This window comes from Musca autumnalis, unplaced genomic scaffold (genome assembly GCF_047663935.1).
Source record: "Musca autumnalis isolate F117 unplaced genomic scaffold, ASM4766393v1 scaffold_2, whole genome shotgun sequence".
Classification (NCBI taxonomy): domain Eukaryota; kingdom Metazoa; phylum Arthropoda; class Insecta; order Diptera; family Muscidae; genus Musca; species Musca autumnalis.
In genome coordinates this window covers 26,035,999-26,108,087 of record NW_027411755.1, presented here as the reverse complement: position 1 = coordinate 26,108,087, position 72,089 = coordinate 26,035,999, and the positions used below count along the sequence as shown (strand labels likewise).

Below are 72,089 nucleotides of genomic sequence, written 5' to 3'. Positions count from 1 at the left end.
TCTTTAAAAAATCCACGTTTTGGTCTGATGACCCATGAAAAATATTCTTTAAAAAATCCACGTTTTGGTCTGATGACCCATGAAAAATATTCTTTAAAAAATCCACGTTTTGGTCTGATGACCCATGAAAAATATTCTTTAAAAAATCCACGTTTTGGTCTGATGACCCATGAAAAATATTCTTTAAAAAATCCACGTTTTGGTCTGATGACCCATGAAAAATATTCTTTAAAAAATCCACGTTTTGGTCTGATGACCCATGAAAAATATTCTTTAAAAAATCCACGTTTTGGTCTGATGACCCATGAAAAATATTCTTTAAAAAATCCACGTTTTGGTCTGATGACCCATGAAAAATATTCTTTAAAAAATCCACGTTTTGGTCTGATGACCCATGAAAAATATTCTTTAAAAAATCCACGTTTTGGTCTGATGACCCATGAAAAATATTCTTTAAAAAATCCACGTTTTGGTCTGATGACCCATGAAAAATATTCTTTAAAAAATCCACGTTTTGGTCTGATGACCCATGAAAAATATTCTTTAAAAAATCCACGTTTTGGTCTGATGACCCATGAAAAATATTCTTTAAAAAATCCACGTTTTGGTCTGATGACCCATGAAAAATATTCTTTAAAAAATCCACGTTTTGGTCTGATGACCCATGAAAAATATTCTTTAAAAAATCCACGTTTTGGTCTGATGACCCATGAAAAATATTCTTTAAAAAATCCACGTTTTGGTCTGATGACCCATGAAAAATATTCTTTAAAAAATCCACGTTTTGGTCTGATGACCCATGAAAAATATTCTTTAAAAAATCCACGTTTTGGTCTGATGACCCATGAAAAATATTCTTTAAAAAATCCACGTTTTGGTCTGATGACCCATGAAAAATATTCTTTAAAAAATCCACGTTTTGGTCTGATGACCCATGAAAAATATTCTTTAAAAAATCCACGTTTTGGTCTGATGACCCATGAAAAATATTCTTTAAAAAATCCACGTTTTGGTCTGATGACCCATGAAAAATATTCTTTAAAAAATCCACGTTTTGGTCTGATGACCCATGAAAAATATTCTTTAAAAAATCCACGTTTTGGTCTGATGACCCATGAAAAATATTCTTTAAAAAATCCACGTTTTGGTCTGATGACCCATGAAAAATATTCTTTAAAAAATCCACGTTTTGGTCTGATGACCCATGAAAAATATTCTTTAAAAAATCCACGTTTTGGTCTGATGACCCATGAAAAATATTCTTTAAAAAATCCACGTTTTGGTCTGATGACCCATGAAAAATATTCTTTAAAAAATCCACGTTTTGGTCTGATGACCCATGAAAAATATTCTTTAAAAAATCCACGTTTTGGTCTGATGACCCATGAAAAATATTCTTTAAAAAATCCACGTTTTGGTCTGATGACCCATGAAAAATATTCTTTAAAAAATCCACGTTTTGGTCTGATGACCCATGAAAAATATTCTTTAAAAAATCCACGTTTTGGTCTGATGACCCATGAAAAATATTCTTTAAAAAATCCACGTTTTGGTCTGATGACCCATGAAAAATATTCTTTAAAAAATCCACGTTTTGGTCTGATGACCCATGAAAAATATTCTTTAAAAAATCCACGTTTTGGTCTGATGACCCATGAAAAATATTCTTTAAAAAATCCACGTTTTGGTCTGATGACCCATGAAAAATATTCTTTAAAAAATCCACGTTTTGGTCTGATGACCCATGAAAAATATTCTTTAAAAAATCCACGTTTTGGTCTGATGACCCATGAAAAATATTCTTTAAAAAATCCACGTTTTGGTCTGATGACCCATGAAAAATATTCTTTAAAAAATCCACGTTTTGGTCTGATGACCCATGAAAAATATTCTTTAAAAAATCCACGTTTTGGTCTGATGACCCATGAAAAATATTCTTTAAAAAATCCACGTTTTGGTCTGATGACCCATGAAAAATATTCTTTAAAAAATCCACGTTTTGGTCTGATGACCCATGAAAAATATTCTTTAAAAAATCCACGTTTTGGTCTGATGACCCATGAAAAATATTCTTTAAAAAATCCACGTTTTGGTCTGATGACCCATGAAAAATATTCTTTAAAAAATCCACGTTTTGGTCTGATGACCCATGAAAAATATTCTTTAAAAAATCCACGTTTTGGTCTGATGACCCATGAAAAATATTCTTTAAAAAATCCACGTTTTGGTCTGATGACCCATGAAAAATATTCTTTAAAAAATCCACGTTTTGGTCTGATGACCCATGAAAAATATTCTTTAAAAAATCCACGTTTTGGTCTGATGACCCATGAAAAATATTCTTTAAAAAATCCACGTTTTGGTCTGATGACCCATGAAAAATATTCTTTAAAAAATCCACGTTTTGGTCTGATGACCCATGAAAAATATTCTTTAAAAAATCCACGTTTTGGTCTGATGACCCATGAAAAATATTCTTTAAAAAATCCACGTTTTGGTCTGATGACCCATGAAAAATATTCTTTAAAAAATCCACGTTTTGGTCTGATGACCCATGAAAAATATTCTTTAAAAAATCCACGTTTTGGTCTGATGACCCATGAAAAATATTCTTTAAAAAATCCACGTTTTGGTCTGATGACCCATGAAAAATATTCTTTAAAAAATCCACGTTTTGGTCTGATGACCCATGAAAAATATTCTTTAAAAAATCCACGTTTTGGTCTGATGACCCATGAAAAATATTCTTTAAAAAATCCACGTTTTGGTCTGATGACCCATGAAAAATATTCTTTAAAAAAACCACGTTTTGGTCTGATGACCCATGAAAAATATTCTTTAAAAAAACCACGTTTTGGTCTGATGACCCATGAAAAATATTCTTTAAAAAATCCACGTTTTGGTCTGATGACCCATGAAAAATATTCTTTAAAAAAACCACGTTTTGGTCTGATGACCCATGAAAAATATTCTTTAAAAAATCCACGTTTTGGTCTGATGACCCATGAAAAATATTCTTTAAAAAATCCACGTTTTGGTCTGATGACCCATGAAAAATATTCTTTAAAAAATCCACGTTTTGGTCTGATGACCCATGAAAAATATTCTTTAAAAAATCCACTTTTGAAATAAAATATTGAAAAAATATTCTTTAAAAAATCCACGTTTTATATAAAATATTAAAAAAATTTTCTTTAAAAACCCCACGTTTTAAATATAACATTGAAAACAAGTAAGCAAAGGCTATTGTCGGGACGGGGCCGACCATGTGATACCCTACACCACTACCCCTGTGCATAAGCTTTTCACTGGTAAACATTTCTTTTAGGGAATATAATCCGACTACCACCAAAAATAATATGCCTCTTTCTCTCTGGGACCCCCATAAGCAACCAAAATTTCGTGACCATCCATTCAGTTATAGTTTTTTTGAGGGTGTTTTCAGACTTAAACCACTATAACTTAGCCATTTGTTAACAAATAATAACTTGTTCTAAAGATATTATTCACCCCTTTAGAAGGAAGAAGGATCACTAGAAATCTGTTGTGAAAAATAGAAGATATGTCCGTTTAAATTTGAAAATGTAAGAAACCCAGATTTTCACTACTTTTACCGTTATAGAAAAATAAAACGAAGTAACCCCAACGAACTAAAGGCATTGTCGTTGTCCATGGATCTCAACACGATATAATTTTGCATCCGAACCCTTGAATATTTTTCTGGTCAACTTTTGTAGCACAGTGTCATTTATCGACATTTTTCGAAAAGTTTGCACCTTCTCAAGGCCAAAACTGCCTAAAGGAGCGTTCCAATGCTTTCGCGATGTATTAGAGAGTTCTTAATTACTGTCTTGGCTACAATTTTTGTATTTGTATTGGATCGAAAATCTCAATGGTTTGGCTGTTATATGCCAAGATATCCAAAAAACGTCAATAAAAAACTTAAAGTCAAAATCGGGAGGCTCGATTTTCACGGTAGATATATGGTCCAGTGGACTTTTTTGCTCAGTTCATTCCCAGGAATCAGAAAGGCGAAGGGCTCATTAAGGTTTTCAGATCGCCCCTGCCTAATATATATATACTAGCAAAATGCCCGCTACTTCGTATGCGGAAAGGAATAAACAATATTTCATATGGAAATGGTGAGGTATGCAAATTTTGTTGTTAATTGATACTTGATTTCATTTAAGTACTATTCGTACCCCTTTAGTCTGAATTTCCAAAAAAGAAGGTATACCTCACCACAAAACATCAACAGCTGTCAATTCATTTAAGGTATTTCAATTAAGGGATAAAAACCTTCTTGTAAAAAAATGATCACATATCTCTAATTTAATTACTTAATTTCAGTAAGTTACTTCGCGTTCACATAAAACCAATGGTACAATATATAATACAACTTTTCAAATCCTGGACCTCATCTAAAATTTAACAGTTTTTGCACTCCTTGTTCACCTAATGCCTATGGCATTACATGTAGAAACATGTCATACGTTTTAAGTTCGAATTTTCATAACGATTTTAATGAAATCCCAAATCTCAAAGCACTGGATTTAGCCGTTCACTCAATATTAATACTAAAAATTTTAGTAATATTTAGTACTTCTAGTACACTTAATTTTTATTACCCTTTGGAACTTTCCTCATTGCACAATAACAAACTATACCAAATTCTGTACCATTCAGTAATTTCCTTAAGTCCAAATTTCAGGATTCCAGCACTTTCTCACAAATCCAAACTGTACCAAATTTGGTACCATTTAGTACTCATAAGTACGAATTTACAAAACCTCCTCCTTTTCTCCACTCTATACACCAACTGCTATCCCAAAGTTTTAGCTCAACTCTTTTAGTACTTACTGTATTTCCAAAACCTCAACCATACACCTCTACCTTCTCGATATTAAAACCCCACATACGAAAAGGGCCTATAATACCAAATTTTAAAATTCCAGCGCTATCCGTACACCAAATACCACATTTAGAACGATTTAGTAGTGTTCGTATATTTATGGTACATACATATTTCCCAAACCACCTCCATATACCAACGCTACACTCCAGCTCTATCCGTACATCCAATAACAAATTGACTACGATTTAGTACTTTTCGTATACTTATGGAACTTATTTCCACAACCACATCCCTACGCACCAACAGCGACTTTATCACCAAATTTTCGAATCCCAATTCTATTCCTTAACACAACATCAAAGTTAGCAACATTTAGTATGCTTACATAAGCACTAATTTCCGAAATTTCTTTCTTATCTCCATTCTACACACCAACACTAATACTAAAATTCAAAATTCCAGTTCCTTAGTTTAGCAAATACCAAACGGTTCCAAATTTAGTTCCACTTATAAATTTTCATACACATAAGTACGAATTTCCGAAACTACCTCCATATATTAATCCCACACTTAATTCCAAATTTCAGGATTCCAGCTCTATGCGATCACACACATCCAAAATGTACCAAATTTAGTAAACATAAGTACGAATTTCCAAAACCTCCTCCATATCTCTATCCTACACCGCAAAAGTAATCTTAATTCCAAATTTCGGGATCCGAGCTCTATTCTTTCATCAAAATTGAAATTGTACCCCCATTTACTACCAATTATTACTTTTCGAACACAAAAGATAAGTTTCCAAAACTACATCCATATCTCTATCCTACACTTCAAGTGTAATTTTAGGTCTTAATTTCATGATTCCAGCGCTATTCGTTCACCCAACTCCAAAATGTACCAAATTTAGTACCATGTACCATCTAGTTCAGAAAGGTACGATTCCAAATATTTTTTATATTTCAATCCTTCGCTCCAACAGTAATCTTAATTCCCAATTTCAGGATTCTAGGTCTATCCGTTCACCCAAATCCAAATTGTACCAAATTTAGTACCATTTCCTACATCCCAATATGAATTTCCAAAACTTCCTCCATATTTCAATATGACACTCCAACAGTGATCTTAATTCCAAATTTTAGAACTCCAACTCTGTTCGTTCACCCAAATCCAAATTGTACCACATTTAGTCCCATTTCGTAGCTTTAATACCCATAGGTACGATTTTCCTAAACCTCATTCTTATACTCCAACAGTAATCATTGTTCCAAATTTCAGGTTTCCTGTTCTATCAGTTCTCACAAATCCAAATTGTATCAAATTTAGTACCATTTAGTACTTTTCGTACAAATAAGTAGGAATTGACTAAACTACCTCAATCCTATACTGCAACAGAAATCTTAATTCCAAATTTTATCATTGTATCACTATCTCTGTAACCAAATCCAAATTGTACCAAATTTGGTACTTTTCGTATACATAAGTACGAATTTCCAAAACTACCTCATTTCTATACTACAACAGTAAACATAACTCCAAATTTCAGGATTCCAACTCTATCCGTTCACCCAAATATAAATTGTACCAAATTTAGTACATTTAGTACTTTTCGTTCCCATAAGTATGAATTTCCAAAACTAACTCAATCCTACACTCCATCAGTAACCTTAATTCGAAATTTCAGGTTTCCATGTCTATCTAAATCCAAATTGTACCAAATTTGGTACCATTTAGTACTTTTCGTACACATAAGTATGAATTTCCAAAACTACCTCAATCCTACACTCCATAAGTAATTTAATTCCAAATTTCTGGATTCAAGCTCTATCCGTTCACCCAAATATAAATTGTACCAAATTTAGTACATTTAGTACTTTCCGTTCCCATAAGTATGAATTTCCAAAACTACCTCAATCCTATACTCCATCAGTAACCTTAATTCGAAATGTCAGGATTCCAACTCTATCCATTCAACTAAATTTAAATTGTACCAAATTTAGAACCATTTAGTACTTTCCGTACCTAACTCAATCCTACACACCAAAAGTAATTAAATTCCAAATTTCAGGATTCCAGCTCTATCCGTTCACCCAAATCCAATTTGTACCAAATTTAGTACTGTTTACAACTTTTCGTACCCATAAGTAAGAATTTCCAAAACTACCTCAATCCTTCACTCCATCAGTAATCTCAATTCCAAATTTCAGTATTACATCTCTATCCGTCCACCTAAATTTAAATTGTTCCAAATTAAGTACCATTTAGTACTTTCCGCACCCATATGTACGAATTTCCAAGACTAAGTCAATCCTACAGTCCAACAGTAATCTTAATTCCAAATTTCAGGATCCCAGCTCTATTATTCCCCCAAATCCAAATTGTACCAAACTTAGTACTTTTCGTACCCATAAGAACGAATTTCCAAAACTTCCTCAACCCTACACTCCAACAGTAACCTTAATTTTAAATTTCAGGATCCCAACTCCATCCGTTCACCCATATATAAATTGTACCAAATTTAGTACATATAGCACTTTCCGTACCCATAAATATGAATTTCCAAAACTACCTCAATCCTACACTCCAACAGTAACCTTAATTTGCAATTTCAGGATTCCACCTCTATCCGTTCACCCAAATCTAATTTGTACCAAATTTAGTACGGTTTACTACTTTTCGTACCCATAAGTAAACATTTCCAAAATCTTAATTCCAAATTTCGGGTTTCCATGTCTATCTAAATTCACTCTATCAGTAATCTTAATTCCAAATTTCAGGTTTCCATGTTTATCTAAATCCAAATTGTACCAAATTTGGTACCATTTTGTACTTTTCGTACACATAAGTACGAATTTCCCAAAGTACACCCATATCTCAATCGTACGCTTCAACGGTAATCTAAATTCCAAATTTCAAGTTTTCAGCTCTATCCGTTCACCCAAATCCAAATTGTACCAAATTTGGTACCATTTAGTACTTTTCGTACACATAAGTACGAATTTCCCAAAGTACACCCATATCTCAATCGTACGCTTCAACGGTAATCTAAATTCCAAATTTCAAGTTTTCAGCTCTATCCGTTCACCCAAATCCAAATTGTACCAAATTTAGTACCATTTAGTACTACTCGTTCACATAAGTACGAACTTCAAAAATAATTTCCATATATCAACACCACTTCCCAACCTTGATTTCCTTACCAAATATGAACATTGTAGCTATATCCGCTCAAAATATACAATTGGTACCAAATTTAGTAACTTTTCGTACACTTATAAGTCGAATTTCCAAAAACCCTTTGGTACATCTTTCTAAATCTCCATCAGTTACCCTCACTCCAAATTTCAGAATTCTAGCTCTTCCCGTTTGCATAATACAAAGGGTACCATATTTAGTACCTTTTAGTACTTTTCGTACCCTTCTAGGTCGAATTTCCAAAAACCCAGCCTTATCTCACCCCTACACACCGACAGCAACCCACAGTCAAAATTTCAGCTTTCTAGCTTCAGCGGTTTCGTCTGGGCGATGATATGTCAGTCACTCAGTAACTCAGTCACTCACTCACTCACTAAGCTCTTTTATATATATAGATATGGGTCTACGACCATTATTTCGATGCGTTACAAACTTTTTGGCCAAAACCAACTTATAATACCCTCCCCACATAGTGGTGTAGGGTATAAAAATATTCCTTAAAAATTCCACGTTTTAAATAAATATTGAAAAAATATTCTTTAAAAACCACGCTTGAAATAAAATATTGAAAAATATTCCTTAAAAATCCACGTTTTAAATAAAATATTGAAAAAAATATTCTTTAAAAAATCCACGTTTTAAATAATATATTGAAAAAAATATGCTTTCAAAATCCACGTTTCAAATTAAATATTGAAAAAATATTCTTTAAAATTTCCACGATTTAAATATAATATTGAAAAATTTTTCTTTAAAATATCCACGTTTTAAATAAAATATTAAAAAAATATTCTTTAAAAAATCCACACTTTAAATAAAATATTGAAAGAATATTCTTTAAAAAATCCACGTTTTAAATAATATATTGAAAAAAATATTCTTTAAAATATTGAAAAAATTATTTAAAAAGTCCACATTTTAAATAAAATATTGAAAAAATATTCGTTAAAAAATCCACATTTCACACAAAAATAATTTAAAAAATATTTTTTTAAAAAACCACGTTTTAAACAAAAAATTAACAAAATATTATTAAAAATCCACGTTTTAAACAAAAAATTAAAAAAAATATTCATTCAAATATCCACGTTTTAAATAAAATATTGAATAAAATATTCTTTAAAACCTCAGGTATTAAAAAAATATTGAAAGAAATATTCTTTAAATAAAATATTAAAAAATATTCTTTAAAACTTTCACGATTTAAATACAATATTGAAATTTTTTCTTCAAAAAATCCACGCTTTAAATAAAATATTGAAAAAATACTCTTTAAAAATCCCTTTTTAAATAAAATATTGAAAAATATTCTTTAAAAAATTCACGTTTTAAATAAAATATTGATCAAATATTCTTTACACAAAAAAAAAATTAAAACATTTTTTGCAAAAAAACACGTTTTAACAAAAAATAAAAAAATATATTCTTTAAAAATTCACGTATTAAACGAAAAAAAAAATACTGAAAAGAAATATTCCTTAAATTAAATTTTGTATTTTTTTTGAAATATTTGAAATATTGAAAGAATATTTTTTTCAAAAATTGGATTTTTTAAATAATGTCTTTTAAAAAACTTGAATTTTTAAAGAAATTTAAAAAAACGTGTTTTTAACAAAAATTTAAACAACTCGGATTTTTTGAAACAAAAATTAATATAACGTGGTCTTTTTAAAGAATATTTTTTGTAAGAACATGGATTTTTAAAGAATATTTTTTGAGGAACATTTTTCTTAAAAGCGTGGGTGTTTTAAAAAATATTTTAAACGTGGATTTTTTAAATATTTTTTTAAAGGTGGATTTCTTTTAAACGTGATTATTTATAGAATATTTTTTTTTAAACGTGGATTATTTAAAGATATTTTTAAACGTTGATTTAAAGCACATTCTAGATTTTCTAGATTTGTTTAAAGAATGTATTCTTTAAAAGGTAGACTTTTAAGGAATATATTTTTAAAATGTAAATTTTTAAAGAACATACTTTAGATTAGATAATAAAGAATATACTTTTAATTTTTTTATATATACTTTTTAAAGAAATTTTTTTAATATTTTATTTAAAACGTGTTTTTTTAAGATTACTTTTTCAACATTTTATTTAAATCGTGAATTTTTGAAAGAAAAATGTTCAATACATTATTTAAAACGTGGATTTTTAAAGAATATTTTTAATATCTTATTTAAAACGTGGGGTTTTTGAAGAATATTTTTTAAATATTTTATTTAAAAACATTGATTTTTAAAGAATATTTTTTAAATTTTTTATTTAATAACGTTAGTTTTTTTAGAAAATGTGTTTTAAATATTTTATTTAAAAACATTGTATTTTAAAGAATATTTTTTCAATTTTTTATTTAAAAATATATTCAATATTTTATTAAAAAACGTGGATTATTAAATAATATTTTTTAATATTTTATGTAAAACGTGGATTTTTAAAGAATAGTTTTTTCCACATTCCGGATTTGTTAAAGACTACTTTTTCAATATTTTATTTAAAACGTGGACTTTTCATCGAATAGTTTTTTCCACATTTAATTTAAATCACGGATTTGTTAAAGACTATTTTTTCAATATTTTATTTAAAACGTGGACTTTTCATCGAATATTTTCTCAACATTTTATTTAAACGTGGGTTTTTTAAAGATTGTTTTTTTAATATTTTATTAAAAACGTGTATTTTTTAAATAACAGTTTTTCAACATTTTATAGAATCAGGGTTTTTTAGGGAATATTTTTCAATATTTTATTTAAAACGTGGATTTTTAAAGAATATTTCTTTTCAATTTCCTTAATGCCTGTGTTTTTAAAGAATATTTTGTTCAACATTTTATTTAAAACGTGAATTTTTGAATGAATATTTTTTCTCAATATTTTTTTAACGTGTTTTTTTAAAGAATATTTTATTAATTTTTTGTTCAAAACGTGGATTTTTGAAAAAATATTTTTTCAATTTTTTGGGTAAAATGCAGATTTTTAAAAAATATTTTTTTTAAATTTTTTTTTTTTATTTAAAACGTCAAGGCTTTAAAGAACACCTTTCAAGATTTTATTCAAATCGTGAAATTTTTAAAGAATATTTTTTTATAGTTTTTTCTTAAAAAATATTCTAAAAATCTATTTAAAAATTTTTGTTTAAAATCCACATTTAAAAAAAATATTCTTTAATATATTCTTTTATTTATAACGTGAAGTTTTTAAAAAATTGCTGTAAAATAATTTCAGCTTAATTTTTGGGTTTTGTTGTTTTCAAATTTTTAAAAACAACATTTTTTTTTAAGTGGGATGTAGTTAAAATTGATTTTTAAAAGATATTTTTCAACACTTTATTTAAATCGCGAAATTTTTAAAGAATATTAATCATATTTTATTCTTAAAAAATATTTTAAAAAATCGATTTAAAAAAAATCTTTAAAAATCCACATTTTAAAATAAATATGCATGGTCTATATTTTTAAACATTCTACATTTTTGCATAGACTTCTTTTAGTGTAATCAAAGGGTGTCGTATAAGTTTTGTCCACATTCATACGCCCATGTGCCTATCCTGGGCGAATACGTTATGACAAGACTTATACCCAAGAGTGTACCTAACGTGATTTAAGTAAATCAAATATCTATTGTTCTGAGAACATTAAAAAAATGCAAAAATATACCTTTGTCTTCTGAAGGAAGAAAGTCCACATTTAGTCCCTCTCTTGGTCACTGAACAAAAAACGAACTAATAAAGATGAAGTCCCCTTGAAAAGAAAATTTCTTATTACATATATAATTACTGAATATTCTGTATGAAAACTGTACATTGTTCTTGGTTTTTAGAAATAATTGCTCTTGTTAGGGAAATTCTTTGAACAAAATATTTGTTGCATTGTTATAACATGACATTGCAGAATTTTTCATATTATGGTATGAGGGAAACGGAGAAAAAGGATTGTAGTCATGAAATGTAATTAAAGGATCTGCGTTTCAAAAAGCAAAGATTGAAAAATACACAGAAAAAAAATAATTGGACACATTCCAATCACTTTGTTTACTGAACCTTTTTCGAGGATTGTAAGACCATTAAGGGCTGTTTAAAGGAAAAAATCCTCAACGACTTCGTTGAGAATATTCGATGCATTTTCTACAGTGTATGGTCATTTAATTAGAGCTCCTAAGGAGATAATTTAGATTCTAATTAGGCAGTTTAATTGTCATATTAGAATCGTAATTATTTCCTCAGGCAAAGGGTTGAGTGGAAGAGGACTTGGGAACTTGTTTAAAAGATTTGAATTTAGTCGAAAGCATACACTGGAGCTGAACAGCTGCACAACCTTCTTAAAAATACTTTAAATAATTTGAAAAAAGTATAAAAAATAAAATGAAATTTCTTCTAAGTATCTGCCTACTTCTCGGTTCCTGTAAAGCCACTGATTTGAATACCACTTTGATGGCCACTGGGAACCTCAATAAAATCAATTTTTACCTTGATCTCTTCAAGGACATTTACGCTGAACGGAAATTTAATACCATTCTCCTAGTACACAGTGAATCCCTTAATGTCATGGAACCCTTTCTCGAGGCAATTTATCAAATAAATATTCCAACTATGGCTTTTATGGAAGATCATGGAAAATGGTTCGCCTGGAGAAAATTCAATCATGAAATACTAACTATAATACTCTTGAGGAATTCATTGAATATGAACATAATGAAAATAATGGGCAACACCTTGGATTATATGCGACAAACCAGAATAATTGCAATTGCTGAAGATATTCCCTGGGGAGAACATGAGAAATTTAAACAATTACTGTTAAAATCCTGTGACAATTTTCGGTTTACTAACTTTTTGCTAATTTTTAGTAACAATACACATGGAATCCAAGACACCTTTTATTTGAAACCTTACCCGGCATATCATTGGGATTCACGCACCGGCAACACTACCCCACATTTCCCACAACATTGGCGGAATATGCACAATAAAACGCTATTAACCTATATGGATCGTATACCACCCAGGACCCTGTACTACAAAGATGCAAAGGGTAACATACATCTAAATGGCTTCGTTGCACGATTAATTATGCTTTTTGCCGAACGTTTTAATGCCACTCTTCAAATGGCCTTGCCACTAGATTTTAAAGAGCCCACCCATTATTCGGTGATTGTAGAGAATATGGTAAGCAACAATCGTCTTGATATACCCATGGTTGTGGATACCAGTCCGGTCATAAATAAATGGTTCAACATGACCAATACCCTACTTCACGATAAGGGTCTGTTGGTGGTACCCTGTGCCCAGAGTCTAAATACACGTGAGGTCTATGGCATTCTATTAAATGAGGTATTTTTTGGTTATGTTATTGTCTGCACCATGCTGCTGTCGCTGGTTCAATCTCTCATCAACTATGTTTAGAAGGGCCAACTGCACATATCACGCCTCCTCTTCAGCGAACTTATCTTTCCCGGCATTTTGGGTCAATCATTTCCAATGGGACATTTCTCCAATTTTAGTTCTAAAATAATTTATTTTCTCCTCTTCATAGCGGGACTTTATTTGAATACCACATTTTCGGTCAATGTCAGCACTCTCTTTACCCATCCTCCGAATCACAGGCAAATCGAAACTATGCAAGACCTTTTGAAATCTCCAGTTAAAATTCTACTCTTAGACATTGAAGCCGATGTTATGGGGCATGAAATTAAGCACCTTGCCAGGGCATTTACCACCACCGACAATTTCACATACCTCCAAGAGCTACGTAATAGCCTAAATACCTCTTATGGTTATTATTTTTCATCGCCAGCCTGGCAAATGCTATTACTCAAGCAACAATTCTTTGAGAAGAAAATCTTCTGTACTTATGATAACTTGACATTATTTCCCAATCTTCGTTGGGCCATACCCTTGCCGCACAATTCACCCTATAAGGAGGGCCTTAACTATCTCATTGAACAGGTTAAGGCTTATGGGCTCATAGATGCCTGGCATTATAGCACATTTAGCGATATGCTCAAGCTTAAAGAGACGACTATTTTGCATCCGGCAGCTGAGAAAGGACCCCGACCTTTAACTATTGGCGATATGTTTTGGATTTGGATGATAAGTTGTGCTGGGTTAACGAGTGGTGTTATTGTATTCCTTGTAGAATTGATGTGGAAAAAAAGATCAAAATAAATAAATAATAACAAATCCGAAATTCATCAGCTAATTTTGAGAAAAAAAATCTTCAATAATGTTTATTTGCTAAAGTTGAGATAATCAATTATAATCCCATAAAAGAGCGAAAAGTTTGCCATTAATTTAAATAAAGTTATTAAAAACAATGGAACTAAAATTTCTTGGTTGGGAGGCGTATGAGTTTTGGCAGCAGTCATACTCACAGGGGTACAACATTGGCGCATACGTTATGACAATACTTATACGCATGGGTGTATACAGTATGGGAATTTACAATTGCAAGGTTTTGCTGCCCGAAGATTTTTCTAAAAATGTGGATATTTTAAAGGTTTGTGTTATGGAAACGTGGCTTTTTCAAAGAATATTTTTTTTTTTCAAAACGTGGATTTTTTAAAGAATATTTTTTCGAAACATGGATTCTTTAAATTTGTTAAAAAAGATTTTTTAAAGTGAATTTCTAAAACATATTTATTCTTAAAATGTGGATTTTAAAAAAATTTAACACAATACGTGGATTTTTTATAAAATATTTTTAACACAAAACGGCGATTTTTTAAAAAATATTTTAATGATTGCTTAAGTCTGGAGTATTCCCCCATTGGCTTAACTTCATCATTTCAAAAACTGAAAGCCAATTGATAATTCCCTTCGCCGGGATGAAATCATTATATTGGTAGCGATCAGTAAATTTTGCAAGCTGTCAGTGTGTTTTGTAAAGATTGCTCTCTGCAATGAAAGTAATGATGAGGTTAAGCCAATGGGGGAATACTCCAGACTTAACCAATCATATGATTAAATCTTCAATAAAAACAAGTAAAAAAGTATCAGTCAGCTTTGCTGACAGAGATATACCCTCAGCCTGTGTATATTGAAACCAGTTTTTCCCAAAAAAAAAGTATGTATTTAGGGGGTTTTAAAAATGTTGGGCGTTTGAACCGACAAAAATGTTGATTAGGATTAAAGATCAAAAGTTTTGCGGAGGAGATACTGAAAGGAATGGATCGACATTGACCATTATGGAAGTGGATCTCCAGCCATTACATATGGTGCCATAGGGGTTTTTACACCCTTCGGGCTGTTTGCCCAAGAAGTATGGACTTGCCCCTGAAAAAATTTTTACCATCGTAACTGAGGCAGCGAATGCAAGTTGCTTCAACAAAAATCAAAATGATTCGATATCAGGTCTTAAAGTGAACTTATCCAAATTTTGTGTGGGAGGTACCGGATAGAGTGGACAAATATAGTCCATATTTGAACCTGATCTATATCTGGTAGACATATTAAGATGTGTAAAGTATGGACCAATTCGGCCACTCCCTTCAAGAGTTACCGTACGAACAATTTTTCCGAACATTTTTGAACTTTTGTGGGGGAGGTACCTGAAGGAGTGGACCGATATGGCTTATCTTCGAACTTAAACTAGGTTTGGACAAAATATTACTAAGGCCAAATTTTGGACCGAATCGGCAGATCCGTTCGAGAGTTATCTTGCGCTCCAACCACCTCACACGGTGTCATAGGGTTTTTTTTTTCAACTTTCAGGCTATTTTCTCAGGATGTGTGGACTTGCCCCTGATAAAACTTGTACCGTCGTATGGGGGGCAGTGAATACAAGTTGCTAAAACAAAATTCAAAGCGATTCGACAGCAGGTCTTAAACTGAACTTATCCCAAATTTTGTGTGGGAGGTACCCGAAGAAGTGGACCGATTGAGTCCATATTGGAAACTCATATAAGTCTGGTAGACATTCCACGATTTGCAAAGTATGGACCCAATCGGTTACACCCTTCAAGAGTTATCGTGCGTACAAATTTTCTGAACATTTTCGAACTTTTGTGGGGGAGGTACCGGAAGGAGTGGACCGATATAGCTCATCTTCGAACTTAAACTAAGTTTGGACAAAATATTACGAAAGCCAAAATTTGAACCGAATCGGTTCATCCCTTCGAGAGTTATCGTGCGCTCCAGCCAGCCAGACAGACAGACAGACGGACGGACATTGCTCAATCGACTCCAAATTATCTGAAACACATTTCGTCCAAACATACTTGGGGTCTAAAACCATTATTTCGATGAGGCACATTTTGCCCGTATGAAAGTGTATATACCCTCGTTAGCATAAATGCTGAGGGTATAAAAAAATTACCAAAACGTGGATTTTTTAAAAAATATTTTTAACACAAAACCTGAATTAAAAAAAAAAATATTTTTAACACAAAATTTGGATTTTTAAAAAAATATTTTTCACAAAACATGGATTTTTTAAAAAATAATTCTTTGCAAAACTCGGATTTTTTTAAAAAATACTTTCTTACAAAACGTGAATTTCTTTAAAAAGATATTTTTATAAAACGTTGATTTTTGTTAAATATTTTTTCACAAAACGTGAATTTGGAACGTGGACTTTTTAAATAACATTTCTTCTTACGCCATCCAACCACAAAACGTGGATTTTTTAAAGAATATTTTTTCATTTAACATCAGACCAATAAGCGTGGAATTTCTAAAGAATATTGGTTCACCTAACATCAGACCAATAAACGTGGATTTTTAAAGAACATTTGTTCAATATTTTTTTTAAAGCGTGGATTTTTTAAAGAATATTTTTTCAATATTTTATTTAAAACGTGGGTTTTTTAAAGAGTATTTTTTCAATATTTTATTTAAAACGTGGATTTCTTGGAGAATATTCTTCAATATTTTATTTAAAATGTGGATTTTTTTAAGAATATTTTTGCAATATTTTATTTAAAATGTGGATTTTTTTAAAAATATTTTTGCAATATTTTATTTAAAATGTTAATTTTTTAAGAATATTTTTGCAATATTTTATTTAAAATGTGGATTATTTTAAGAATATTTTTGCAATATTTTATTTAAAATGTGGATTTTTAAATAATATTTTTGCAATATTTTATTTAAAATGTGGATTTTTTAAAGAATATTTAAAAACATTCATTCAATTCATTAAACACATTATTTGGTAATCCCTGGCGTATAAGTGTTGTTGTTACGTATGCATCCATCTTATCTTCTGAGCGTATAATTGCTTTCGAAACGTATACGCTCCCTTTTGAATCGGGTTGAAAGAGGTTTTGAAGTAATTTATTTTTATTTTATTACTCTTTAAATTCTCTACTTTCACAGAAAATTTATTTATTTTCTTAATTTTTCATCATCCATTGTCCCCAATATAATTCCCCGCCAAACACCACACTGCTACAACTCAAACCAATCACAACTATCATCCAAACCCAAAATAAGTCGTTGGCATTTAAAACCTTATGATCCTCCGAGGGATTTAAATTGCGTATTGAGACCTGTTTCGTTTTTAGCATATCCCAAAATAAGCTACCATGCCATGCATCCACCAAACCCACCGAATGGACACGATGTATTAGGGAATTTAAGGCATCTTTATATGGTGAATTATACTGCAGTCGAAAACCCCATGGCAGCATGCTGAAATATTTCATTGCCTCGGGAGTGTGAAACAGCTGATGGGAACTATATTTCTGTTGACGCCATACCAATTCATAGCTTGCCGTGGTGGCATAATAACAAAAGCTGGTATTCAAGGTACGGCGCATTTCATGGACATAGGTAGTGTTGTTGGAAAAGACCAATGACTGTTGATAATGAAATAACCAATCCTCCGACTCTTTTGCATCTGCAGCATTGATGAGTACCTTCATGTTGGAACGTAACAAGTCTTCATAGCTATTGATTTGTGGATGCTGCGGTGGCCGGGTAAAATAAGTGTTAATATTTGCAGCAAATTCTGTGGCCATATAAAGGCCATAGAAACCTATTAGCAGATATAACAATTTTAAACTTTTTGTGGGTTTAGGTCGAGTGACAAATGCTTGACCCAATACCCCTGGCCAAACTTTGGGGTTGACTAACAAATCCCATGGATTTTTCATAGCACTCCAACAGTAGTCAATGAGACCATGGATTAGGGAGAAAATCAAACCCAATATCATGTAACAGCCGAAAAAGTTTAAACTCAGTAGGGCACCAAATATTTCCGGCATTGTTAGCGTTTCACTCAGCGGGACCATTAGCACTATTTCATTTATATCATAGGTATCGGAAACATTACGCCATTCATCACCAAACATTCCCGGTAGCATGGCCATGGGTAAATCCAGTTTATTTTCACCCACCAGCTGATTGATTATGGTAAAATGGGTTTTATTGCCTACTTTTAGGGTATAGAACATTTCCAGTGTGGCATTATAACGTTCGGCAAATAACATTATTAGTCTGGCCACAAAACCATTCATTTGGAAATTTCCCTTGGGGTCGGTATAGACCATACTTCTTGCTGATGTCTGCTCGACAAAGGTCTTCAGGGTTTTGTTGTGTAAATTTAACCATAAAGGGGGATAGTAGGAGGCTTCATTTAGAGGCCAATTCTGCCAGTGATATTCGGGGAAGGGAATTAATTTTCTTATGATCATTTCTTTGGGCTGCTTTGAAGGGAATACCAGCAGCACATTTGTCATCCGATATAATTCCAATTGCTGGCCCAATAGCTCTTCAGAGCATGGGAAATTTTCAGAATTCTTCCCAACTATTAAAATTCGACTTTGACGCATATAATCCAAAAGTTCCGCAGCGTTCTTTAGCATTTCTCGGCAATCTTGTTCTGATTCCATTCCGTATAAAAATAACAATATCTCCGAGTTGTAATAATCCTTATAAAGAAAGTTGGATTTCTTTGTGAGTACCAGTTTTGGTAGTTCGCCTTGATAGACTTCTTCCATAAGCTGTTCTCTTTTACTAGCATCAGGATGCATTATTACCAAAGAGCTATATTGTTGTTCTTTGTAAATATTTTGCAAAATGTTAGACAAGTTCCACCAGCTGTCATCGACTTCACCAAATGCAATTCTTGAAACATTTTTAAGTCCCTGGCCAACAACCGAATGCGCGAGAGCAAATATGACTATGCTTTTCAAAAATCTCATTGTGACTGATTAAGAATTTTCTTACAAACTTGCAATTTGGTCTTCAAGTAGCTTTCTTATTATCCATTTATAAAATCTTTTAAAACAAACAATTTCCTCAGCTAATTTTATGCTTCGATAAGTTTGCCACAGAAGCGATAAAATCGAAATTAAAGGAAAATTGTATAGCAAAGGAGTAATGTGAATGAATATAGCTATAGCAAACAAGGTACTACTAATACATAAGACTTTAATAAAAATAGAAGATTATTCACAAATTCAAACACTCAGAGTGAAACTGTAACGAAAAACTTACAAATAATGAGTTAAAAGCTAATTTTTAAAGAAATTAACCACTTGGGCGTATAATTGGTGACAGCAATTATACGCATCAATGTACCCCACTCCAAAAATTAAGGAAAATCACGTTAATTGGTCTGATGTTAGGTGAAAACAAATTCTTTTAAAAACCACGTTTATTGGTCTGATGTTAGGTGAAAACAAATTCTTTTAAAAACCACGTTTATTGGTCTAATGTTAGTGAAAAAATATTTTTGAAAAACCCACGTTTATTGGTCTGATGATAGGTGAACAAATATTCTTTAAAAAATCCACGTTTATTGGTTGGATGGTGCATGGACAAATATTCTTTAAAAAATCCACGTTTATTGGTCTGATGACCCATGAAAAAATATTCTTTAAAAAATCCACGTTTATTGGTCTGATGACCCATGAAAAAATATTCTTTAAAAAATCCACGTTTATTGGTCTGATGACCCATGAAAAAATATTCTTTAAAAAATCCACGTTTATTGGTCTGATGACCCATGAAAAAATATTCTTTAAAAAATCCACGTTTATTGGTCTGATGACCCATGAAAAAATATTCTTTAAAAAATCCACGTTTATTGGTCTGATGACCCATGAAAAAATATTCTTTAAAAAATCCACGTTTATTGGTCTGATGACCCATGAAAAAATATTCTTTAAAAAATCCACGTTTATTGGTCTGATGACCCATGAAAAAATATTCTTTAAAAAATCCACGTTTATTGGTCTGATGACCCATGAAAAAATATTCTTTAAAAAATCCACGTTTATTGGTCTGATGACCCATGAAAAAATATTCTTTAAAAAATCCACGTTTATTGGTCTGATGACCCATGAAAAAATATTCTTTAAAAAATCCACGTTTATTGGTCTGATGACCCATGAAGAAATATTCTTTAAAAAATCCACGTTTATTGGTCTGATGACCCATGAAAAAATATTCTTTAAAAAATCCACGTTTATTGGTCTGATGACCCATGAAAAAATATTCTTTAAAAAATCCACGTTTATTGGTCTGATGACCCATGAAAAAATATTCTTTAAAAAATCCACGTTTATTGGTCTGATGACCCATGAAAAAATATTCTTTAAAAAATCCACGTTTATTGGTCTGATGACCCATGAAAAAATATTCTTTAAAAAATCCACGTTTATTGGTCTGATGACCCATGAAAAAATATTCTTTAAAAAATCCACGTTTATTGGTCTGATGACCCATGAAAAAATATTCTTTAAAAAATCCACGTTTATTGGTCTGATGACCCATGAAAAAATATTCTTTAAAAAATCCACGTTTATTGGTCTGATGACCCATGAAAAAATATTCTTTAAAAAATCCACGTTTATTGGTCTGATGACCCATGAAAAAATATTCTTTAAAAAATCCACGTTTATTGGTCTGATGACCCATGAAAAAATATTCTTTAAAAAATCCACGTTTATTGGTCTGATGACCCATGAAAAAATATTCTTTAAAAAATCCACGTTTATTGGTCTGATGACTCATGAAAAAATATTCTTTAAAAAATCCACGTTTATTGGTCTGATGACCCATGAAAAAATATTCTTTAAAAAATCCACGTTTATTGGTCTGATGACCCATGAAAAAATATTCTTTAAAAAATCCACGTTTCGGTTTGTTGACCCTTGAAAAATATTCTTTAAAAAAACACTTTTATTGGTCTGATGACTCATGAAAAAATATTCTTTAAAAAGTCCACGTTTATTGGTATGATGACTCATGAAAAAATATTCTTTAAAAAATCCACTTTTATTGGTCTGATGACCCATGAAAAATATTCTTTAAAAAATCCACGTTTATTGGTCTGATGACCCATGAAACAATATTCTTTATAAATCCGCGTTTTTTAAAAAATATTGAAAAAATATTCTTCAAAAAATTCACATTTTAAATAAAATATTGAAAATATATTCTTTAACATGTAAAAAAGTGTCAGTCGCCTTCCCGACAGATATATACCCTCAGCCAATGTGAATTGAAACTTTCATCCACGGACAGATCGAATGAATTTAAGGTCTCCTTCGAATTTTGTGGCCCCTTTTTGGACATTTGAACTTGCCGACAAAAATGTGGATTAGGAATTAACTGCACTCACAAATGTTGAACTTTCGTGGGGGAGGTACCCTTAGGGAGGACCGATATGGGCCATGTTTGAAGTTAAACAAAATTTTGGCAAAATATTAGAAAATTCAAAGTTTGAACCGAATTGGTTACCCCCTTCAAGAGATATCATCGTACCGTTTTAGTGAAATTTTTTAAATATTGGGGAGAAGTACAGGAAGTTGTGGACCGGTATTGCCCCATGAAACTAATTTAGGACCAAATCGGTTGAACAGTTCAAGAGTTATCGTGCTCTCCGGCCGCCACTATATGGTAGATATATTAGGTAGATATATTAGGATGTGCAAAAGATGAACCACATCGGTCACTCCCTTCATGAGTCATCATGCGCACAATTTTTCCGAACATTTTTGAACTTTTTTGGGGGATTGGACCGATATGGCTTATCTTCGAATTTAAACTAAGTCTGCAAAAAAAATTTACGAAGGCCACATTTTGGACCGAATCGGCAGATCCGTTCGAGAGTTATCTTGCGCTCCAACCACTTCACACGGTGTCATAGGGGTTTTTTGTACCTTTCAGGCTATTTTCTCAGGAAGTATGGACTTACCCTTAATGATACTTGTACCGTCATATGGGGGGCTGTATACAAGAGGCTGAATACAAGTTTTTGCAACAAAAATCAAATCGATTCGAGAGCAGATTCTAAACTGAACTTTTCCGAAATTTTGTGTGGGAGGTACCTGAAGGAGTTGACTGATTGAGTCCATATTGGAACTTCACCTAAGTCTCGTATAAAATTCACGATGTGCAAAGTATGGACCAAATCGGTTACTACCTTCAAAAGTTATCGTGCGCACAAATTTCGAACTTTTGTGGGGGAGGTACCGGAAGGAGTGGACCGATATAACCCATCTTCGAAATTTAACTAAGTTTGGACAAAATATTACGAAAGCCACAAAATTTAGGCCGAATCGGTTGTTCCGTTCGAACATACTTGGGGTCTACCCTCCTTAGCATAAATGCTAAGGGTATAAAAAATCCACGCTTTAAGTTAAACATTGAAAAAATATTATTTAAAAAACCCACGTTTTAAATATAGTATTGAAAAAAAATGTTCCTTAAAAATTCCACGTTTTAAATAAAATATTGAAAAAATATTCTTAAAAAAATCCACGTTTTAAAAAAATATTCTTTAAAAAATCCACGTTTTAAATAAAATATTAAAAAAATATTCTTTAAAAAATCCACGTTTTAAATAAAATATTAAAAAAATATTCTTTAAAAAATCAACGTTTTAAATAAAATATTGAAAAAATATTCTTTAAAAAGTGCACGTTTTAAATAAAATATTAAAAAATATTCTTTAAAAAATCCACGTTTTAAATAAAATATTAAAAAAATATTCTTTAAAAAATCCACGTTTTAAATAAAATATTAAAAAAATATTCTTTAAAAAATCCACGTTTTAAATAAAATATTAAAAAAAATATTCTGTAAAAAAGCCACGTTTTAAATAAAATATTGAAAAATATTCTGTAAAAAAGCCACGTTTTAAATAAAATATTGAAAATTATTCTTTAAAAAATCCACGTTTTAAATAAAATATTAAAAAAAAAATATTCTTTAAAAATCCACGTTTTAAATAAAATATTGAAAAAATATTCTTTAAAAATCCACGTTTTAAATAAAATATTGAAAAAATAGTCTTTAAAGAATCAACGTTTTAAGTAAAGTATTAAAAATAAAATAAAATAAAATAAAATAAAATAAAATAAAATAAAATAAAATAAAATAAAATAAAATAAAATAAAATAAAATAAAATAAAATAAAATAAAATAAAATAAAATAAAATAAAATAAAATAAAATAAAATAAAATAAAATAAAATAAAAATAAAAAAAATAAAAATAAAATATTAAAAAAATATTCTTTAAAAAGGCCACGTTTTAAATAAAATATTGAAAATATATTCTTTAAAAAGGCCACGTTTTAAATAAAATATTGAAAAAATAGTCTTTAAAGAATCAACGTTTTAAGTAAAGTATTAAAAATAAAATAAAATAAAATAAAATAAAATAAAATAAAATAAAATAAAATAAAATAAAATAAAATAAAATAAAATAAAATAAAATAAAATAAAATAAAATAAAATAAAATAAAATAAAATAAAATAAAATAAAAATAAAAAAAATAAAAATAAAATATTAAAAAAATATTCTTTAAAAAGGCCACGTTTTAAATAAAATATTGAAAATATATTCTTTAAAAAGGCCACGTTTTAAATAAAATATTGAAAATATATTCTTTAAAAAATCCACGTTTTCAATAAAATATTGAAAAAATATTCTTTAAAAAATCCACGCTTTAAATATAATATTGAAAAAATATTCCTTAAAAATTCCACGTTTTAAATAAAATATTGGAGAAATATTCTTTAAAAAATCCACGTTTTAAATAAAATATTGAAAAATATTCCTTAAAAATCCACTTTTTAAATAAAGAATTGAAAAAATATTGTTTAAAAAATTTTAAATTAAACATTGAAGAAATATTATTTAAAAAAACCACGTTCTGAAAATATTATATTGAAAAACATATTCCTTAAAAATTCCACGTTTTAAATAAAGAATTAAAAAAATATTGTTTAAACAATTCCTGTTTTAAATTAAACATTGAAGAAATATTATTTAAAAAAACCCACGTTCTGAAAATATTATATTGAAAAACATATTCCTTAAAAATTCCACGTTTTAAAAAAATATTGAAAAAATATTCTTTAAAAATTCCACGTTTTAAATTAAATATTGAAAAAACATTCTTTAAAAAATCCACGTTTTAAATAAAATATTGAAAAAACATTCTTTAAAAAATCCACGTTTTAAATAAAATATTGAAAAAACATTCTTTAAAAAATCCACGTTTTAAATAAAATATTGAAAAAACATTCTTTAAAAAATCCACGTTTTAAATAAAATAGTGAAAAAATATGCCTTAAAAATCCACGTTTTAAATAAAATATTGAAAAATATTCTTTAAAAAATCCACGTTTTAAATAAAATATTGAAAAAATATTCTTAAAAAAACCACGTTTTAAATAAAATATTGAAATAATATTTCTTAAAGAATATTTGGATTTGGACGTGGATTTTTAGAATTTTAAAAACATTGAATTTTTTTTAAAACAAAAATTTAAACAAACAAATATTAAAATAACGTGGACTTTTTAAAGAATATTTTTTGTAACAACTTTAAAGAATATATTTTTTTTTAAAATTGGATTTCTTGACAAACATTTTTCTAAAAGCGCGGGTGTTTTAAAGAATATTTTTAAACGTGGATTTAAACATGATAATTTATAGAATATTTTTAAAACCTGGATTATTTAAAGAACTTTTTAGATTTTTTAAAGAATTTTTTTTTAAACGTGGATTTAAACATGATAATTTATAGAATATTTTTTAAAACGTGGATTATTTAAAGAGCTTTTTAGATTTTTTAGAATTAATAGGGTTGGCGATTTTTATTTGGGATGACGACTTCTATTTTGTTTTTTAAAATAGTCAGGCTTAATCCCATAGTCGTTGTTTTAATACTTTATTAAAACAACTTTAATTTATTAGTGGAAAAAATTGGCGATGTTTACCAACTATAGTCTTCCCTGCCTTACCCCTTGGTAAACATCGCCAATTTTTTCCACTAATAGATTAAAGTTGTTTTAATAAAGTATTAAAACAACGACTATGGGATTAAGCCTGACTATTGTTTAGAATTTTTAAAGAATATACTTTTTAAAAGGTCGATTTTTTAAAAATATACTTTTTCAAAATTTTATTTAGAACTTGTATTTTTAAAGTCATTTTTTTCAATAATCAAAAAGTTTTTTAGAACAATATTTTTTAATATTTTTTAAAAAGTGTTTTTTGTAAAGACTTTTTCAATATTTTATTTAAATCGGGAATTTTATAAAGAAAAATGTTTCAGTATTTTATTTAAAACGTGGATTTTTTAAAGAATATTTTTTTAGTATTTTATTTAAAATGAGGATTTTTAAAGAAAATTTTTTTAGTATTTTATTTAAAATGAGGATTTTTAAATACAGTTTTTTTTTTAATATTTTATTTAATACGTGGGTTTTTTAAAAGATATTTTTAAAGTATTTTATTTTAAAACATTGATTTTTTAAAAAAATATTTTTTTACTTGTTGTGTATTTATTTCAGCTAAAGTCCATACTTTGTTGCTTCAAAATTTGAAGAAACAAAATGTTTAACAGTGGGTATTGAAATTGATTACTACGAGCGGAGGCAGAGAATACTATAGTTTCGGAAGCAGCCAAACTTCCTCATCAGTTCTCTTAACCGCTGACTCTGTATCAATAAACAGGTCAATAAGAGTGACCAGAAAATTAAACAGAACGAGAAATTTTCTGTATCCTCCTAAATCTGTTCACCGCACAATTGAGTCAGAATAATCAAAATCATATACCCACTACTGTTTTTATTTTAAAAGAATATGTTTTTTTTTTCAAAAAATTAAAATGTTTTTTTATAATTGTAAAAAATAATCTTTTTATTCTTTAAAAATCTGCAATTTGTGGACCCTTCACATCTTAAGAAACACTACTTGTGTATCAGCAGTGTTTTGTTTCTATTGAACAATAAAAAATTTTGAATTACTACCCTTTTGTTGAACAGGTGCGGTAGTTTAGTTTTCATGAAATCATATAAAAAATTAAATTTTGTAGTATTGTTTTTTAATTTTTTCCTAAATAAACGGTTTTTGGAAAAATATTTCTTCTGTTTTTAAAACATAATTTATTTTTTGAATTAAGGTTAACCAAAAAAAATATTTCTAAAAGAATTTAGATATGGATTTTTCAAAAAAGTGAATTTTTGAAAAATATATTTTAAACAAGAAAGTCCCAATTTACATTGGGCGAGTTTACTTGCGGCAATTGTCATTTTGTAGGAGAGAGAGGTGAGGCATATGGTAACCCTTTGCCTCTCAGCACCCTCTCTCACCTACAAATTGACAATTGCCGCAAGTAAACTCGCCTAATGTAAATTGGGACTAAGAACGGCGTTAAGTTCGGCCGGGCCGAACTTGTTATACCCTCCACCTTTCCATTGGGGCTATATGAAGGCGTGGACCTATACCGACAAATTTAAAGGGGAAGTTTGAGTACCCCCAACGAAGTCTAAATACCAAATTTCAGCCATTTCGTAGAATACTGAGGCCAGAACGTTCAAAATACCGAAAACCGGGAGGTACCGTTCTATGGGGGCTATATGAAGGTGTGGACCAATACCAACAAAATTCTGGGGGAAAGTTTTATACCACCAACGTAGATTAAGTACCAAATTTCAGCCATTTCGGTGTGATAATGAAGCTAAAACCTTCAAAATACCGAAAATCGGGAGGTACCGTTCTATGGGGGCTATATGAAGGTGTGGACCGATACCGACAAAATTCTGCGGGAAAGTTTTATACCCCTAAAGAAGACTACGTACCAAATTTCAGCCATTTTGGTAGGATAATGAAGCTAAAACCTTAAAAATACCGAAAATCGGGAGGTACCGTTCTATGGGGGCTATATGAAGGTGTGGACCGATACCGACAAAATTCTGGTGGAAAGTTTTATACCCATAAAGAAGACTATGTACCAAATGTCAGCCATTTTGGTAGGATAATGAAGCTAAAACCTTAAAAATACTGAAAATCGGAAGGTACCGTTCTATGGGGGCTATATCAAAACGTGGACCGATATATCCCATTTTCAATACCAACCATCCTGCAAGTAATAAAAACTTCTGTACCAAATTTTGACTCTCTACCTTTAAAATTGCGAGCTGTATCTTGATTTCAACAGACAGACGAACGGACGGACGGACAGACGGACATGGTCAAATCGACATAGAATTTTATGCTGATCAATAATATATATATATATATATATATATATATATATATATATATATATATATATATATATATTTATAGGGTCTCCGACGAATATTTCGATGAGTTACAAACGGAATGACAAATTTAATAAAATAAAATGTCTTGAAAAGATTTTTAAAATAGAAGTAAATTTAAAAGAATATTTGTTTTTCAAAAAATTAAATTATTTTTTAATAATTCTAAAAAATAATCCTTTTATTCTTTAATTTGTGATCCAATGAAGCTATGAAAAAAGTTATTTTTTTAATTTCTTGTTTTCTTTTCTATTTTGCGTTTTATTATTTAGTTTTTTTTTGTAAATTTTTTCAATATTTTATTTAAAATTTTTTTTTTTCGAAAAAATTAAAATTTTTAAAAATAATGAGGGTATAAGAAAGATTTTCTAATAATGTATTTAAAAAAAAAAAAAAAACAAACACCAATAGTGTATTTAAAAAAACATATTTAAAAAATAAAATATCTTGAAAATAGTTTTAAAAATTTAAAAAATATATTTTTTAAATTACATTTAAATTATTTATTAATAATTGTTAAATATTATCATTTTATTCTTTAAAATTCAGCAATTTGTGGTCCAATGAAGCTTTGAAAAAAAAAACTGAAAAACATTCTTTTTAATTGCTGAAAAAAAATATTTTGTATATTTTTAAATTTTTTATTTTTTAATCAAAATTAAAAACAGTTTAAAAACTTAAAATTTTCTGAAAATAAAAACATAAATTTGTAGAAAATATATTTGTTAAAAAATTTAGATTTTTATAAGAAATATACAGAAATTAATTTTTGTATTATTGTTTTGTTTTAAAAAATAAATTTTTTGAAAATAGAAAATTAAAATAATTTTTTTTAAAAGTTGTTTAACTTTTTTAAAATATGTTTCTTCAAAACTTTTGAAAAGAATTTACTTAAAAAAAATTTAACTGTTAATTTTTTGCAAAAATATTTTTTTTTTCGAATAATAAAAAATCAGAATTATTAAAAGTTAAAAATCTAAAAAAAAAATGATTTTTTAAAAAAATAAAATGACTTGAATTTATTTTTAAAAGAGAACTAAATTTAACAAATGCTTTTTTTTTCTTCAAAAATTATATTTAAATTGTTTTTTAACAATTTTAAAAAATAATCATTTTATTCTTCAAAAATCAGCAATATGTTGCTTTAAAAATGGAAAAAAAATATTTTTTTAACTTGTTGAAAAAAATATTTTTAAAAAATTTGACATGGTTAATTTTTTTTAATTTTTTATTTGTAAATCTAAATTAAAAATAATTTAAAAATTGTATATTTTTTGAACACAAAATAAGAAACATATTGCATCAGTTCAACAAAATTTTGAAATGTTCACTTTTCATTAAAAAATGATAAAATATGACCAACTCCACCAACTGTAAAAATCTCACATTATTTTGACTACTCTTTCGCCAAAAATACCGTTACGTCACCCTTCATATCTTAAGAGTCACTACTTGTGTATCAACAGTGTTTTGTTTCTATTGAATAATACAAAATTTGAGTTGCTACCGTTTTGTTGAACAGGCGCGATAGTTTAGTTTTCGTAAAAAATAAGAATATTTTTTTCATAAAACCGTATTTTTACAAAAAATAAAAAAATTAAAAAAATACTACAAAATTATATGATGTTACGAAAACTAGACTGTCGTGTTTAACGAAAGGATAGTAATTCAAAGTTTTGTATTGTTCAATTAAAAAGATATTTTTGAAATGTTTCCTGTAAATTTTCGATCGTCAAGCTTAATTAACTCTAAACAAGAAAATCAATAAAAAATTATTTCTAAAAATGTTTTTAAAAGATAATTTATTTTTTAAATTTAGATTTCTCAAGAAATATTTATAAAAGAACTAACATAAAATAACATTTTGTAACTTTTAATTTTTTTCCAAAAATATTTTTTTTTCTTCTAATAATAAACAATTAAAATTGTTAAAAATTCAAAAAAGAATGGTTTTCTAAATTTTTCAAAAATACACTATTTTTTATAATTTGGTTTCTTGAAAAATTAATTTCAAAATGAAATAGCATGGTAGAATAATTACAGGTCACAGCTAACAGCTGAATTCAATTTTTTTCTTATTATGGCCTATTCTGTTAAATGCGGGGTTTCCAACAAAACTTCTTCTTCTGCTGCATTAAAAACAAGTTCAAACGATATTTATTCGCGTGGCAAAATTAAATTGTTAATTTTTTTAATAGTAATACTTGCGAAAGAACTATTCATAAAATATTTATATTAATTGAAATTTGTTCCAAAAGTACAGGAATGGAAAATTTACAATTTTTTTTAAATTTTTAGCTGAAATGTATCTGCAAATCGGATACCAGCAATCACGATGTTAGATCAGCCAAACTTGTCAAGTAGAAAATAAAAGAATGAAATTTTTTTCACTGTCATAAGTTTGGTTACAACTTTTGCTATTTTTGGAACACTATTCTAGCACACTATTTTGGAATATAGCTAAAGTAATTTTTATTTTTTACTCTATTTGGTACAATTAACATATAAACATTGAAGTTTTAAATTCCATATGTTTTTGTAAAACGGGCTAGCTATGCAGATACATCTACCTTTATTGTTGTACCATGCCATTTGACGTTTTAACCCATGGCTGTCGGGTTGTATTTTTCAGCGATTTTCTACTTGGCCAACCTCTACTTTATTGTACGATTGGATATACTTCAAAAAAAAAAATTTATATTGTATCTATTTTTAAAATATTTTTTCAAAAAATTTTTGAGAAAAACGTAAACACGTATTCAAAAAATATTTCTTTCGAAAAAAAATTAAAATATAAAAAAAATGTTATTCCAAAAAAGTGTATTTTTAAAAAATATATTTAACAAAATAAAACTTGTTGAAAAATAAAATATAAGTGAATTTAAAAAATATTTGGTTTTTTTTTTTTTTTGGTTTCTTGAAAAATAATTTGAAATATATATTTTCTAAGTCGTTTGAAGTATATTTTTCGACAAAAGTTGAAGTTTCAAATCTTTTTTTAAATTAATTTAAAATAAATTATTTTTTAAAAAGGAAATAAAATAAAAAATGCATGTACTGTACATTCTTTAAAAGTACGTTTTCAGAAAAATTAAAAATTTTAAAAGTATTTTTGACAGAAAATTTTTATTTTTTAAAGTTTATTCAAATAATTTAGATTAACAAAGGCAAATATGTTCTTTTAATATTATTACTTTATATTAATTTTATTTAAATATTTATAATATTTTTTATTAAATCTTAAAAAAAATAAAAAAAAATATATTATCAAAAGTTAAAAAAGGTAAAAATATAAAAGTTAAAATATAAATTAATAAGTAAGTAAAAATATGAATAAATAAATAAATAAATAAATAAATAAATAAATAAATAAATAAATAAATAAATAAATAAATAAATAAATAAATAAATAAATAAATAAATAAATAAATAAATAAATAAATAAATAAATAAATAAATAAATAAATAAATAAATAAATAAATAAATAAATAAATAAATAAATAAATAAATAAATAAATAAATAAATAAATAAATAAATAAATAAATAAATAAATAAATAAATAAATAAATAAATAAATAAATAAATAAATAAATAAATAAATAAATAAATAAATAAATAAATAAATAAATAAATAAATAAATAAATAAATAAATAAATAAATAAATAAATAAATAAATAAATAAATAAATAAATAAATAAATAAATAAATAAATAAATAAATAAATAAATAAATAAATAAATAAATAAATAAAAGTTAAGGACTCTCGTCCTTGTAAGTTAAAATAAAAAAACACTCCGTCAACAGACGGAAAGGAATTAACGGATTTAACACTTTGAGATATTTGTCACTAATTTATTCAATGAAACTAATTTAACACTTATTCACTAATTTAAGTAGATTATAGTTAAATGGAACACTATCGCGATTCACTCCCGAACTCCAACTGAATTCTGCCTTTTGCTGTTCTTGGCTTCAAGCCTCCAGTTGTTGGCAGCGATGCCGAAATTATGCTGCCAAATATGTTTCCCATAAATGCAATATGTTGACGGTGCGACTCGTGTTGAGGTTGAGTGTCTGTGGGAAGGTATCATATTCCAATTTCGCAATATATTGAAAGTGCTGAATGCAGGTTCAGTGTCCATGAGAACATATCGTATTGCAGTTTCCCAATGTATGGTAAATGCTGATTATGCGGCACGTGTAATAGAGAAATAGCTTGGCACAGTGGTTTGGGGAGACTGTAGTGTGTTAACTTAAATAAATAAATAAATAAACGTAGATTTTTAATGAATATTTTTCAAAGGTTATTGGACACAAAATTTTGATTTTTTAAGTATAAAAAGGATTCTTATTAACTAATATTTTAAGAAGAATCCTTTTTATTTATATTTTATTTAAATAAATTTTTAATTATTTTTTTTTTAATTTTTAAAATCTGTAATTGATTATATTGTGTTTTGTGATTTCCTGTGGTGCCACCAAATTTCTGCAAGGAACACCAAGCCACAGGCAAACAACCCCACAATTAAGATCATCCAAGTCCAGAACAAATCCGTTGCTCCCAATTGCTGGGGTCCCTTATCTACATATGGATCACGTATCGACACCTGCTTCAATTTCAACAAATCCGCAAAAGTATCGTAGGACCAGTATTCCATAAACCCATAGGCATGGACCAAATGCAGCAGATAATTCAAACCATCCCTATAAGGAGAATTATTTTGCAATGGTATACCCCAAGGTAAATAGGGATAGATTACCAAATCGTCATAGGTACAAAAAGGTTTGTGCGTTAAAAACTGTTGCCTTAGTGTATCCCTTCCCAACCGGGTGAGGAAACATAATAAACATAGGAAGTGTTGTAGTCATTCTTCAGGGCTTCCACGTAACTAATATTTTGGGTGGTCACTATATATTTTTCATAACCTTCGAAACGATATCTCATGGCAAAAGCTTCTGCATCCTGGAGTAACACTTTCATCTTTGAATCGACTATGTTTTGGAGTGTCTTTATTTGCGCATGTTTGGGTGGACTGGTCAGTAGGGTACTGACATTCACCGAAAATATGGTATTGAAAAAGAGACCAGTCATAAATAGCAGCAAATATACGAATTTCAAAATTTTCCGAGGTTCCTGGTGGGGCGGGGTGAATGATTGACCCAATACGGCGTGAAATATACGAACACTAAACACCAGCCTTGTGGGTTCCAAGAGGCCATCGAAAATATAATCAATCAACGATTGAAGCAGAGAGAAAATCACCGTTCCCACGAGAATGGAACCAATGAAGGTTGCGTTTAATATAATGGCATAGACTTCGCGAATACTCAGAGCCTGGGTACAGGGTACCATTAACATACCTCGGCCATGATGAAACACATCTGTCATATTAAACCATCTGTCGTAGTGTGGATTGCTGTCCATAGACATGGGTATATCAATTAGATTTGTTTCCACCAACTCCGCCAAGATCTCCTTAAAATGTTTGGAAGTCACCATATCAAGGGGCTTGATCATTTCCAGGGTGGCATTATAGCGTTCGGCAAAGAGCATTACAAATCTGGGTACATAACCATTAATTTTTAGACCGCCCTGCTCATCCTTGTAGTAGAGAGAGCGTAACGAAGCCTTATCCACATAGGTGAGTAGAGTTTTATTGTGCAGATTACGCCAATGTTGAGGATAATAGGTAAGATTTAGGTTGCCGAGATCAGTTGCGGGAACTGGGTGAGACCAATGATATATGGGATAGGGTTTGAGGAAATAAAGCATACGCCATCTTTGGCCGCCTTGCTTTTGTGTTAAAGTGAAACTCAACAAAACATTGGTCATGTTGTGGTACTTACAATTTTCGAGAAGTTGCTGTTGGAACTCCTGCTGATCCAAGATATCCACAGCTATAACCACAATTCTGGTCTCACGCATAAAATTCAAGACATTTGCCATTATTTCCATAAGTTGCACATTCATCTTCAGGGTAAGCAGAAGCACTGCCAATATCTCCTTATTGTACTCCATTCTATAAAGGAACTCTCCTTGGAATTTGGTCAACAAATTTGTTGGCCAATTTAGTTTGTAAAGGCTTTGGATAATTGGTTCCAGAGAGGTTTGCTGCTCGTCATGGACCACAAGCAAAGAATTAAAGTTTCTTTCCATATAAATGTTGTTTAGCAGCTTTTGATAGAAATTGATCTCCTTATTTTCCTGGGCCTCTAGGATATGCATGACAGAGCTCCTCGTCATCCACATGTTACCGAAAAATAACAGGATAAGAAGAATGAACTTCATTTGTACTCGGATTGAAAACTCAGAATAATATTTGATGGCCACACGGTTGGAAGATCTAAATCAAACTGAGGACAGTAAAGTTGAGAACAAGTCTTAGTATCCTTGCTTACAGTGCTTGGGATGAGCCTGCTTAATTTAATTAATTTATTAAAGTGACAAATCACAAGGCATTAATTAAAGGCTTCAAATGTTCTGTTATTGCCTAATATGGCACTCTAAAGGATAGAAAGGAATTTAATTAAGTAATAAGAAATTATATATACGTGGGTGCTGGAGAATATAAGGTGGGCGTTCAAATAATTTATTTATTTATTTAGATGTTGGTTCCTACAAAACAAGATTAGCATCTTATAAATTATAGTGAAGGAATTATAATTACAGAAAATTTCCGCTTAAACTAAGACAAATGCAAAATTTTATGTAAATGAAACGCAAGAATTATATAGTTAAAATTAAATAAAATTAAATAAACATTATAATGAAATACATTAAATTTAAATTTAGAATGTGAAGTAAAAGTAGTAATAATAATTGCATAAAAGCAATGAAAAAGATTAAAATGCTTACACTCCTATAACTGCTTCCAAATTTTGAAAATGATTTATTAGTTTTATTTTAAATGTTGATACATTGCTGATACCTTGAATTTCAGAGGGAAGAGTATTCCATAGGCGTATTGAGCCGATAAAAAATTGCCACTCCGAAACAAGACATCGCCGTTTGAGAGGTATTAACTTTTTTCCTCTATGCGATCTTGCAAATCTGATCCTCTCAAACAGGTACTTCGGTGTCTGTTTGTATATTATTTTATGTAGGAATAATAGTGTTCTGCTTTTAATAAAGGACTGGAAGCTGATCCCATATAACTTATTCGAAAATTGACCAATATGCTGCATTCTACTTAAGCCATACACATAACGAATAATGCTATTATAAGCCACTTTTAATTTATTTCGACGGTGTGCATCACAAAAGGCAAAGAGCTCGCAACCGTATATTAACCCTGGTATCAAGTAAAATTTAGCCAAAAGTTGTCTTATGTATGGCGGAGTAAAAGAGTGTGAAAGCCACAATGTACGCAGTTTTGAATAAGTCTGGCCTACAGTCATATTAACGTGATTTGTCCAGGTAAGAGACGAATTGAATACTACACCAAAATTTTTTTATGATTGACAAGTATATTAATATCATCCATCTGTAGGTTTTTATTTTTGTGAATAAAAAGACACTTAGATTTTTGTGGGTTAAGGCATAGTCCATTTGCTCTAGCCCAATTGCCTACCCTGTCGAGGTCTTCATTAAGTTTTTGGATGCACTCATTAATGCCGTTTACCTGACCACTAATATATATTTCTATATCATCCGCATACAAGTGAATATTGCTATGAACAAGTTGTAGGGGAAGGTCATTTGCATACAGAGAGAAAAGGAGTGGTCCCAGTATGGAACCCTGGGGAACTCCTTTTGCTACTCCTAATGGTTTTGATTTAGACTTACCTGAAACTACCGAATGTGTTCGATCCGATAAGTATGATTTTATGAGTTTTGTTGATGTGTTTGCAAAATTGAAAAAATGACGTAGCTTAAAACACAGATTATTGTGATCAACAGTGTCAAAAGCTTTTGAGTGATCAAGCAATTCCAATATAACTGCTTTATTGTCGTCTATGGCGTTCCTTATCGACTCCGAAACATCAATCAAGGCGCTAATACAGCTATGATCTGCTCGAAAACCAGACTGGGCTGTTGTTAATAGACATTCTCGTGGTATGTACTCTGTCATTTGTTTATGAAGCAACTTCTCAAAAACTTTTGATAGAAAAGATAAAATTGACACCGGTCGATATTCCGTATTTGTTTTGGGCAAAGGAATGACTTTTGCATGCTTCCAAAGCATTGGATAAATGCTAGTACTTAAAATTGTGTTAAAAAGTATGTGAAGATGGGTAGCAGCACCAATTGCATTGGATTTTATCTGTGTAAAGCTGTATAGGACTTCGTCATTGGTAACACAGCGGAACTCGAATTTTCCCTCGCCAGACATGTCATTCAAGTTGTGGACGTAAGAGCTGTAGAAGGAGGAGTTAGCTTGAACCGTTGGAATGTTTGTGAACGTTTTGTTTAGCTCGTCCACATCTACATGACATGTCTGAAGAGTCTTAGATTTTCCTACACCAATGTCTTGAATGACTTTCCATTTGCTTTTTGCGTTTACTGTTGAATTGAAACGTGTGTAAAAATATTCTGTTTTGGCTCTGTTAATTGCATTATTTACCATTCTTCGTGCAGACCGATATTCTTCGTGAAGTTCCGGAGTTTTGTATCGCTTCCACCTTGAGTACGCTCTATCTCTTTCGGTTATATATGATTAAATGGTGGAGCTAAACCAGGGCTTGGTGTTTGATTTATTCCTCTTGCTTCTAATCGGAACAGAGACATTATATAGGGAAAGAATATTTTCTTGAAGAAACTCTAATTGATCATCAACGGTAATACGGCCATAAATGTCGTTCCAGTTTATATGGAAGAATTTTTCCTCTAGAATACCATAATTTAAATTTCGGTAGTCCCGAAAAGTGTATGTCTGAACGGATTCCCTTATATTAAAGTCGTTAGCCAGGAAGATCATATCATGCTTGGAAAAACATGGCGCTGAACACTGATCGTATACAAGAACATGAGAAGGGTCATTGACGAAAAATAAGTCAAGTAGAGTACTGGCTGTCATTGAAAAGTGCCTGGGGCACGTTGTATTTGTAGCATGTAAAGCAAACGATGACATAAGGGTTGTTAAAGAAGGGTCATTAAGAACATTACAATTGAAATCACCAGTTATAACAACTTTATTATATCCCATTGTAACATTCTCCAGAATATCTTCAAGATGATAGAGTCCGATGGTGTTGTTGGGTCGATATATGCAACCAATCAACATTTTCTCATTGTTAGACTTTAGTTCAATGAAAATGTGTTCGATTTCATCACCTTCGTTTGATTTGATTCGTAACCGAGAAGATAAAGTATTTTTAACAAAAATGGCAACACCTCCCCCACGTCGTTCTCTGTCCGACCTATATACGGTATATCCTTGCAAAATAATTAACCTATCGGGAATCGACGAGTGAAGCCAAGTTTCAGAGAGACATATAATATCTACACCTGAATTTTCAAAAATATATCTAAATTCATCTGTTTTATTCACAATACTTTGAGAATTTATATGACATATTTTTATCCCTTCTCTTTGTTTGGCTAAGATTTTTACTATGCTCTTAGTTACACCTATAGAATCTCTATCTGTATTATTTACTGAAACCATAATAACTGGTAATCGAGGCATCAGCATTTGGTATCTGTAAAAAATGTATTTTCCAAAGGAAGAACAATGTAGAATTTTTTATGAAATGTAAGCATGTTGAAAACAAAAGTAAATTATAAAAGGTAATACTGTTATTTAAATCAAATTGTAAAAATGACAAAAAAATGATAAAGAGTAACGAAAAAAATTGTAAAATTATGATGACTGTTGATGTTGGCCCATAGCACGGCATTCATCGATGATTTTTGGGTGATAAATGCATATTGGTTCGTTGCTGTTGTGTCGCTTAACGTATACAAGACCCCGAAAGGTATACGCTGTACAATCAGCCCTTTTTCTTCAGATTTATAGCGTCTTGCAAAAGTTGGTAATTCATATTTGAAAAAAAAAAAAAAATATTCTTTAAAAAATCCACGATTTGTGCTTGGATGGCGGAAGAAAAAATATTCTTAAAAAAAATCCACGATTTGTGCTTGGATGGCGGAAGAAAAAATATTCTTAAAAAAAATCCACGATTTGTGCTTGGATGGCGGAAGAAAAAATATTCTTTAAAAAATCCACGATTTGTGCTTGGATGGCGGAAGAAAAAATATTCTTTAAAAAATCCACGTTTTGTGGTTGGATGGCGGAAGAAAAAATATTCTTTAAAAAATCCACGTTTTGTGGTTGGATGGCGGAAAAAAATATTCTTTAAAAAATCCACATTTTGTGGTTGGATGGCGGAAGAAAAAATATTATTTAAAAAATCCACGTTTTGTGTTCTATTGGCGGAAGAAAAAATATTCTTTTGAAAATACACGTTTTGTGTGTTAAAATTATTTTTAAAAAAATCCAGGTTTTGTGTGTTAAAAATATTTTTTTTAAAAAAATCCACGTTTTGTTTGTTAATTTTTTTTAAATCAACATTTTGTGTGCTAAAAATATTTTTTTTAAATCCACGATTTGTGTTACAAATATTTTTTTAAAAAAAAACACATTTTCCGAAAAATATTTTTTAAAAAATTCACGTTTTATGAAAAAATATTCTTAAACAATTTAAATTAATTTTTTTTATTTAATTTATTTTATTTTTTTAATATTCAATTCAAAATTTGACATTCACAGCCTTTTGTATAACACGCTGCAATAATTGTTCCGTCAAAAATATCAAAGATCCCGAAGTTAAGCCACCAACCAAAATTATCCAAGGCCAAAAGAGATCCTTTACCTCAAGTGCTCTTGCCTGGTTACCCAAATTGGGAGTACTGATGGTCACCCTCTTCGTCCGTAGCATATCTGCAAAGGTGCTGGCATACCAATACTGCGGCAAACCCACCGCATGTACCCGATTTATGAGATAATCCAACGGCTCCTTATAAATTGAATGCTTTTGCAGCTGCAGTGCACAAGGCATACTGAAGAGGGTCATCTTCTCGTAGACTTGGAAAATATTTTGGGTGAAATATTGTTGTTTACGCTTGAGGACCTTCCAGGAGAGTGAAACCAAAAAATAACCCATTGAGGTATTGAAATTGTTGCGATTTTCTTCATAGTACGACACGCTATCGGTTAGCAGCAGACAATCCTGTATAATGTCGGCGGCATCTTCTATGGCCTCAATATCACTGGTGATGGCCAGAATTTTTAGATGTGAATTTTTGAGATCCTCAAACGATTGAATCTGAGGATGATTGGGTGGACTGGTAATCAGGGTGTTCATGGTAGCCGCAAATTGGGTACTTATATTTAACCCCGCCACAAAAATCAGAATATATATTAATTTCAAGCTACGCCACTTAGATTTCCGGGGGGAGAATGATTGGCCCAAAATCCCCGAAAAGAAGCGATAATTAAACAAGGAATCCAGTTGCTGCGGATGATGGTCATCGAAGAAATAATCCACCACAAATTGGGAGAGGGAAAAGAGTATGGTACAAAGAATAACACAACCAAAGAAGTAACGATTCAGTAGGACACCATAGACCTCGGTTATACTGAGCTTCAGGGCACATGGTATCATTAGCAGACCCTCCAGGGAATCATAGACTGCCGACTTGTAAAGCCATTTACCATCGTTGTAATGTGACAAGGTTATGGGTATGTCAATGAGATTATCTTGGACCATTTGATTGACTTGGGTAAGAGAGGTCCTTGCTGCCACCTCGTGCGAAGCATACATTTGCATGTGGGCCTTAAAGACTTCACCGAAGAGTAACACCAATCGGGCAATGTAACCATTGAGTTTAACACCTCCCTTGCCGTCTTCATAGGGAAAGGAGAGAGTCATGGTGGTATCGGTAAAATATACCACCGACTTGTTCTCCATATTATGCCAATGCTCGGGATAATAGGGCGCTCCACTCCACACTGACCATTGGTAGTGGGGAAATGGCTTCAGTTGTTGTATGATGTCCACTTCTTCAGAATTGAGACCTTTCACTAGGACATTTGTCATTTTATATAAATCACAAAGTTTTAAAAAATTCCCCAGAAATTTCTGGTCAACTTCTCCGTAGACCAGCACCAAAATCCTCGACTGTCTCATGTAATTTAAAAGGTTCGCTGCCGAGGCCATTAGCTCCATATCCACCTTATTGGAAATTAAGAAAACAGCCAATATCTCTGCATTAAAAGTTCTTACAAATTCGTAGCTGGCTTCTGTTGTCACCAGGACCTGGGGTACCTGAATCAAGTTACAAGTGTCCTCTAAGATAATATTCTCCAAACTCTCTTGATCCGCCACCACTAGCAAAGTTTCAAATCTCCTTTCCTTGTAGATATTTTCCAGTAAAATTTCCAAATTAAAATTCTTTCCATCTCTTCCGGATTTTTTAGTCGAATTCGTATCGATGGCCAAGCCATGAATAAATAATTCCGCTAATAGAATAATTTGTAATAGTTGTCCCATGATAACTGCCGACTGATGTCATTCTAAATTGATTTTCTTTTATTTGTTTTCGATTAACTGATAATTAATTATAAAATCTACGCAAGGTGTGATGGTCGAGGGTTGTAATTAATATCACATTTTAAGCTATTATATGACGAGATAATTGAGTGTTTGAAATTCCATAAAGCATGCCATAAGTATGGGTAACAACCACCATTCGCTGAAAAGACAAATGAGAAAGAGTCATCGATTTAGTTTAACCTAAGTAAGGAGGTTTGTGTGTAGTCGGTATAGCCGACTGTGTTGCATTCAGCCAAAAAAATTTATTTGTGGAAGGAGGCAAGGTAGACTCTTCTGAGAGTCATTTGCTGGAGGGTGACAGTGGGATATCGAACTGTATAATAAAGGTAATAGGCCGTTTTTATATAACAAGGTTAACCCAGTGGGTCTGGGTTTCAAATGTCATTTCCATTGTATATACTTCAAACAAATCCTCATAAAGAAGGTTAACCCTGCAAAAAACTATAATATAAACGCCGTATAAGTCCGGTGCGAGAATCTTGTGTATAGCCTGGGAATTCTGACACAACATTCCTAAATTCTACAAAAGTCGGAGACGAATACGAAATAATTCCAGAGCCGTATGTTTTACTAACAAACCCAGTTCAAATTACTTAGTCAAATACCAATCTGCCTTTAAACTACTTAATCGAGCTCCAAACGTTATTGTCTAGCATCAAATACATTCGTGGAACCACTTTGTTAAGCATCAAACGTTTTTGCCTTGTACCAAACACTTTCATCAAACCACTATGTTAGGCTTCAAACTTCTTTATCGAATACCAAAGGTCTCGCAGGCACCCTTATCAAATATCAAACCCACTTGAAACTACTTCGCCAGGCATCAAACCTCCTTCCGACAACATAATAAAGCTTCAAACTTGTTTACCTAAGTATGTAACATCAATTAAACCAACTGTTTAAGCATCAGACTTCTTTGTGGTACATCAAAGGACCCCCAGACAACTTTATCGCACATCAAACCTGCTTCAGACTGCTTAGCCAAGCATCAAACTATTATTCCATTAAGCTTTAAACTTCTTTGCCTGGTGACATACTTCCATCAAACTACTTTGTAAAGCATCCGACTTCCTTATCAAATATGAAACGACTCGCACACTACTTTATTTAATATCAAATCCTCGTCAAACTACATAATTAAGCATCCAACTTCCTCCAAACTGTTTCATCAAGCCTTACATTTTTTTGATCAATATCAAACTACCGTCAAACCACTTTGTTTGGCATCAAACTTCTTTATAGCACATCAAAGACGCGCAGACTACTTTATCGCACATCAAACCTGCTTCAGACTACTTAGCCAAGCATCAAACTTCCTTTAGATTATTCCATCAAGCTTCAAACTTCTTAGCCTAGTGACATACTTCCATCAAACTACTCTGCAAAGCATCCGATCGCACATCAAACCTGCTTCAGACTTCTTAGCCAAGCATCAAACTTCCTTTAGATTATTCCATCAAGCTTCAAACTTCTTAGCCTAGTGACATACTTCCATCAAACTACTCTGTAAAGCATCCGATTTGGTTATCGAATATGAAACGACTGGCACACTACTTTATTTAATATCAAAACCTCGTCAAACTACATAATTAAGCATCCAACTTCCTTTAGACTATTCCATCAAGCTTCAAACTTCTTTGCCATCCAAACAAACTACTCTGTAAAGCATCCGCTTTGGTTATCGAATATAAAACGAATCGCACACTACTTTATTTAATATCAAACCCTCGTCAAACTACTAAACTAAGCATCCAACTTCCTTCAGACTATTCCATCAAGCTTCAAACTTTTTTGCCATCCATCAAACTACTCTGTAAAGCATTCGATTTGGTTATCGAATATAAAACGACTCGCACACTTCTTTATTAAATATCAAACCCTCGTCAAATTACGTAATTTAGCATCCAACTTCCTTCAGACTATTCCATCAAGCTTCAAACTTCTTTGCCATCCATCAAACTACTCTGTAAAGCATCCGATTTGGTTATCGAATACAAAACGACTAGCACACTACTTTATTTAATATCAAACCCTCGTCAAACTACATAATTAAGCATCAAATTTCCTTCAGACTATTTCATAAACATCAGTATCAAACTACTATCAAATAACCCTGTCTATCATCAAACTTCTTAATTTAATAATAAGCCAGCATCAAACTTCCTTTAAACCATTTCCCTGGTATTTATCTAGTATCAAACCTCACACACTACTCACAAAATATTTTATCGAACATAAATCCCGCTTCAAACTCATTAGTCAAGCAACAAACTTCCTTCAGGCCTTTCCGCAAGATTCAACCTACTTTGCTTAGTATCAATCTTCCTTTAAAACACTTTATTAAGCATCAAACTTCTATTTAGTCAAGCTTCCAACTTCTTTGTCTAGTATCTAACTTCCATCAAACCAATTTTTTAAGCATCAGACTTCTTTATCAAGCTTCAGACTGCATTGCCTAGTATCAAACTTCAATCAAACCACTTTTTTAAGCATCATATTTCTTTATTGAATAGCCAGCGACTCACAAACTACTTTATCGAATATCTAATCCACTTCAAACTGCTTTGTCAAGCGTAAACCTTCCTTGAGACTTTTTGATCCAGCTTCAAACTTCTTTGTCTAGTATCAAACATCTATTAAACCACTCTGTTTGGCAATAAATATCTTCCTCGGATAGCAAACGCCACGCACACCACTTTATCGATTAACAAAGCAGCTTCAAACTACTTATTCGAGTATCGAACCTCCGTTAGACTATTTCAGCAAACCTCAAATTGTTTTGTCATGTATCAAAAGTCGATCAAAGCGCTCTGTTAAACACCAGACTTTAGTATCGAATATCTAACGACTCACAAATTACTTTGAGGAATTCAAAAACCACTTCACTTCAGTTAAACCGCAAACGTTCCTTAAGCGTTTTTCATTACATTTTTTTATTTTGAATATCATACCGACATCAAACTACTCAGTGAAGGTGCAAACTTCCTTTAGACTATTTTCCCAAGCTATTATTAAACCACCAAGCTTCTATTAAAATACTCTGTGTGACACCAAACGGATAACAAACGACTCCCAGACTAATTTATCGAATATCATACCGGCTTTAGACAACTTAGTAAAGCATCCCATTTCATTTAAATAGTTTCATCAAGCTCTAAACATCATTACCTAGTATCAAACTTACATCAAAATACCTCAATAAGCATCAAATTTTTTTAATCAAAGTGAATCTTTTTTATTCGAATATCAAACTGACTTCGAACTAATTAGTAAAGCATGAATCATCCTTCAGACTATTTCCCCAAGCTTCAAACTACTTTGCCTACTATCGAACTTCTATTAAACCACTCTGTTTGGCATCAATTCTTTTTCATAGAATAGAAAATGTTTAATCAAACATCAAACCAGCTTCGAACTACTTAGTCAAGCGTCAAACTTCCTTCAGACTATTTATTAAGTTTCAAACTTTGTTCAAACTATCATCAAACCACTCTGTTGGGCATCAAACATCGTTATCGACAATCAAAGAACTCTTGGCATCAATTCTTTTTCGTAGAATAGAAAATACTTAATCAAACATCAAACCAGCTTCGAACTACTTAGTCAAGCATCAAACTTCCTTCAGACTATTTATTAAGTTTCAAACTTTGTTCAAACTATCATCAAACCACTCTGTTGGGCATCAAACTTCTTTATCGACAATCACAGAACTCTCATACTACTTTTTTCGGATATTACAATACTTAGTCAAGCATCAAGTTTCCTTTAGACTACTTCCTCAAGCACCAGACTTATTTGTGGCACATGAAACAAGGCGAAGAATACATTATCGAACAAGACACCAACTTCAAACTACTTGGTCAAGCATCAAACTTCTTTTAGACAAGTTCATCAAGCTTCAAACTTCTTTGTCAAGCATCAAACTTTCATTAAACGACATGTAACATTGGAATCTTAAACTACTGCTTAAAACCTAGGAAAACGTCAGATTTCAATATAGGTTATCAAACGACGGCAACTTTTTCTGTCGAATATAAAATAATCATCCGAAACATCTCAGGCTACGCCGTTAAAATTGAAATACTTACGCTTAGCAACAAACTTCTGGCAGGTTTTCCTTTTCTAGTTTACTTTTTAAAACATAAAACTAAAATTAGATTACTATTCCAGCCATTAAACTATGTTATCTGCCCACAAACTTCCCTTAGAATGCATTATCAAAACCTAAACGTAAAATTATCTTATTAGGTATCAAAACAGGTGACGTAGGGGATGAAAGAAACGGTCCTGACCGGTTTAAACATGGCAAAGCCCAGGATTTATCTTGGTCCCTCTTTCATCTCAAGTGGACACTGACCTCCCCGTGGTGTCACCTCGAGAACTGCCTTTAACACCCGTTAAAGGTAGTGAGCTAACATGTGCCGCGTGTTCACCCATAAGAACGCTAAAAACTTGGGTTTGGGCGTCGGGTTAGTAACCCTCCCCTAGAAAAAACAGCCTACTATGAACAAACGAAAGAAAAGAAAAAACAAACCCTCTGAAGTTGACGAACCCCGCAAACGTTTTAAGGACCATGATCTGCGAATCTGCACCTAGAATGTTCGCACTCTTTACAGAGAAGGTGCAGTCTTCGCATTGGCAGACGTACTTGAAAAGTACAAGGTCGATATTACTGCCATACAGGAAATATGATGGAACGGGAAAGGCGTCACAACAACACCTAAAGGTGACGCACTGTATTATAGCTGCCATGATATAAAGCATGAGTTTGGTTGCGGATTTGTAGTTAGTCGGAGACTAAAACATCTGGTATCCAGCTTCACCGGGTGCCACCGTGGTGCAATGGTATGCACACCCGCCTTGCACGCTGAAGGTCGTGGGTTCGATTCCCCGGCCAGTCAACATCAAACACTTTTCAACGGTGGCAAAATACCCCTCAGTAATGTTGGCGACATTTTCTGAGTATTTCAGCCTTGTACAACTTCTCTACAAGTGGTGTCTTAGACACGCCGTTCGGACTCGGCGATAAACAGTAGGTCCCATATCATTGAGCTAATATGAATCGGGGTGCAATCATTGATATGAGAGAAGTCTCCCCTGTCCCTCCTGGGATGTTTGTGGAACAATTATAATTATATCCAGCTTCACCCCAGTGAATGAAAGACTTGCTGCAATTCGAATAAAAGCTAAATTCTTCAACATCAGCTTTATTTGCGCTCATGCTCCCACTGAAGATAAGGACGAACAGACCAAAGATATATTTTACGAGCGCTTAGAAGAAACATATGACCGTTGCCCTGCCCATGACATTAAAATTATTCTAGGCGATTTTAATGCCAAAATTGGAAAGGAGAATATCTTTGGCCCAACAGTCGGGAATTTCAGTCTCCACAGTGAAACATCTGACAATGGTATGAGACCGATAGACTTTGCAGCAGCAAAAAACATGGTAGTTAGCAGTACCAGATTTAATCATCTCGATGTTCCTAAGGGCACCTGGCTGTCTACAGATCAAAGAACAAGTTATCAAATTGATCACGTTGTGATAGATGAAAGACATTCATCGAGCGTGTTAGATGTACGACCGTTCCGAGGCGCAAACATTGATTCGGACCACAACCTTGTTGCAGCAAAGGTGGGTACCCGTCTAAACGTTGCAAATAAATCACGAACAGACACAACGCGGAAGTTGGACATCGATTGGCTGCAGACACAGCAGAAAACCACAGCATATTCCACTCAACTAGCCCAATTGCTTAATGAGAGCACTCCTTGTCCCGATAACATAGCAACACAATGGCAAAATATTGCCCACTCCATGCAAATAGCCGCAAAATCGACAAAGGAATTCATTGTCGTGCTGCTACCGAAGAGAAAAATTCGGTATATATAGCTACTTTACAATCAGTAGCAACGCGTAGCGCACGAGAGAGATATCGGGAGAAAAGGAGAGAAGAGAAACGTCTTTTCCGCAAGAAAAAGAGAAAATGGGAAAGCCGGAGTGTGAAAAAATCGAGATGTACAGGAGCCAGAATGAAGTCCGAAACTTCTACCAAAGAGTGAAACATCAAACAGATGGCTTTGGTACAGGCACATCCTCCTGTACAGACCAGTAAGGTAATCTGGTAACAGACACAGATAGCGTGCTCAGGATATGGAAGGAAGATTTCTCCAATCTGCTGGTATCCAATAGTAGCGAAGACGATGATACCACAGATCCAATCCCAGAAGATGGTATAGAATTATGAGGTAAAAACAGCAATCAACCGGCTGAAGAATAATAAGGTAGCAGGAGCTGATGGCCTACCAGCCGAGCTGTTTAAAACTGGAGGCGACGCGCTGATAAGGTGTATGCATCAGCTAGTTAGCATCATCTGGCAGGAAGGACGCGTACCCGATGATTGGAACCTGAGCATCCTGTGTCCCGTCCACAAGAAAGGAGATAAGACTGTATGCTCCAACTATAGGGGCATAAGTCTTCTCCCTATTGCATATAAGATAGTGTCAGGGATATTGTGCGAACGACTAAAGCCAATGGTCAACGAAATAATTGGACCATACCAATGTGGCTTTAGACCTGGCAAGTCCACCATTCACCAGATATTTACCCTGCGGCAAATCCTAGAGAAGACCCAAGAGATGCAGATCGACACATATCACCTTTTTGTCGATTATAAAGCAGCATTCGACAGTCCCCCTCCGATCAAAGGTATTCCATGCAATGTCTGAATTTGGTATCCCCGCAAAGCTTTGTAAGATGACTTTAACTGATACCAGGTCCTCAGTTAAAATTGGAAAGAACCTCTCCGAAAAATGTTGTGCCAAAAGAGGTTTCAGACAAGGAGACAGCCTTTCGTGTGATTTTGCTGGAAAAGGTAATACAAGACGCAAATGTCAAAAGAAATGGCACAATTTACACCAATAGTCACATGTTACTTGCTTATGCTGATGACATAGACATCATGGGACGATCAGTAAAGGAAGTAACTGATACCTTTAGGAAGGTCGAAGCAGAATCTGCGAAAGTGGGTCTGGCGGTAAACGGCGAAAAGACCAAATTCATGGTGTCGACGCGCAAAGCGTCCATAGAGCTCGGACCAACTGCGGAAGTTGGTACCTACAATTTTGATGTAGTTAAAGACTTCGTCTACCTCGGCACTGCCATTAACACAACAAACAACATCAGTTGTGAAATAAGAAGAATTGTATTGGCCAACAGATGCTACTTTGGTTTAAGTAAGCAGTTTAAAAACAAAGCCACATCTCGTCAAACAAAAATAACACTATACAAAACGCTGATACTACCCGTGCAAATGTATGGCTCCGAAGCATGGGTACTTGCGCAATCAGATAAGGCAGTGCTTGGTGTGTTTGAGAGGAAAATTCTTCGAAAGATCTACTTGCCGATTTGCGTTGACATTGAATATCGACGTCGTATGAACCACGAGCTATATCAGCTATACAAAGACATGAATATAGTTAAACGTATCGAGATGCAACGATTGCGTTGGCTAGGCCATACCATACGAATGAGCGATGATGAACCCGCTAAAAAGGCGTATGAATACATGCCACATGGCGGTGCACGCAGAATCGGCAGGCCTAAGCTTCGATGGAGCATACAAGTGGATGAAGAAATGAAAATGCGTGGTATTCCAGAAAGCGAAGCGAAAAACAGAGAGAATTGGAGATCTTTTCTTAGTTCGGCCTATGGAACAAATGTTCTGTAATAACAAGATAATTGTAAAATTTAATTCATTTCATTTCTATAGAATCATTGATTCAAATGTTAAATTTAATCTAAAAAAAAAAAAAATAACTGTATATGTTGACTTTAATGTTGACCGGAAACATATATATAATTTAATTGGTTAATTGCAGAATAATATAAAATTTCTTACAGCCCCCCGTGCTAATATCTGCATACGAACTGCAGGGTAACGTTCATCAAAAATGCTTCATAAGAATAGAGATGTGAATCACTAACAAACATTTCGCAATTCAATCGAAAATCTGTGTCGAAATTCTTCAGTTACTGGAGGTCCATATGGGGGTTCTTATGGAACCCATGGGAGGGCATAAGGGATACCCAACAAACCACAATCGTCCGTACAACATTACATAGTCTGAAAGTAGACAGACAGTTCTGCGGAAGGTTGAAAGCTATAACATACGTTATGATACCTTACTTACTTACTTAGCTGGCCAATTACAGAACATTTGTTCCATAGACCGAACTAAAAAAAGATCTCCAATTCTCTCTGGTTTTCGCTTCGCTTTCTGGAATACCACGCATTTTCATTTCTTCATCCACTTGTATGCTCCATCGAAGCTTAGGCCTGCCAATTCTGCGTGCACCGCCAAGCGGATCATATTTATACGCCTTTTTAGCGGGTTCATCATCGCTCATTCTTATGATATGGCCTAGCCAACGCAATCGTTGCATCTCAATACGTTTAACTATATTGATGTCGTTGTATAGCAGATACAGCTCGTGGTTCATGCGACGTCGATATTCACCGTCAACGCAGATTGGTCCGAAGATCTTTCGAAGAATTTTTCTCTCAAACACACCAAGCACTTCCTTATCTGCTTTCGCAAGTACCAGGCTTCGGAACCAAACATCAGCAAGGGTAGTATCAGTGTTTTGTAAAGCGTTATTTTTGTTTAACGAGATGTGGCTTTGTTTTTAAACTGCTTACATAGGCCAAAGTAGCATCTGTTAGCCAATACAATTGTTCTTTTTATTTCACAACTGATGTCGTTAATTGTGTTTACGGCGGTGCCGAGGTACGAAGTCTTTTACTGCCTCAAAATCATAGGAACCAACGTCAACGGTTGGCCCGACACCATCAACTTAGTCTTCCCGCCGTTTACCGCCAGACCCACTTTAGCAGATTCTCCTTCGACCTTCATAAAGGTATCTGTTAATTCTTTTACTGATCGTCCCATGATGACTATAGCTTTGTTCCTTTACTTTTTTAATGGTAAGGGTGGAAAAAGAGAAAAGTGTCAAAATTGCTCAAAATTGCTCTCTCATGAACATTTTTACCAGAAAAGTAAAGGAACGGAAAAATAGAAGATCTGGCAGCAATGTCAAAAAGAAACATAAAAAATCAATTTTCGTCTTTTATTTCACAGTTTTTAATATAGTTTTGTCAGCGTTCGACTTTTTCTTCTGTTTTTCGTCCATTTTCTTTTTCATTGTGAAATAATCGTCAATCAAAAGTCGAAAAATCAGTTCTGCCATTTTTTACCTGCAGAAATTTTGCTGGTAGCCTGTGGTAGAAGAGAAAGCCATTTTCGCTCTCTCTCCACTCTCACTCTCTTAAAAATTGCTTCCAGTTTTGCCACTTTTCGGGGTTAAGGAACGCTTTGCAGGTTAAAAATGGTAACAAATGGTAAAAATGGTAACGTCAGGTATATAAAGGAACACAGCTTATATCATCAGCATAAGCAAGTAACATGTGGCTATTGGTGTTGATTGTGCTACTTCTTTTGACGTTTGCCTCTCGAATAACTTTTTCCAGCAGGATGTTGAAGAGATCACACGAGAGGCTGTCTCCTTGCCTGAAACCTCTTTTGGAACAAAATTCTTCGGAGAGGTTCTTTCCTATTTTAACTGAGGATCTCGTGTCAGTTAAAGTCATTTTACACAGCCGAATGAGCTTTGCATGGATACCAAATTCAGACATGTCCTGGAATACCTTTGAACGTGGTGGGCTGTCGAAGGCTGCTTTATAATCGACAAAAAGGTGGTAGGTGTCGATCTGCATCTCTTGGGTCTTCTCCAGGATTTGCCGCAGGGTAAATATGTGGTCGATTGTGGACTTGTTAGGTCTAAAGCCGCATTGGTATGGCCCAATTATCTTGTTGACCATAGGCTTTAGTCGTTCGCACAATATCCCTGACACGATCTTGTAGGCAATCGGGAGTAGACTTATGTCCCTATAGTTAGAGCATACAGTCTTATCTCCTTTCTTATGGACGGGGCACAGGATACTCAGTTTCCAATCGTCAGGTACTCGTTCTTCCTGCCAGATGGTGCTAACTAGCTGATGAATAGACCTTATTAGCGTGTCGCCTCCGGTTTTAAACAGTTCGGCTGGTAAGCCATCGGCTCCTGTTGCCTTATTATTCTTCAGCCGGTTTTACCTCATCTTGGCTGGGCGTTATACATTTAATACCATCTTCTGGGATTGGATCTGTGGTATCTTCGTCGTCTTCGCTGGATACCAACAGGTTTGAAAAATGCTCTTTCTATATCCTGAGCACACTATCTGTATCAGTTACCAAATTACCTTGCTGGTCTCTGCAGAAGGATATTCCTGTACCAAAGCCATCAGTTTGATGCTTCACTCTTTGGTAGAATTTTCGGACTTCATTCTGGCTCCTGTACATCTCGATTTTTTCACACTCCCGCTTTTCCATTTCTCTCTCTTTTTCTCCCGATATCTCTCTCGTGCGCTACGCGTTGCTACGGATTGTAAAGTAGCTCTATATGCCGCATTTTTCTCTTCGGTAGCGGCACGACCCTCCTGATCATACCATGGATTCCTTGGTGGAGGTCTCTGGTATCCAAGTATGGATTTTGCGGCTGTTTGTATGGAGTGGGCAAAACTTTGCCATTGCGCTGATATATTATCGGCATGAGGAGTGCTTTGATTAAACAATTGGGCTAGTTGAGTGGAATATGCTGTGGCTATCTGTTGTGATTGCAGCTTACCGATGTCTAACTTTCGTGTTGTGTCTGTTCGTACTTTGTTTGCTACGTTTAACCGGGTGCGTAAATTTGCTGCAACTAGTTAGTGGTCCGAGTCTATGTTTGTTCCTCGGAACGAGCGCACATCCAACACGCTCGATGAATGTCTTCCATCTATCACAACGTGATCAATTTGATTTCTTGTTTTCTGATCTGAAGACAGCCAGGTGCCCTTATGGATGTCGAGATGTTTAAATCTGGCGCTGCTAACTACCATGTTTTTGCAGCTGCGAAGTCTATCAGCCTCATGCCATTGTCAGATGTTTCATTGTGGAGACTGAATTTTCAGACTGATGGGCCAAAGATATTTTCCTTTCCAATTTTGGCATTAAAATAGCCTAGAATAATTTGAATGTCATGGGCAGGACAACGGTCATATGTTTCTTCTAAGCGCTCATAAAATATATCTTTGGTCTGTTCGTCCTTGTCTTCAGTGGGATCATGAGCTCAAATAAAGCTGATGTTGAAGAATTTTACTTTTATTCGAATTGTAGCAAGTCTTTCATTCACTGGGGTGAAGCTGGAGACCAGGTGTTTTAACCTCCGACCAACTACTTTTCAAGTACATCAGCCAATGCGTAAACTGCACCTTCTCTATAAAGTGTGCGAACATTCCAGGTGCAGATTCGCAGATCATGGTCCTTAAAACGTTTGCGGGGCTCGCCAACTTTAGAGGGATTTGTTTTTCTTGTCTTTTGTTTTTCCATAGTAGGCTGTTTTTCCTAGGGGAGGGTTACTAGCCCGACGCCCAAACCCAAGTTTTTAACGTTCTTATGGGTGAACGCGCGGCACATGTTAGCTCACTACCTTTAACGGGTGTTAAAGGCAGCACCCCAGGTGACACCACGGGGAGATCAGTGTCCACTTGAGATGAGAGAGGGACCAAGATAAATCCTGGACTTTGCCATGTTAAAGCCGGTCAGGGCCGTTTCTTGGTATCTCTCATCCCCTACGTCACCCAACAATAATGTATAATTACTACCAAATAGGGTTAACAATACATATGTTAATAGCCAACAATAGCAACGAGGAGATACGACAATAATTCAACAGTAGGATCATATAAAATATTTAGCCGATAGCCTTAGATGCTAGTGCTATTTTTTATATAATTTTATTGTAATTTTTTATTATAATAAATATTTGAAATAAATAAATAAACAAAAAATAATTATTTACAAATTGTCGTCGACGTCATTAAATTCCTGATTACTACAACAATTTCCACTTTCTCCCAGAAAAGTTTTAATAATAATTATAGAAAATTATTGTCGCTGATAACAATTTCGCTGAATTATTAAAAACACCTAAAAAACGCAGAAATGATTCACTATATGCTTATTGGTATTAAATAATCATTTAAAAAAAATAACAACTGCGTCATTTAAAAGGGTATCAATAATTCTGGCAGTTAACAAAACGATTGTAAAGCGGAGTTAAAATGAACGTAAGGCGGAATTAGAAAACGCAATGAAAAAGAAAGCAAAAGGAATGACGAAATATTTGTTAGTTTTCTCTTTTCTCTACCTACTCTCTTCTTGCGCCAAAACTTCTTGTCAATACTCAAAAATGTGCAAAGTGCACATGTTCAAAAGCACCGTTACCGAACCGTTTGTATGTGTATTAGTGTATTAGTTGTCCAAATTCTAGTACATAGGGGCTACTTTTAAGTACATACAATAATATCACATAACTTATGCACTAAAATAATGTAAACTGCACTCATACTTTCTGCTTGGCAAACAATTTGCTCGGCTGACCATCGAGAATGATGGAAAACTGGTTCCCCCACCTCCTAATCTATGATTGGAAAGTGGCGCAGACCGACACTATGTGTTGTGTGGCGCACTACAATCAATATTCAATATTTTACGCAAAGAATTTCTAGACACTAATATTTCGTGACCGGGTTACTTTACTGCGATCTGACTGGTTAGTATATTCTGCGATAAAGTTCCTTACACGGCATGTCTGGTTACTTCACCGTACTTACTGCGCTTAATTCTCCGGATGACTTGTGTATTATTTTGTTTCAACCTTTTACAGAAAAATGTTTTGTTATCCGGATGTTAGAGTTGCAGATAAGTGTTGGGGAAGCCTCTTGTCTGGTATGGTGTTTCGGTTTGGAAGCCGGACGACTGTACCAAATCACTTCAGATTTTAGGAACGGTCTGGCAAAAATGTGCTGGGTACACTATGTTTAATGGTGGCAGCGTCTGTTGCACCCTTAATTTTCTTGCCTTTACGTTGATTGTATTTGTTCCAATTGGATTCCTTTGCAGTTTTACTGCCAAACACCTGTTGCAAAAAAAAATGAAATGAGGCCCAAGTATTTGATCCGTACGTTTGTGGCTGGCGGTATACCCACGCCATTCAACCCATGGCAAGGTTTTTTGCAGATGCAAAAAAAAACTGAAAAAAAATTTCATTGTTAATTAAGCGAATATTCAATTAGCAATTTTCGCTAAGATTAACTTACCGTTTATTAAACAATAGTTGGCAAATACTTGTGTCGTTTCCCCAATTGGGGACAAATTGTAATTCCGTAAAGTAATAGTGGTTGGGGCACGTATTAAATTGGCTGTACCAATTTTCTTTGTCTTAAACGTTACTTATTTAAACGAGTGGTTGGCAAAGATGTTAATATGCCGGCAAAATTTATGAAATTAATAACTTCATTATGGCGTCGTTTTTAATGTCAAGAAAAAGAAAAAATTGATTGACAGCCGTGCAGCGTTGCCACCTTCCGACTTTTATTGTGCGATAATCAGCTGATGTTAATGCGGGGTTGACTAGGGTGACTCATTACGAGTGACGCAACGGTGGAAAAGTTTCATTGGCTGGCAAAAAATTTTTAGTCGGATGACATAACAACTATACACTATCAGCCATCTAAGCATCAAACTGATTCCTATAGTATAAAGATTCAGTCCGACCACTTCAACAAACGTCTAACTACATTGTCTAACATCCAACTTCTATCATTCCCCTGCTACTCATACCTTTCCCAGACTAGCTTGACGACGTCTAACATTAGCTCTGTTCCTTTACGTTCAAGAATCTTCAAATTTTACCACTTTTTACTCGAAAAGCGTTCCTTTACTTCAGACACCATACAATTAATATGGGAGCAGTTTACAACTTTTATTACTTTTGCCGGTTTTACCATTTTCAGAAGTAAAGGACCAGACCAATTATAAACCAACAACCTTCCAAGCATCAAACTTCTTTCTGCAGCATCATAATTCTCTCAGACCTCTTGATCAAACGTCAAACTAATTTAGTATGCAATTAATATGCAATTTTGGGTGACGTAGGGGATGGAAGATACCAAGCAACGGCCCTGACCGGTTTAAACATGGCAAAGCCCAGGATTTATCTTGGTCCCTCTTTCATCCCAAGTGGGCACTGACCTCCCCGTGGTGTCACCTGGGGAACTGCCTTTAACACCCGTTAAAGGCAGTGAGCTAACGTTCACCCATAAGCACGTTAAAAACTTGGGTTTGGGCGTCGGGTTAGTAACCCTCCCCTAGAAAAAACAGCCTACTATGAAAAAACGAAAGAAAAGAAAAACAAACCCCTCTAAAGTTGACGAACCCCGCAAACGTTTTAAGGACCATGATCTGCGAATCTGCACCTGGAATGTTCGCACTCTTTATAGTGAAGGTGCAGTCTTCGCATTGGCAGACGTACTTGAAAAGTACAAGACCGATATTACTGCCATACAGGAAATTCGATGGATTGGGAAAGGCGTCACAACAACACCTAAAGGTGATGCACTGTATTATAGCTGCCATGACGTAAAGCATGAGTTTGGTTGTGGATTCGTAGTTAGTCGGAGACTAAAACATCTGGTATCCAGCTTCACCCCAGTGAATGAAAGACTTGCTGCAATTCGAATAAAAGCTAAATTCTTCAACATCAGCTTTATTTGCGCTCATGCTCCCACTGAAGAAAACGACGAACAGACGAAAGATATATTTTACGAGCGCTTAGAAGAAACATATGACCGTTGCCCTGCCCATGACATTAAAATCATTCTAGGCGATTTTAATGCCAAAATTGGAAAGGAGAATATCTTTGGCCCAACAGTCGGGAAATTCAGTCTCCACAGTGAAACATCTGACAATGGTATGAGGCTGATAGAGTTTGCAGCTGCAAAAAACATGGTAGTTAGCAGTACCAGATTTAATCATCTCGATATTCATAAGGGCACCTGGCTGTCTCCAGATCAGAAAACAAGAAACCAAATTGATCATGTTGTGATAGATGGAAGACAGCATATTCCACTCAACTAGCCCAATTGCTTAATCAAAGCACTCCTCATCCCGATAACATATCAGCGCAATGGCAAAGCATTGCCCACTCCATGCAAACAGCCGCAAAATCCATACTTGGATACCAGAGACTTCCACCAAGGAATCCATGGTATGATCAGGAGTGTCGTGCTGCCACCGAAGAGAAAAATTCGGCATATAGGGCTACTTTACAATCCGTAGCAACGCGTAGCGCACGAGAGAGATTCAGGAAGAAAAGGAGAGAGGAGAAACGTCTTTTCCGCAGGAAAAAGAGAGAGAGATGGAAAAGCGGGAGTGTAAAAAAATCGAGGTGTACAGGAGCCAGAATGAAGTCCGAAAATTCTACCAAAGAGTCAAGCATCAAACTGATGGCTTTGGTACAGGCACATCCTCCTGTAGAGACCAGCAAGGTAATTTGGTAACTGATACAGATAGTGTACTCAGGATATGGAAAGAACATTTTTCAAATCTGTTGGTATCCAATAGCAGCGAAGACGACGAAGATACCACAGTCCCAATCCCAGAAGATGGTATTGAATGTATACCGCCCAGCCAAGATGAGGTAAAGACAGCAATAAATCGGCTGAAGAATAATAAGGCAGCAGGGGCCGATGGCTTACCAGCCGAGCTGTTCAAAACCGGAGGCGACACGCTGATAAGGTGTATTCATCAGCTAGTTAGCACCATCTGGCAGGAAGAACGAGTACCCGACGTTTGGAACCTGAGTATCCTGTGCCCCGTCCACAAGAAGGGAGATAAGACTGTATGCTCTAACTATAGGGGCATAAGTCTACTCCCTATTGCCTACAAGATCGTGTCAGGGATATTGTGCGAACGACTAAAGCCTATGGTCAACGAGATAATTGGACCATACCAATGCGGCTTTAGACCTGGCAAGTCCACCATTGACCAGATATTTACCCTGCGGCAAATCCTGGAGAAGACCCAAAAGATGCAGATCGACACCTACCACCTTTATGTCGATTATAAAGCAGCCTTCGACAGCCCGCTGCGTTCAAAGGTATCCCAAGCCATGTCTGAATTTGGTATCCCCGCAAAGCTCATCCGGCTTTGTAAAATGACTTTAACTGACACGAGGTCCTCAGTTAAAATAGGAAAGAACCTCTCCGAAGGGTTTGGTACCAAAAGAGGTTTCAGACAAGGAGACAGCCTTGGGTTATACGAGAGGCCAAAAGGTTATACGAGAGGCAAACGTCAAAAGAAGTGGCACAATCTACACCAATAGTCACATGTTACTTGCTTATGCTGATGATATAGACATCATGGACCGATCAGTAAAAGAAGTAACTGATACCTTTATAAAGGTCGAAGGAGAATCTGCTAAAGTGGGTCTGGCGGTAAACGGTGAGAAGACCAAGTTGATGGTGTCGACGCGCAATGCGTCCATTGAGCTCGGACCGACTGTGGAAGTTGGTTCCTATAATATTGAGGTAGTAAAAGACTTCGTCTACCTCGGCACCTCCGTAAACACAACAAACGACATCAGTTGTGAAATAAAAAGAAGAATTGTATTGGCCAACAGATGCTACTTTGGTTTAAGTAAGCAGTTTAAAAATAAAGCCACATCTCGTCAAACAAAAATAACGCTCTACAAAGCACTGATACTACCCGTGCTGATGTATGGCTCCGAAGCCTGGGTACTTGCGCAAGCAGACATGGCAGTGCTTGGTGTGTTTGAGAGAAAAATTCTTCGAAAGATCTACGGACCAATCTGCGTTGACGGTGAATATCGACGTCGCATGAACCACGAGCTGTATCTGCTATACAACGACATCAATATTGTTAAACGTATCGAGATGCAGCGATTGCGTTGGCTAGGCCATATCATAAGAATGAGCGATGATGAACCCGCTAAAAAGGCGTATAATTACGGACCGCTTGGCGGTGCACGAAGAATTGGCAGGCCAAGGAATAGATGGCGCAAACAAGTGGATGATAAGATGAAAAGGCGCGGTATTCCAGAGTGCGAAGCAACAAATAGAGAGGAATGAAGATCTCTTCTTAGTTCGGCCTATAGAACAAACGTTCTGTAATGGGCCAGCTAAGTAAGTAAGTATTAATATGCAATTTTTTCCAGTATACTTTGTCAGGCTTCAAACTACAATTGTCGATCATCAAAGTTCCCTCATGTCACTTTATTAATACCAAACTAGCCATTGACTTTTCTAAAAAAAAAAAATAGAGTTATATTCTTTGCCATCAAACAGAGTTTACTCGCATCAAATCTTCCCCACACTTGACTTTCAAGTTTTTGACTATACACTACCTCAACAAACTCATTTCCCTAGTTTCAAAATATTCTTAGATCACTTGCTCAGACGTTAAACTACTTTGTCTAGCATTTAAATTCCTCCATTCCACTTTGTTAAGATTCAAACTAGAATTGCATTACTATAGCAAACATCAAACTGCTTCTCTGGCTTCAAAATTCCTTTAGACCACGTATTTGAATGTCAAAGCACTTTGTCTAACGTCACACTTCCTACATTCCAATACAAATGACAAGCTACAGACTACAATTAGATTAGATTTCAAGCATGGAACTACTTTAATGCACATCAAACTTCCCTCAGACCACTTTATCAACTCCTAACCAGCGCTTGACCACTCTATCAAACATCAAATTATCTTATTAGACTTCAAACCGAATTTTCTCGCATCGAATCTTTTTCAAACTAGTCTTCTAAGCTTCAAACTATACAACACCACCTTACTAAGCACCAAATTGCTTTCTCTAGCTTCAAAATTTCCTCAGACCATTTGCTCAACCACCAAACTACTTTATCTAACATCTTAACTTTATCCATTCTTCTTTGTCATGCTTCGAACTACAATTAGATTACTACTTCCAGCAAAAACATCGCACAGGCTATTCTATTAACTTCAAACCACCCACAGACTTCTCTGTCAAAACCTCTTAGATCACTTGCTCAGACGTTAAACTACTTTGCCTAGCATTTAAACTTCTTCCATTCCACTTTGTCAAGCTTCAAACTAGAATTGCATTACTGTTCCAAGCATCAAACTGCTTCTCTGGCTTCAAAATTCCATTAGACCACGTATTTGAATGTCAAACCTTTTTGTCCAACGACACACTTCCTACGTTCCAACTACAGACTGAAATCATATTAGGTTTCAAGCATTGAACTACTTTAATGCACTTCCCTCAGACCACTTTATCAACTCCTAACCAGCGCTAGACCACTCAATTAAACATCAAATTATTATATTAGACTTAAAACTGTATTTTATCGCATCGAATCTTTTTCTAACTAATCTTCCAAGCTTCAAACTATACAACACCATATTACCAAGCATCAAATTGCTTTCTCTAGCTTCAAAATTTCCTCAGAACATTTGCTCAAATTTCAAACTACTTTAACTAATATCTTAACTTCATCCATTCTTCTTTGTCATGCTTCGAACTGCAATTAGATTACTATTTCCAGCAAAAAAATCACACAGGCTATTCTATTAACTTCAAACCACCCATAGACTTCTCTGTCAAAACGGCAAACTATCTTATCAGACTTCAAACTATATTTTGGGCTTCCAACATCCCTAAACAATTTTATCAAATTATAACCAGCCCCAGACCACTCTGCTAAACTTTTCAGTATATACTAGGTTGCAAACTATACATAGATTCCCTTCCATCCAACTACTTTTTCTGGCATCACTCTTCCAAGCATCAAAGAACTTGCTCGGCTCGAACTATCATGTTTTCAAGTGTTGAACTTTTTTCAGTGTACTTCGTCTAGTTTTTTTTTAAATATATTTCAGCATTTATTTAAATTTTAACAGAAAAATTTTCACAAGACAGAGAATGGGCTATTCAGAACTGCCAGAATAGCCCATTCTCTATCTTGTGGTTTCAGGACGACATCTAGCAATTCTTAAATTAGATGAATTTCTAGTATTAAAACTGTTCGAGTTGAATGGTAGAATTAAAGACCTATTCCCATTACCTCGAACCGCTTTGTAAACATAAACCATTAGTTGTTTCTTGTATAGTCCTCGAATTGGTAATATGGTTTTTGCATAGTTTTTGTACAACAAAATGGTATTATGGTGAATATCCAGATTAAATACGCATTTTAAACCCTTGTTCTGAGCACTCTGTAGAGATCTAAGTTCGCTACTCATTTTATGTGCATACACCAATAGATCCATCCAATCCGAGATTATTGATATCATTAAGATATAACATAAACAAGAGCGGTCCTAAAATACTACCCTGAGGTACACCCCACTTCACGGACGAAGTAGAGCTTTTTCCTTCACCAATTTGCACAAATTCCCTTCTATATGTTAAAAAACTTCTCAGCAAATCATTCTCCTTACCCCTTGCACCCTAGACAGACGGCAGCGTTAATTTGCATTAACTGCCTTTGTTTAAGTTAAATAGTTTATTTGCATTATTAGTTTCATTTACAACGGCCAATCTGTTGTGGTCTACATTATCGTTAAAATCTGCAAGCTCCTTATTGTTACATCCTTGTAACATTTACATCGCAGATTTTAACGATAATTCTTTCGTTGAGTTCCTTTGACATTTTCCCACCTCTCTTCATCTACTTTTACTTTCCATCGGATCGTTGAAACGCGCGCTTTATAGTAAGCTTTTCCTGCAAGATCGTTGCAAATATTCAAGGTAATATCGTTACCAAAACCCTATTTTATTTATCGAATAAAATCCATTTGACTTCTAGTCAAATATCATCAAAACGAAAATACTGCCTTTTTATTTCTTTTCTATTTTCTTTTATTTACATTGACGTAAACAGCCTTAATTCAAATTAATTCGTACATTATCCATATTCTTAATGCACAAAATCAAAGGAAATTTAAACTGAATTTAGCAATTTCAATATGGCAATGCTGTTGAAAATCAATTGTCTTTTGTCAAATTTCCATGTTTAAGAAAATAAAAAAAATCAGCAATTTTCGCGTTTCTTCAAAATAAGTATTGGTCTTTCGCGAGTAGAATAGCAGCTAATCGTTTTTCACGCCTTCTAACAAATCTCTTTTTAAAATTTTTATTTTCACAAAAAATGTCATTACCCACCATACCAATTCTATCGAAAATTATATCTTCTTCAAATGTTTCTTAAAGTTTTGCAATATTTTTATAATATTAAAAAGACTCAAAAATATCGCGAATAAATTAAATTTATTTTTGCTACTTCGTGGTGAAAAGGTCAATGGTAGAAAGTGTATTTGTATCGCATATTTTGGCGAACTTTTGTAAAGCTTTATGAAATGGTCTGCTGGGTACAAACAAACAACACAAACAGCTGTTTCATAAATGCAGAAACAGGATATTTTTAATGCAAATTAACTCTGCCGTCTGTCTAGGGTATTATGCCATAATATTCCATTTTTTCCAACAACGTATGAGGTTCACCACTGTCAAAACAGCCTCATCTGTTGCTCCACCTCTCACATACGCATATTGCGTTTTATATATCATACCTTCATCCTCCAAATATTTTAACAATTGTGTGTGAATAATCCGCTCAAAAATTTTATCAATAGACGATAATAAGGCAATAGGCCTATAATGTTCTGGTAAAGTTGCGCTTTTAATTTTTGGTATTGGTATAACCTTATGGAGTTTCAGTATATCCGGATATATCGACGTTGTTATCATGATGTTGAAAATATTGGTTAAGAACGGAGTCAGAATCGTTGATGTCCTATATAAAAATTCGGAAATTATGCTATCTTCCCCTGGACTTTTACATCTTTTCATACAGTATACAGTCAAATCTAGAACCGTATCTAGTCAGCGTTCTTAAATTATTCCAGCTGTCATCCCCATTCCGCTCTAAGCCATCTTTCAACACACCAACAGATTCGAAAAAGTAGTTACCGATCAACTGTGATTTTACCATATTATCAACTATGGGAAAACCATCAGAGCTTATCAAGGATACTTTTTCTTTTTTAGATCGACCCAAAACATTATTTAAAAATCTGCAGCAACTCCTCGAATCACCAGCAAAATTAGATAAACTAGTTTCAAAATATTTCTGCATACAAATTCTATGGGCCTTCTTTATAACTTTACTAACTCTTTTTAGCCTATCATTATTAACTGTATCGTTCCAAAATTTTCTCCTTATCCGTTATAGCCTTCGTTTCTCATTTATCAAAGCCCACAAATTGCTGTTTATCCAAGGAGCTACATCTTGTCCATAATGTCTTAAACTTTTTGAAGTCGACGTGCTCGAGTCAACAGCATCATTAATCAAAGATACAAGATTAAATGTTATGACTGAAGGATTGTCCGTGCCGTCTAATCTTGGGATATTTTCAGTTAAAATCTTTTGAACACTGTCATAATTCAAACATTTCTTTTCATTTTCGATAAAATCTTTGATCGTGTTATCAAAATCAAGTATACAAAATACTAAATTATGATCACTCAATTTCCATTCAACTGACTCCACCGAAAATGCCCCATGAATATTACTAAACACGTTATCGATACTTGTGCCGCTCTCTGGCCTAGTGATCAAATTATGACCAACCTGAAAATAATATGAACTAAAAAGATTTATTAAATTCATCGAATGTGTTCCCGAAACTAAATCAATATTAGAATCGCCCAAAACAACTGAAGGCAAATCGGTCGAACTTGACAACCTGTCATTTATTATATCCAAAAACCTTGAAACTCTAACATTTTTCCACGCACCTTGATATCTAGAATGAATTACTAGGCGTTTACACAAGACAGACTGTCTGCAAATACAACTCTGATTTACTTACACATACATACATTTGTCGGCTGTCTCTCAGCTGTCCATCATTTTTTCACAGACAGTAGGGTTAACAAATTGTTGACGTTTTTGTAACAATGTGTGAAATAATAATTGAAATGTGTTGAAAACAAAAGAACATGAACAAAAAGAAAATACGTTCACAAAAGGAAATCGACGATTTTTATTCATAATTTTACAACTGTTTTTGCAGTTGTCTGGACGCCTACGTCACACAGGCAAGTTTTGGGGTTTTGACAATCAATACATGTACTCAACTGTCCTGTCATGTGTAAACGCAGGGTTATATTCGTAAAATCTACACATTCAGAAAAAATAACTCGAAAGTTAAAACAATTACGAACGTAAACAGAGACTCCACCATAACCGTCACCTCTGCAATTGTGAATAACGTTGTAGTGTGGTATAGAATATAATTGCAAATGTTCTTCTTTAAACCAAGTTTCATTAATTGTTAAAATATCTGGCAGCCCTGGAAAACTACTTTGTTTAGCATTAAGGCCTGAATACATAAGCTGCCTCGCCTGCTTGTTTCTGATAAAAGAATAAAGAAGGCCGAGCCAATTTCGAACTAGGTTGTCCTTTTCTTCTTTATTCTTTTATTTGTGTTATGTTAGAAATGAAGCGGTCAAGCAAGGCAAGCAGGCGAGGCAGATTATGTACCCAGGCCTTTAGATTGCTCTGTTTAGCTTCGAACTACCGTATCGGTAGCTTGAATATCACTACTGTGTCTAGCAACAAATTTAGCTCAGAATAATTTGTTAGCCGGCGACCTGGCTTCACTCAATACCGTGTCAATCTTCAAATTAGCTTACAAAGTGTTAAGTTACGTTGTCCAGTATCCAACATCCTACACTATAAAGCATCAAACTTCACAAAGACTGCTATACAAAACGTTAAATGATAATGTCTCAAATATCAAATCACATTAAGACTCTGTCCAGCGTCAAACTTTTTTTGGAGCTTCACATTATATTTTATATTATCTCAATTCCCTCAATCTACTCTGGCAAGCTTCAAAGTATACATTGACTACCCTTCCAAACATGAAACTGCTTCGTCTAGAAGAAAAATACCTTCAGACCAAGTTTTCAAACGTCAAACTCCATTGTATGGTATCAAATTTCAATCAGTTAACTATGCCAAGCTTCGAACTAAATATCAGCGGTGTGCTGTTAAATTGGCTGTCAAACTACTGTTTGTAGCACAAAATTTCCATTAGATTGAACTGTCAAACTACAAGGTCTACGAACAAATTTCATTCAGATTAATCTTTCAGGTGGCGAAATATTCCCTCACAGTACTCTGTCAAACTACAAAATACCTTGCCAAGTGTTGAGATATGTTGTGTCAGTATCCATCTTCACTACTTTGTTGTCCAGCTATACCAAGACTACTCTGCCCAGCGTTAAACTATTTCCCCTATTATCCATTTTCTTATCTAGACAAATACCTGAAGCTTCAAACTAGCCTCAGACCACTTCTTTCCAGCGTCAAACGTCTTTGTGGGACTTCAAACAACTTTGAAAAACTTCTTTATCGATCTAAAGTTTAAACTACACCCAGACTGCTTTTAAAGCTTTCGAATACTAGTGTCTTTGACTTCATACTATGATTAGTGTGGATATTGATTAGAATACCTCAAACTATACGAAGACTACTCTGCCCAGCGTTAAACTATTTTCCCTATTATCCATTTTCTTATCTAGACTAATACCTTAAGCTTCAAACTAGCCTCAGACCACTTCTTTCCAGCGTCAAACTTCTTTGTGGGACTTCAAACTACTTTGAAAAGCTACTTCATCGATCAAAAGCTTTAAACTATACCCAGACTACTTTTAAAGCTTTCGAATACTAGTGTCTTTGACTTCATACTATGATTAGTGTGGATATTGATTAGAATACCTCAAACTATACGAAGACTACTCTGCCCAGCGTTAAACTATTTTCCCTATTATCCATATTCTTATCTAGACTAATACCTTAAGCTTCAAACTAGCCTCAGACCACTTCTTTCCAGCGTCAAACTTCTTTGTGGGACTTCAAACTACTTTGAAAAGCTACTTCATCGATCAAAAGCTTTAAACTATACCCAGACTACTTTTAAAGCTTCCACTTCTTTCCAGCGTCAAACTTCTTTGTGGGACTTCAAACTACTTTGAAAAGCTACTTCATCGATCAGAAGCTTTAAACTATACCCAGACTACTTTTAAAGCTTTCGAATACTAGTGTCTTTGACTTCATACTATGATTAGTGTGGATATTGATTAGAATACCTCAAACTATACGAAGACTACTCTGCCCAGCGTTAAACTATTTTCCCTATTATCCATTTTCTTATCTAGACTAATACCTTAAGCTTCAAACTAGCCTCAGACCACTTCTTTCCAGCGTCAAACTTCTTTGTGGGACTTCAAACTACTTTGAAAAGCTACTTCATCGATCAAAAGCTTTAAACTATACCCAGACTACTTTTAAAGCTTTCGAATACTAGTGTCTTTGACTTCATACTATGATTAGTGTGGATATTGATTAGAATACCTCAAACTATACGAAGACTACTCTGCCCAGCGTTAAACTATTTTCCCTATTATCCATATTCTTATCTAAACTAATACCTTAAGCTTCAAACTAGCCTCAGACCACTTCTTTCCAGCGTCAAACTTCTTTGTGGGACTTCAAACTACTTTGAAAAGCTACTTCATCGATCAAAAGCTTTAAACTATACCCAGACTACTTTTAAAGCTTCCACTTCTTTCCAGCGTCAAACTTCTTTGTGGGACTTCAAACTACTTTGAAAAGCTACTTCATCGATCAGAAGCTTTAAACTATACCCAGACTACTTTTAAAGCTTTCGAATACTAGTGTCTTTGACTTCATACTATGATTAGTGTGGATATTGATTAGAATACCTCAAACTATACGAAGACTACTCTGCCCAGCGTTAAACTATTTTCCCTATTATCCATTTTCTTATCTAGACTAATACCTTAAGCTTCAAACTAGCCTCAGACCACTTCTTTCCAGCGTCAAACTTCTTTGTGGGACTTCAAACTACTTTGAAAAGCTACTTCATCGATCAAAAGCTTTAAACTATACCCAGACTACTTTTAAAGCTTTCGAATACTAGTGTCTTTGACTTCATACTATGATTAGTGTGGATATTGATTAGAATACCTCAAACTATACGAAGACTACTCTGCCCAGCGTTAAACTATTTTCCCTATTATCCATATTCTTATCTAGACTAATACCTTAAGCTTCAAACTAGCCTCAGACCACTTCTTTCCAGCGTCAAACTTCTTTGTGGGACTTCAAACTACTTTGAAAAGCTACTTCATCGATCAAAAGCTTTAAACTATACCCAGACTACTTTTAAAGCTTCCACTTCTTTCCAGCGTCAAACTTCTTTGTGGGACTTCAAACTACTTTGAAAAGCTACTTCATCGATCAGAAGCTTTAAACTATACCCAGACTACTTTTAAAGCTTTCGAATACTAGTGTCTTTGACTTCATACTATGATTAGTGTGGATATTGATTAGAATACCTCAAACTATACGAAGACTACTCTGCCCAGCGTTAAACTATTTTCCCTATTATCCATTTTCTTATCTAGACTAATACCTTAAGCTTCAAACTAGCCTCAGACCACTTCTTTCCAGCGTCAAACTTCTTTGTGGGACTTCAAACTACTTTGAAAAGCTACTTCATCGATCAAAAGCTTTAAACTATACCCAGACTACTTTTAAAGCTTTCGAATACTAGTGTCTTTGACTTCATACTATGATTAGTGCGGATATTGATTAGAATACCTCAAACTATACGAAGACTACTCTGCCCAGCGTTAAACTATTTTCCCTATTATCCATATTCTTATCTAAACTAATACCTTAAGCTTCAAACTAGCCTCAGACCACTTCTTTCCAGCGTCAAACTTCTTTGTGGGACTTCAAACTACTTTGAAAAGCTACTTCATCGATCAAAAGCTTTAAACTATACCCAGACTACTTTTAAAGCTTCCACTTCTTTCCAGCGTCAAACTTCTTTGTGGGACTTCAAACTACTTTGAAAAGCTACTTCATCGATCAGAAGCTTTAAACTATACCCAGACTACTTTTAAAGCTTTCGAATACTAGTGTCTTTGACTTCATACTATGATTAGTGTGGATATTGATTAGAATACCTCAAACTATACGAAGACTACTCTGCCCAGCGTTAAACTATTTTCCCTATTATCCATTTTCTTATCTAGACTAATACCTTAAGCTTCAAACTAGCCTCAGACCACTTCTTTCCAGCGTCAAACTTCTTTGTGGGACTTCAAACTACTTTGAAAAGCTACTTCATCGATCAAAAGCTTTAAACTATACCCAGACTACTTTTAAAGCTTTCGAATACTAGTGTCTTTGACTTCATACTATGATTAGTGTGGATATTGATTAGAATACCTCAAACTATACGAAGACTACTCTGCCCAGCGTTAAACTATTTTCCCTATTATCCATATTCTTATCTAGACTAATACCTTAAGCTTCAAACTAGCCTCAGACCACTTCTTTCCAGCGTCAAACTTCTTTGTGGGACTTCAAACTACTTTGAAAAGCTACTTCATCGATCAAAAGCTTTAAACTATACCCAGACTACTTTTAAAGCTTCCACTTCTTTCCAGCGTCAAACTTCTTTGTGGGACTTCAAACTACTTTGAAAAGCTACTTCATCGATCAAAAGCTTTAAACTACACCCAGACTACTTTTAAAGCTTTCGAATACTAGTGTCTTTGACTTCATACTATGATTAGTATGGATTTTGATTAGAATACCTCAAACTATACGAAGACTACTCTGCCCAGCGTTAAACTATTTTCCCTATTATCCATATTCTTATCTAGACTAATACCTTAAGCTTCAAACTAGCCTCAGACCACTTCTTTCCAGCGTCAAACTTCTTTGTGGGACTTCAAACTACTTTGAAAAGCCACTTCATCGATCAAAAGCTTTAAACTATACCCAGACTACTTTTAAAGCTTCCACTTCTTTCCAGCGTCAAACTTCTTTGTGGGACTTCAAACTACTTTGAAAAGCTACTTCATCGATCAAAAGCTTTAAACTACACCCAGACTACTTTTAAAGCTTTCGAATACTAGTGTCTTTGACTTCATACTATGATTAGTATGGATTTTGATTAGAATACCTCAAACTATACGAAGACTACTCTGCCCAGCGTTAAACTATTTTCTCTATTATCCATTTTCTTATCTAGACTAATACCTGAAGCTTCAAACTAGCCTCAGACCACTTCTTTCCAGCGTCAAACTTCTTTGTGGGACTTCAAACTACTTTGAAAAGCTTCTTCATCGATCTAAAGCTTTAAACTATACCCAGACTACTTTTAAAGCTTTCGAAGACTAGTGCCTTTGACTTCATACTATAATTACAATACTCTGTCGAGCCTCAAACTACATTTTTGGACATCCAACTTCTTTACTTAGCATCCAACTTATCTCAAATTACAATCAGTGTCCAGCATCTGTGTAATATGAAAGCGAGCGATCCAATTGAAATCCAATGAAAGGTGGCATGTTTCACTTTCCTCCACATTGAATTGTCAAGGCACTGCCTTAAAAAGGCCACTAACATAAGTTCTCGATAAGATTTAATATTCCTTGGGTGAAACTTGTCCGTAATATCTCACCTGTATCTCTCTGTGGCAAATACAATATAAACGACTCGTGAAGTCCTTAGCAGCGGTTCTCTCCATTCCTTTGCATTGATCCTTTTCGAACGTAGTTTTTATAGTGTATTTCCCTTATAACGATATTAAACATATTACGAACTGCCACCTCCGTTAGTTCTACTATCCGAAGTACTACTAAATATCGAGAATATTTTTCTTGAACGCTGAGAACAAAATGTCAATGATATGCAATTGACACATTCATAGTAAATAAGTGGCTTCGAAAATATGTAGCTGTAAACTCCACTCAAATGTGTCCGTATTGTGTAATGCAAAATAGTATATAAGCATGGCAAAAATTCCACATAGCTGAATTGTGGTAAAGTGGTAGGGTTTGCCATTAAAAGTCATGTCCCAAAGTCCCCATAGATCCCATAAAAACGGTCTTTATGATTTGTGGCAGGGAGTCTTTATAGCCGAGCTGAAGTGCGTCTTGTTTAATAGGGAGAAACGAGTTTTTAAAAATGAGTAGAAAAGAACAACTCTGGGAACGGCAACTCTGGATTGTAATATATAGATAATATTCATTCAATGTACACTTGTTCTCAACAGAAAATTAACGCCTTTAACATCGCTTTAATATTATATTGACACGAACATGAGCTTAAAATATTTGCACATATACAGCAACAAATCACAACTTTGCGTAAAGGCATATAGATGTAGTATATTAAAGGGGATTAACTTGTATTTGAGGAAGTTATGCATTGTAGGAAGTTACGCACTACAGTATTTTATAGGTAATAAAGTAGGGTACCAAAGTTGAAAACGCAATAAATAACATTGGACAAAACATTCCACTAAAATAGTCTACAAACGCTCCCTTAAGGTCACCTACAGACCATCGATAAATACCTCCCACAGGTTGTATATAAGAACTCGTTCTTAGTTTGACTAACAAAATTTCCCCCTAGTCGTCCAAAAGACTCTCAGTTCGTCTATTAGGTATCTCTTCAGGTGGCCTATAAAGACTCACTTCAATGCAACAATCGGTGAGGATGTCAACACAGACCTCCATAGACTGGAGAAGCAACATATAGGAAGCAGCCGAAGCCATCAACTACTACCAAGAAGCACAATCACCCGAGGACTTTTAATCGAGTTGAGAACTTGTACTGGGCGCCACAAAAACTAAACTGTTATTTTCTCTCCACAGTTGTCAAAGTCGGACGCCACTATACCGACACATGGGAATGGTGTCGATATATCTACCGTTCGATTCACCAACATTACCACCTATGACGAAACTGCAATCGCTAGAGAGGAGTTCAAAACCTCACATTTCGTGGGGTAGGATTAACACAAACAAAAGCCGCCAAAGCCTTTTAGATTACTTAAATACTAACGACCTAATAACTCTTAACATAAGAATACGCGTACTGTCAATTTTGATAAGTTTCCAGAACAAAACCTAAACCAAGTGGACTACGTTTGGAAATCTAATATAGAATGGCTAGGGCACGAAAACGATGAATGCCCAAGCACGGAAGCCATAAACACAAACGTCGACAAACTATAGGTGGCACTACTGAAGACATTCGTTGGAAAATGTTCCCTTCGACAAAGGAAATCTGCCTAACAAAAATAAGCCTGGGTGACAGGAAACATTAATGTTGGTATGATGACCTTCATTCAATGTTAATGATAATAGTTTTTTCATAAAAATACAATTTGGTAAAAACCTCAACGTAACGTAGGACCCATCACCTTTGTCTGGCGACTTCATCTTTCACGTTGAACCATCTTCATTTCATTGCTTCTTTACTCTAGGAGGAATTACGTTACCCTTTTGTAGCGGCTTCGCTTTTCCGGTCTTAGGCATCTTTTCCTTCGGCTAAAGAAATTCTTCTTTCACTAGGTCTTTGTCAGGATTGGCTTTCAGGGCAATATTGTGCTCAAATTATGTCCTTCTCCGGGATCGCTTTTCTTATTATCAGTATCAGTATTTAGGTTTCAATATCTTAACCTTTAAGCTGCATTGACCATTATAAAAAATAAAATAAAAATTCGATTAGACTAAAGCCCCAGAGTAATGCCTCCATCTCACTAGGCAGTCACTCTTGTAGGACCCATAAACTTTGTCTGACGACTTCATGCTGAACCATCTTTATTTCGTCGCTTCGTCATCCTATGAGTAATAACGTTATCCTTTTGGCTTCACTTTTCTGGCCTTAGCGATCATTTCCTTTTGCCGAATAGAGTCATTCTTCCCTTGAATCTTTGGCTTTAATGGCAACATTGTGCTAAAAATCTGTCCTCGGAATTTTCATTGCACTGCATTTCATGTGTACTACATTTGTCTGCTGTTCTACCAAGAGTAGTCCATGGTGGAGAGCCCTGTAAGTAGTTCCTTTCAACTTCATCAGTGTATGGCTTTTGTTAACTCCATCGACAAAGCGTCGATGTTCAGATCTGCGTTCGAGATTTTCTTTCCTTTAGTTTCAGTACTTCAGGCCCCAATATCCACACTGAACCATCTTCATTTCGTTGCTTCCATCTTGGCGTATTTATTTGATCCTAACGCCTTCACTTTTGTTACCATAGACGTCTTCTCCTTCCGCCGAAGAGAGTCATTTTTCTCTGGACTTTTGGCTTGACTTAGCTTTCATGGCAACATTGGACTAAAATTCTGTCCTTCTCGGTGTATTAATTGCACTACATTTCATGTGTACTACATTTGTCGGCTCTTCTACCAAGAGGAGAATGGGGGAGAGCGATTTTTTCTCATGCCTCGTCATTGTATCTTTGTCGTTATTTTCATCGACAAAGTGTTCATGTTCAGATCTCCGTCCGCGATCCCTTTCCCTTTAATTCCAGTACTTCAGACTCCAATAGCTTAGCAATTCTGATTGACCATAATAATAAACAAAAAATATATTAGGTCCCAACGTAAGCCCTCCATCTCTCTAGGCTGTCTCTCCTGTAGGACCCATCACCATTGTCTGCCAACTTCATCTTCCACTACCTCATCATTGTATAACTGTAGTTATTTTCATCAACAAACCGTTCACGTTCAGATCTCGGTCCGGGATCGCTTTTCTTAGTACCAGTCCTTCAGGCTCCAATATATTTAACTTTATCGCTACATTCTCATTAACCATAATAATAAATAAAATAAGAATTCAATTAGTTAAAATCCCCAACGTAACGCCTCCATCTCTCTAGGCTGTCGCTTTTGTAAGACCCATCAACCACCTTTGTCTGGCGACTTCATCTTCCACGCTGAACCATCTTCATTTCGTTGCTTCTTCACCGTAGGAGAACTAACGTCATCCTTTCGGCTTCACTTTTCTGACTTAGAGATCTTTTTCTTCCACCGAAGAGAGTCATTCTTCTCTGGATCTTTGTCCTTAATGACAACCGTATGGTCTGATTCTATCCTTCTCGATGTTTCCATTGCAACTACCATCATTTGTACTACATTTTTCTGCTGTTCGACCACCAGAAGTCCATTTTCGTCTTGATCAAGTGCGAGGCGTGTATGCGGCACCTATCAGACTTCATCAGTGTATCGCTGTCTTAGCGTTCACGTTGAAGTTCTATTGCAGAAAGAGTATTCTCCGAATTGGATATATTTTTATTTAGTACCGGTACTTTTGCTGCCAATATATAAATCTTTATCATTACATTCTCCTTGCCCACCAATCCATTACGTTCGGCTTCAGCTGGTAGTCTGGACCTCCCCAAACTCTTCAAACCTTGACTTATTCTGTTTTCTTCTGTAACGCCTTCATCGCTTAGCCAGTCGCTCTTGTAGAAACAAACAACCTTGTCTGCCGGTTTTATCTTTCAGGCTCTATCATCTCAATTTCGTTACATCTTCACTTTAAGAGCAATTACGCCATCCTCATCCTGTTGTGGATCATTGGATTGCTTGGCTTTCATGGCAACATTGTGCTCGAATTCCTTTTCGGTATCTTCATTGCAACCACCTTCATTTGTACTATATTTTTCTGCTACTCTACCAAGAGTAGTCCATGGTGATGGGGAGCGATTCTTACTGCATGCCCTGTAAGCGGCACCATTCACACGTCATCAATGTATAGCTCACGCTAATTTCATCTTTTTCCTCTGAACGACGTGCTCCATCATCCATAATAGCGTTGAATTCGGATTCTAAATCTTGGTTAGCTGCTAGTAATTCTTTCTTAGCTACCTTGCTTTCCTCAGCCAAACGCAGAACACTATTGACATGCTTCTTTTAAGTGTTGGCAGCCTTGACTACAACTTCTTTTTCAGTTTTGTATTCGATTATAGCAACTTACATTGCCATGATCTCGTCTTCCAATAATTCTTCATAATTGCCACTAAATGCGAGCTCATCCACTTGTTTCTTCAGGCCACGGACCTAATTGTTGCCTCCACAG

At 33.8% G+C, this 72,089-nt stretch overlaps 4 protein-coding genes across 4 annotated transcripts; 1 reads left to right on the top strand and 3 right to left on the bottom strand.

The window, feature by feature from the left end:
• Positions 1–12,635: 12,635 nt before the first annotated feature.
• LOC141392184 (uncharacterized) lies at positions 12,636–14,210 on the top strand. Its single transcript, XM_073965139.1, has 2 exons — positions 12,636–13,347; positions 13,579–14,210. The coding sequence occupies exons 1-2, from the start codon at positions 12,636–12,638 to the stop codon at positions 14,208–14,210; spliced, it is 1,344 nt and encodes a 447-aa protein (XP_073821240.1).
• A 3,167-nt stretch (positions 14,211–17,377) lies between these two features.
• LOC141392183 (uncharacterized) lies at positions 17,378–19,328 on the bottom strand. Its single transcript, XM_073965138.1, has one exon. The coding sequence runs from the start codon at positions 19,187–19,189 to the stop codon at positions 17,378–17,380; it is 1,812 nt and encodes a 603-aa protein (XP_073821239.1). The 5' UTR covers positions 19,190–19,328.
• Positions 19,329–32,368: 13,040 nt separating this feature from the next.
• Positions 32,369–33,580, bottom strand: LOC141392182 (uncharacterized). Its single transcript, XM_073965137.1, has one exon. It carries the CDS (start codon positions 33,578–33,580, stop codon positions 32,369–32,371), a length of 1,212 nt encoding a protein of 403 aa, XP_073821238.1.
• A 4,599-nt stretch (positions 33,581–38,179) lies between these two features.
• Positions 38,180–53,038, bottom strand: LOC141392480 (uncharacterized). Its single transcript, XM_073965418.1, has 2 exons — positions 52,875–53,038; positions 38,180–40,258 (listed from the first exon to the last, which is right to left on the bottom strand). Exon 2 carries the CDS (start codon positions 40,054–40,056, stop codon positions 38,254–38,256), a length of 1,803 nt encoding a protein of 600 aa, XP_073821519.1. The 5' UTR covers positions 40,057–40,258; positions 52,875–53,038; the 3' UTR covers positions 38,180–38,253.
• Positions 53,039–72,089: the final 19,051 nt, after the last annotated feature.

Coding starts and splice junctions, on each gene's coding strand:
- LOC141392480 (XM_073965418.1), bottom strand. CDS start 40,056: ATGGGACAACTATTACAAATTATTCTATTAGCGGAATTATTTATTCAT.
- LOC141392183 (XM_073965138.1), bottom strand. CDS start 19,189: ATGAGATTTTTGAAAAGCATAGTCATATTTGCTCTCGCGCATTCGGTT.
- LOC141392182 (XM_073965137.1), bottom strand. CDS start 33,580: ATGGAGTACAATAAGGAGATATTGGCAGTGCTTCTGCTTACCCTGAAG.
- LOC141392184 (XM_073965139.1), top strand. CDS start 12,636: ATGGCTTTTATGGAAGATCATGGAAAATGGTTCGCCTGGAGAAAATTC. Junction 13,348..13,578: donor TGCCCAGAGTCTAAATACAC/GTGAGGTCTATG, acceptor TCCTCTTCATAG/CGGGACTTTATTTGAATACC.